This window comes from Dipodomys merriami, unplaced genomic scaffold, assembly GCF_024711535.1.
Source record: "Dipodomys merriami isolate MVZ:Mamm:240054 unplaced genomic scaffold, mDipMer1.0.p SCAF_20, whole genome shotgun sequence".
NCBI classification, from domain to species: Eukaryota; Metazoa; Chordata; class Mammalia; order Rodentia; family Heteromyidae; genus Dipodomys; species Dipodomys merriami.
The window spans coordinates 28,907,319-28,979,407 of NW_027203382.1; the positions used below are offsets into that span (position 1 = coordinate 28,907,319).

Below are 72,089 nucleotides of genomic sequence, written 5' to 3' on the forward strand. Positions count from 1 at the left end.
TGTCTCTGATAGCTGTCTCCTTCTGCACTGTACTGAAAATGTGTTGTATCCCATCAATATTGAACTCAGTGTCACTCACCAGCAGAATGAATCTCACCTGGGACTCTCTTAGAAATTAATGTTCTCCAGCTTCAAGCTAAACCTCTTCAGGCTGAGGGGTAGGGTCTAGAACCTGGCTTTCCCCAAACTCTCAGGTAATCCCTACTCAGTTTGAGAATTGCTGTCTCAACTCATAGCCGCTTCCTGGAGGGCCAGCTGCATGGAACAGACACCCCACCACCACCCATGCCGCCACAGGTCTCAGGATGTCCTGGCCAGCAGAAGCTACTGTGCCCTAGAGGCCTAGCAGGACATGCTATGAAATCAGCAGTTAAGGGCTAGGGCTGAATTTTACCAGCTGAGAGGATTCCCTTGGAGGTCTCCAAGCACCTGTTCTTTTCTCACACTGCCTCCTGCTTCCCCCCTAAAACACTACCCCAAATAGTCTGATCTGCTCATTGCCTGCTGACACCTGCCCTGTTCTGCAATGGCTTCCTAGCTCTCTAGTAACCTAGAACAGATTCACATCCCTCCCAAGGCTTGGCTCTGCCAAGGAACTGGTACTTAGGGAGCTCTTGATATGTGCAAAGAATCTTTAACTGTCCTTTCTCCATATAACCTCACTGATAAGTCAGGCTGGTGGCTCACACCTGTGATCCTAGCTACTCAGGAAGCTGAGATCTGAGGGTCATGGTTCAAAGCCAACCTGGGCAGGAGACTCTTCAATAAACTACTCAGAAAAAGCCAGAAGTGGCTCTGTGGCTCAAGTGGTAGAGCATTAGCCTTGAACCCAAAGAAGCACAGGGACAGCACCTAGACCCTGATTTCAAGGTTGAGGACTGGCCAAACAAAACAAAACAAAACAAAAAACCTAATGACCACTGTCACCTGATTCTCTGACCAGGGACAGGTTCCCAGACACTAAACTGAGGTTCCTTTACATCGCTGTCCCCATGCCTTTCAAACATTTTAGTAATATAACCATATTAGGATATGTACAGAAAATCAGACAAAACAACATTTTATTAGAATTAACACCTTTGGACGTTTCAATGAGGTTAAATTGTAAGCTAACCAATCAGGCTGTTTTGATAACCTCCCCTTCTGCCCCCAAGAAATCAATGTTAGATGGAAAAGAGCAGATAGATATGCCTGTGAACCCAGTGTATTTCTGGAAGGGTGGGTTATACAATACTAAGGAAATCCTTATTCAGGTAACTAGCAGCACATGGTAACAGAGTTTGTAGTTGTTGCTTTGAGGTAGATTACAACTGGTATGATGGCACACACCTGAAATCCCAGCATTTGAGAGGCTGCGGTTCGATCTCAAATTCAAGATTGGGACTCGGTAGAGAGTTCAGTCAAGATTAAAGCATATGGTGAAAACCTGTTTCAAACAAACAAAGCAAATGTGACAAAACAGCTTGATTTTTGTTGTTGTTGTTGTTGTTTGTTTTGTTTGCCATCTTGGTATACTCCTGAGAGACAGGACAGCCTGACTGCAGGGTTTCCATACAAATAGATGTTTACACGGCACATAATGAATACAATGGTAGTACTCAATGGGTTAAAACTTGACTCATAATATATTTGATTTTATCTCTGGTTTATTTTTATACATTGTTAAAAAATTGAATCAAGTTTTGTTTGTGGCACCTCTATAAAATTTTTGTAGCTGGGTATAGAGCCTCACACCTATAATCCTAGAACCTGGGAAGCTGAGGCCAGAGGATCTCAAGTTCAAAGCCAACCCTGCCAATATACATAGTGAGTTCCAAGCCAGCTTGAGACACATAGTGAACTCCTGTCTCAGAAATCCCCCAAATAAGAAATGAAATTAAATCAATCCACGTAAAAATCCTTTGCAGCTCCAATGTTCTCCTAAGCCCAAATGTCACTTTCTGGATGAGAGATGTGAAGTCACTCACTCGGGTACCATGGCTTGTAGCGTCGGATATTTGTGCTTTGCAGGGACAGGGAGCCCCCCAAGTCGATTCCAAGTGCCTTTTGCTCAGGGCAGAATCTTCCAGAGCAGGAGCTCTGTTTATCCTGCTTAAATGAATTACGGACTGGAATGTCCCCAGAGCCATCTCTCAAGCTCAGCCAGAGGGGTGGTGGGCAGGGGAAGCTGGCAGCAGTGCTGAGCCTTCAAGGCGACTGGGCCTGTGCCTGGGGTGTGACCAGCGCTGGCACGCACGGTCCTCTGGAAAGAATACAGTTTGCTAGGGCTTGGCACACGCCCATGGTTCTGCTCAGCCTTTCTAGCAGGCCCTCCAGGAAGTGCTTGCTCATTTAGATGAACTGCTTCTGGCACGTGCTCACAGTTAGCTAATGAAGGTATTATCCTAGCCATGTGTGTGTGTAGGGGGGTGGCAGGGTAGGGTGATGGCAACAGAGAGAGGGCGGGGGCAGGGTGTGGAGGAGAAGCCATCTATCCTGTCATCCGAAAATGGCCTTACATAGCATCGCCTGGGCTAGGTGTGGTGGCACGTGCCTGCAATCCCAGCTGGCATTCTCAGCTATTCTGGAGGAGGGAGGGAACTTTTAAATCCAGGCCAGCTTGGGCTACATAGTGAGACCCTATCTCAAAATAACAACAACAACAACACACCCCAACCCAACAGTATAGTCTGCATCTTGCAAACCTTTCCCAGAGAAGCATGCTGTCCTGTTTCAAGCACAGCACCCTGGGGGGGGGGGGTGGGAGTGGGGAACAAGTTGTATGAAAGAGGGCTGGGGGAGGGGAACTGGAGAAAATGAAACAGCTATGGCCTGGCTACTCCTGATGAAGGGCAGGGAACCTTTAAACAATGATGATGATGAGGATGGTCTTTAAATAGTTGCACAAAGGAGTTTCAATTCAACAAGTCAGATTATAAGTGCAATACATCTTGGTCTATGTCACCCCTTCCATCATTTGGTTGAGGAATCTTGTATGGACTTGGGTGCAGCCTTGGCTTTTTTTTTTTTTAAATCTCAGTACTGGCAGCAGCTCTTCTGTCTCCATGGCTTCTTCCTTATAAGTCTGTCACCAGGAGGCCTCCTCTTTCTCCCTCTCCCTCTCCCTCTTCCCCTCCCTCTTCTCTTGTGAGCCAAAGCTGCCCAGTTCCCCACACTGTGAGATTAACCAGGTTTTTGGCATGTCTATCATCAGGAAAAGTTCAGTCATTCAGGCCCCAAATGGCTCACTCAATAAGGCCTCTCAGATCCTTTAGCAACTTGCTGAGCTTGGTTTTTTTTTCCAATTATTTTTGCAAGGTGGAATTAGGTTTTCATACATTCATATATGCATACACGAGCAGACTGTCAAGAAAAGTGAAAGGGCTGGAACCCAGAGTTTTAGCTAACACTCAACCCTGAAATTGGCCTATTTTATAAGGAAAAGGGGTCCAGGACTGCCTGTGATTTATTCTTCACTTCCTATTAGCATTAGGATTGAATGGATTGTTTTTAATATCTTTTTGTCTCTCAAAGCTATGTAATAAATCTAAGAAGTCAACATGCTGTTAATGTTCTGGCCTAACCCCTCTCACATAGTCACCCTGTAGAACTTATTGCTGGTTGCTTCCTCATTATCTAGTTTCCTTCTTCCTTGCCAGAAGAAAGGGTGCGCTCCTCCAGGTAGGAACAATCAACGTGACCAATGCCATACAGCTGAGTGTACCGGCGGCGGGGCTTCAGATGAAAGCAGACTCTGATAAGATGGAAATTGTGCACATCCTTTCTTTGTCTTCTTGGTTGGAATGTGGGCTGGGTGGCTGGAGGCAATGCAGCCCTTGTAAAGATGAGGAGTATTTCCTCACACTAAGTATGGGACAGGAGGCAGCTTAAAAGGCATGAATCCTTGCTCTAGGTTGGTCAGCGTAACCACTCTGCCTCCCTCAAAGTTTCTTCTCAGTTGAGCAAAATAAGATCCTTTTGGTTATGACTTTCTCTTTGTTTTTTTTTTCTTGTATGTAACTAAATGTAATCCTAAGCAATAACACTTTCAAAACACAAACTTCACACCATCACTTGGAGTCAAGGAATGATCCTGTCCAGCTGGTAGACGGACAAGAGCCGCTTCTCATGTCATTGTATGAGGAAAGTGGGAAAGTATGTCATGAGTAACTTCCCTCTTCCTGAGTAAAATTCTATTAACCCTTGAGCCAATAACTCAGCAGCATTTGCCTTTCTCCAATTGAAACTACCCCCTTCCCTCCCTCCCTCCCTCCCTCCCTCCCTCCCTCCCTCCCTCCCTCTGTCCCTTCCTTTTTTCCTTCCTTCCTTCCTTCCTTCCTTCCTTCCTTCCTTCCTTCCTTCCTTCCTTCCTTCCTTCCTTCCTTCCTTCCTTCTGTGACACTCCTTTTCTATGCTTTTCCCTCATCATTCTGGGCTACTTCTAGTTCTCATGGCCCCTCTCCTGCCCACCTGCCCCTTAAATGCAGATGATCTCAGGGGACTTCCATGATCCTTTGGCTGTTGCTTTTGTATCTACCCCGGAGTATTCGCTATCCCCTAGAATTAAACACAAAATGGTGTCTTACTGACACTGGAAATAATGTGTGAGATGTTCTGCTAAGAGAAAACATCAGCTCACAAGGCAGGATGTGTGCTTTGAGCTCATTCATATAAAATGGGAATAAAGGGAGACTAGATGTAACAACATCCCAAGGATGTTTCTATAGCTTCTCTGACTAACTCTAAGCAACTTTAGAGAGAAAGTTTAGAACAAGGGCAGAAACTCCATATACAAGACCCGCTCCACCTAGAATCCTGACCTCTTGTCCTTCATTGCTCACTTTCCTAGCCCAGCTTCTACCCCACATTACCTCCAGGTGCCATGGATAGCTCTCACCAGATCACAAAATGGAACCAGTGAAGGTTCGGTCCTGAGTCTTTTGATCAACACCAAGTTTCTAGCCTAAGGGCTGCGCCTTTGCTCTCCACCTTCCCTCCTATGACCAGGAGAGGCTTCCTCCCCCAGGTCCGAGCAAGCCCTAAGCTCCAGATTGCAGCTTCCTCTGTCTTCATAATTCTCTCTACTTTGTCTCTTGGATTGTCCACCTCTCTTTATAGATGCTCCTATTCATTCTCTTCAGCGTTTAACCACACTAAAAGCCCCTTCCAATTGGGGATTCAGACTGAGCGGATTGATAGTGTTATACATTTTGCATGAGGAGGGAGCTGTGTGTTGTTCACTTGCATTCTGCACACCTAACAGTGTGCCAGGCCTTCTGGGGGTTGTAGGCCCATTAGTAGACTGCACGTTCCCTGAGACCTTTCCATCATCCTGCCAGGGTTTTTCCATTCTCTTTTGTCACGACATCAGCTCCATGCCTTGGTAGAGAAATACTATTTCTAGACAAAGACTTCTGATTCCTCCTGCATGGAATGCTGCTGGTGTCCTGAGACCAAATGACTGCTATGTGGGCAATCCTACCTGCCAGCAGAAACTGTGTAACTCACTTTACTCAGTCCCTTCCTCTGCCAAGACGTGGCCTTGGATGTGAATCCTTAAGATACATTGCCTCAATACCACCCATCATTGGAGAGGCTCTGGGTATCCTGGTCCCTTTAAATGAGAGTTATTCCACTGTGGGCTCTAGGTCTTAAGTATTAGAATACATCTTTGATGACTAGTGGAAAGGATTTGGGGAAAATGACATTATTTCCATCTTCTGAAAAGAAACATTTGCTAGCACTTTTTCACCTGTGCTTCCTCCAAAATGCAGTGGATTCCTTCCTTGGAATCTGCTCAGTTCTGGAAACTGCTTTGCTCACAGAATTCAGGAAGGGGTAATGGGCTGGAAGCCATGTGCTACTGAACCAACATCTCAGCACACTGCTTCCGGTGTGTACCACTCTGGTGACCTGGGAGCTTCCAGGCTGGCAGGCTGGCAGGGGAGCTAGAGTTTGCCCAGCTATAGAATTTTGGAAGAATCTAGCATGGTCTCATTTTTCCAGAAGCTTCTGGGAGAGCTTAAAACCCTGTGACTGCAGCTACCTTTACTATCATTCTGGGACACTTTTCAACAGCTAAGTCCAGAAGCTGAGGCCACAAAGCATCAAGCTGCTTTCTCCATGGAGGCTACTGGTGCGTTTGACACAAAAGGGCTGGTTGTTAGCTCTTGGAGGTGCATATAAGATGCTGAAGTATCAGTGCTCAGGCCCATCTCCCCTATCCTCATGGCCGCACCTGTGTCTCCTCACCCACCGTGTGCAAGATCCCCCCGAACTATCTCCCTTCCTCCTGGTGGTGCAGCCAGCCTTGACCTCCCTGAGAAACGTAGCCGAGTCCACCTGCTAACATGTTTCATTATGTTGAAAGTAAAAGCAGAGGTCTGAGAAATCAATTAGCTTTGAAAGACACCAGGACAGAGCAAGGACATGGCCTGTTACAGACAAGAATGACAAATGTGGACCGTGTGCTTCTTATCTGTGTCTCCGGTGTGTGAATGTGTGTGTGTGTGTGTGTGTGTGTGTGTGTGTGTGTGTGTGTGTGTGTGTGTGCTGTGTGTTTGTAAATATGTGATCATTCTCTGTATCTGTTTCCCTTTGTCCAGATGTGAGCACAGGCTTGTTGATAACAAGTGATTTTTGCTAGGAGCCATGTCTGTGTGCATGACTTCTAGTATATGTGCATCCACGTTATAAAGACACACAGGTGCCTACTCACATGTCTGAATCCTTCCCTGCACAACTCTGTAAGGAAGGGACCAAAGTTTGTTGCATGCTTCTTTTATGCTCTTTCCTTCATGTGCTTGCCCTTCCTCATTCCTCTCCTCACCTTGGCATTTGGCCTATCCCACTCCCTTTGTGAACTCTACCATTAGACCAAACTGTGTATGCCCATTTCTGTTTGTAGGCCAGTGATGGGCTCTGTCCAGGTGCTGGTGGCTCATGCCTGTAATCCTAGCTACTTGGGAGGCTGAGATCTGAGGATCAGTTTGAAGCCAACTTGGGTAGGAAAGTGCTTGAGACTCTTGTTTCCAATTAACTTCTAAAAAACCCAGAAGCTCCAGTGGAAGAGCACTAGCCTTGAGCAAAAAAGCTCATGGATAATGCTGGGGCCCTGAGTTCAAGCCCCAAGACTGGCAAATGAAGAAGATGAAGAAGATGAAGAAGATGAAGGAGAAGGAGGAGGAGGAGGAGGAGGAGGAGGAGGAGGAGGAGGAGGAGGAGGAGGAGGAGGCAGCAACAGCAGCTCTGTTGCTTCTAGCACTTTCTAGTGTCTGGTTCCCAGATGAAACTTTCTTGGGGCAGAAAAAAAAAGAGAGAGAGATCAGACTCCTTTTGCTACATAAATAGATGTGATAGTTAAACACAAAGTTAAGTGGAATTTCTTGAATATTAGTAGGCTTGTGCAATGACCTATGAAGTCACAGTCACTAAAGTTTTCTGATTAATTAGTTGCATGTAGAATCTTTAGTGTTCTAAGGAAAAATGAAAGAAGTGAAATGATCACATTTCAGTACTGGCTCCCTATTGAGATGTTCAAAAGTTCTGAGGAGTTTACCTTCCTTAGAAGATCTAGGGACATTTTCTTTGTATAGGAAATCTGCTGGCAACCAAAGAATTTTGCAAACAGATTTTCAAAGGGAGGGCAATATTTTGTGATGGTGTGCCTGAACCAGACATAGCCAAACAGCTTTTCCCAAAAGCCTGCCTGAGCAGGACATTGTCAGGACAGAGGGCTCAATGGGTTCCCCAAAGCAATGAGATATCCACCAGCATCAATAATTGAATGTGACAGGTACTCCATAAATCTTAGGTAGTAGGTGGAATACTCTAGAACTGAAGTGGTTAGACTGAGGGAGCACAGGGCAGCAAAGAGCACAGAACATTCCAGAAGAGGGCCAGGAGAGAAGGCCTTAGGCAGAGCCACAAAGTCCTAACCCAGTCCTGCTGGTTTGGATAAGCAGTGGATTTTTCTCTCTCAGCCAAGCTGGGAGAGAATGGAGAGCCTTGGCTAAACCTTGTTTCTGGCCTACATGTGGTTAAAGCCAGGAGGAGCTGCTGGGCTGGAGTGATGGGGGAGGGGAAGCTCCCTGAAATGAGACACTGCCCAGTGGTCACAGCCTGGGCAGAAGAACCAAAGAGGCCATGAAACAGTTCCTCTTCCTGCCTGCTACACCGAGGGGATTCTCTCCTTACGTAATGTAATAAATTCCCCTGGAATCTCAAGATACAGGTACGAGCTTGGCCCTGGTGAGAAATGGCTGGCTTCGTGTTCCCCTCAGTGTGATTTCCTATACATACTGATAGGGGCCCTGCCCCCTGCCCTGCATGCCCAGAAAGGAAAAATAAGGCGGGTTCATGTTTGTGATTCACTTCTTACCTCATGCTAGAACTAGCCTGACCAGGAAGGGGGCCTTAGCTCTCAGAATGAGAAGGGCAGATGGGAAGCTGAAGATTGTGTGCCAGCTTGGGCTCTAGACACTCTACCAGCATCACCCTCGGTGGGCTGTCTCTCATAGGTCACTCCTTTCTTGTCTCTGCCAGTGTATTGGAATATGATACTCTTTCCCCACCACCCCTGCCAGCATTTACTTTACCTTTTCTTTCCTTACTAAAGTTATCAGTGAGGGTGGCATCTATATAGTCTCCTATTTTAAGCTTCCCTTAAGCCATGTCCCGCACAGGATTCTACCAATTACAGTGGAATGAGTTGAATGGCAGACAATGACCCCCCTGGCAAGACAGCACAGGAGAGACAAGAAGCCCAGAGCGAATTCCAGCCAGCCCTGGCCGGCAGCTCGCAGGAGACCTCCCTCTGCTTTTCTCAACAATAATCTCAGCCCTGTGTTATGATAAACTGCTTGCTCCGCGCTCGGCAGTACATTCAGGAACTGGACTGTGGCCAAGGAAAACACAGGGGCAATGCTAGGACTATTGAAATAAATTAATGGCCTATGATAAATACAAGAAAAACAGTGCTAGTTAATAAGCTTATCCACCAGCAAAATCATAGTTATTGTGGAGTCATTTTTACATAAATGTCTATGGTTTTAAGTACTAAGACTAATTTTTTTTAAAAAAGCAATTCATAACTTTTTAAAAAAAAATCCAAGTAAAAAGTTGGTATCAGTACATTGGGAAGCACCAATTACCTAAAACACCTCTATTAGTCTTTTTGTAGAGATCGTCATAGCTGGTAGAAGAGGAAAATTAGAACCATTACTTGGCCATTTTGCTTTCTGGTTTGTTTCAAGTGCTAAATGTTGTCAGCCAACTTGATTATTGGTCCTGTTTTGTCAGACTGGACTCTGAATTATTTGTGACAGTTTCCAAAAAGTAAGTCTACCTTCAGAAACATAGATCTGTGCCAAAGAGGATCCTATAAGTTCTGGACTTTCCAAAGGGAGATTCCAAAACTCTGGGCAAGAAAAGTGTCCACATGGACCTTGTAGGTGACCACTGCAAATAGGCAAGTTCTCTTCCAACGTCTTCATTCAAAGATCTGTTGTGTCATTTGCAACTCCATGTTCCCACTTGCTTCTTCCACGGAGAATGTCTTTAAGTTTGGTTTGCACAAAATAGTTGACCCGAACCAAGGAATTTAAACTTTGAATACCAGACCAGCTCTGACACTGGGATCCCTAGGAGCCTTCTCAAAATCAATATGAAAACCCGAGCAGCCCACATCGGTGTCCCCAGCTGGCTCTCCACAGGAGGCACATGCAGAGAAATAACTGGAAGCAGCCGGTTTTCCTTCTAACCTGGCATCAATCATTCAGATTCAATTTCTAGGAGACGGGCTTAGAGGCTCATGCCTGTGCCAAGCCCAGCAGCCCGTGGTTGAGCGAGAACCTTGGTGTTCTTCATGTGCTGCTGAGGGCTGGCTTGTCTTCATGACAGAAAAACTCCATGAACCCACTTCCAGATGAGAGCAAACGCACTCACAGCACGAAGTCTTTGCTTAATGCAAATCCAATCCATTGTCCCCTGTTCTGCTGTACCTTAGGGAAATGGAACTGCTCAGAAATTCCTGCTACCCCAGACTTAATTCATGGCACCCCAGGAGGTCTAGCTCTTTCTGCTTCTCCCTCAGAGGAGCTGTAAGTGAATGAAAGGCAGTATTTTTTTTTTGGTGTACATCCATGCTTGTTTGTCAAGCTAAAGCCCTTCTTGTTGGCCTTAGTTAAGAGATGGGAATAGTAACTCCCAGCTTTTCAATACGTGGAGCCCCTTCTAACTTGCAAGACCCTCTACCATCCTCCTCTTCTAGTGTCCACTTTCTATACAGAGGAAGAAACTGGAGAGGCTTGATTCATGAGCTTTCAGGTTAATAAAACACTATGTGGCCTCTTCTGTACAATTGTGTCTTTATTGAAGAGTTCTTGCACGTGTGCATGTGTCATTCCCCCATGGAAACCAAGGGGGTTGACAATACGAGCTAGTGTAGTTTTTTTGTGGTTGTTGCTGTTGCTGTTGTAGGTAATATTGGGGTTTGAACTCAGGACCCCATGGGATTGACAATATGAGCTAATGTATTTTTGTTGTTGTTTTGCTGTTGTAGGTAGTTCTGGAGTTTGAACTCAGGACCTCTTTCTTACAAGACAGGGATTCAATCACTTGAGCCATACTCCCAGCCCCTTTTTCTTTTGTCTTTTTCTTTTTTTTCTTTTTGGTATTGTCCTAGGATCTGAACTCAGTTCTGTCCCCAAGCTTCTTTGGCTCAAGGCTATAGCATTCTGCCATTTGAACCACACTGACCTTCTGGACTTTTCTGAGTAGTTTATAGGCAATAAGAGTCTTATGGACTTTCCTGCCTAGACTGGCTTTGAACCATGATCCTCAGATCTCAGCCTGCTGAGCAGCTGGGATTACAGGCATGAGCTACCAGCACCAGCTGAATTGATTATTTTGAGGTAAGGTCAGTTTGGGCTGTAATCCTTCTGTTTGTGTTTCCCAGAGTCGCTGGGATGATAGGCATGCATCAGAGCATCTGGCCATGGTGCCTCCCTTGTAGCTGGGAAGATAGGTATATGATACTTTTTCACTCAGCCACTGAGGGAAATGGAATCTCTCAAATCTTTTTTATGCCTAAACTGGCCTCAGACCTTGATCTTTTGACCTCTGTCTCCCAAATAGCTAGCATTACAAGCATGAGCCACTATGCTTGGTGAGGTAAAGTCCAGATGGCTCCTAACCTAAATGATAACATTCCTAGGTATGTGGCAGGTGTGTGAGTCAGTGCTTGTTCTTTTTTTGGGGGGGAGAGAAGGGGTCATGGGGCTTGACCTCGAGCCTAGGTGCTGTCCCTCAGCTCTTCAGCTCAAGGCTAGCGCTTTACCACTTGAGCCACAGCACCACTTCTGGTTTTCTGAGTGGTTTATTGGAGTTAAGAGTCTCATGCACTTTTCTGCCGGGGCTGGCTTTGAACCACGATCCACAGATTTCAGCCTCCTGAGTGACTAAGATTACAGGTCTGAGCCTGTACAAGCTTCAGCACTTGATGAGGGTTCTATCACTTACCAAACTGTGTGACTTGGGACAAGCTTTCTATATCCCCATTTTTCCTCTTCTACAGCAAGATTATAGGATCACTATAATCTGTACAAGGTCACTGTGAGAATTCAAGCTGGAATGGATATCCAGCCATACAACAGTTTGGGCTGCATAGACTGTGCTATATGAAAGTTAGCTGCTATGATTGGAGAAATTTGATGCATCAAAGGTCACATCCCATAAATGAGAATGGGGAGGGAAACTGAATTAGAAATGAAGAAAACAAGAGTCAGCAGAAGTCAGCCAGCAGAGTGAGCTTCTAGGGAGAGAGGGCTGCATTAGGACCACAAGTCTTTGTATGGTTTACTCTGACAAGTCTTCTCTGACTTGAGGAAGGGGGTACCATACCTAGGAAGGGCCTCAGGCTGCATTCTTTGCAAGCCTGCAATAAATCTCCCCCCCCCCTCCCCCCCAGAGAGTGAGGCTTCCTCTTGAATTCCTGTCTCTTGTCTACTTGCTGTTGGATCAGATGAACTTCTCTTCAGGTCAACAAACTTTTAGGACAGGCCTTTTTTGGAGTGAGGAATTGGGCTACAAAGGTGAGTGTCAAACAATGGCAAATATCACCCTCAAGAATAATCTCCATAATCCCAGTGACAGATAAGGAAATCATTGTGTAATTCAGTGTTGAGCGTGGTAGCTATGGGAACACAGGAGCTGGACTTGGCCCAGGGCAGAAGGTAGTTAGGAAATGTTCAGGAGTGCCAGGAGGAGACGAAGACCGAGGAAGGATGGGAGGCAAGGTGAGGAATGATAGCCCAGACTAGAAGAAGTACTTGAAGTTTATTTGGGGCACCAACTCTCTCTCTCTCTCTCTCTCTCTCTCTCTCTCTCTCTCTCTCTCTCTCTCTCTCTCTCTCTCTCTCTCTCTCTCTCTCTCTCTCTCTGTCTCTCTGGAGATCCTAAGTCATACTTTTTCTTTTGTCTCTTTCTCTCTTCCTCAAGCCACTCTGAAAGCACTCAAGCTAGAAACAGGGTCAGTGGAGTTGGTCTGAGTTGTTCAACTTCTTTCTGGGTGGATCATAGGCCTCCAAATGGGCCTGCTACAGACAGGGTAGGTAGGGATGGGGGAGAAGCACAGTGCAAACTTGAAGGGCAGATCCTTCCTATCAGATGGCTTTGTCATCTGGAACAATCTGTTGTGTCTCTTGGATCTTGATCATAAAATTGTAGAACAGTACTTGATAGGGTGCTTTGGAGGAATGAATGAAATAGATAAGGAATACCTGAAACACATCTATTATGCCAACAGCTGGGAGGGATTGCCAAGATCCCAGCCTCCCTGGCTCAGTCTGCTGTCTCACTTGTGGAAAATGACAAATGTACAATGTTAATAGCAGAATTATGTGCGAAACTTATAGACAATGTGTGTCCATCAATAGAGAACTTGGTAAATGTGTTATGAAGCCAAACATTATAGGTATGTATAGGTGTGCAAATGTATGTGATGATTAATTTTATGTCAACTTGACTGGTCTAAGGGGTGGCCTGGCTGGCAAAACATTATTTCTGGCTGTGTTTATGTGGGTGTTCCTGGAAAAGATGATCATTTGAGCCAGCAGGCTGAATGAAGAAAATCTACCCTCTGTGCCCAGGGGTAGTGGTACACATCTGTAATCCCAGGGAGGAAAAGGTAGAAGGAGGGCAAGTAGTGTAAAGCCAGCTCTACAAAGCCCTATCTGACAGCTAAAGAAAAATGCTAGAGGCATAGTTCAAGTGGAAGAGTGCTTGCCTAGCAAGTGCGAGGCCTTGAATTCAAACCCTGGTTGTTGTTTAGAAAACATTCATCCTCCTCAGTGTGAACAGGTGTCATCCAATCTGAAATGAGCCTCAACAGATCAGAAAGGTATGGGAAGGGCAAATGTGCTCTACCCACCAGGGATCCTGGTCTCCAGGCCTTCAGAATTAAACTGGGATTTTCCTGAACCTCTAGCTTGCAGATAGAAGGTGGTGGGATTTCCCAGTTTCCATAATCACATGACCTTTCTGCATGCTGTATCTCCATACAAGCTATTTGTTCTATTTTAGAATCTCAACTAATATAATGCACACATATGTATACTTTCTATGTCAGAAAATATCTCCCAGAAATATTGGTATATCCCAAACAAGTTGTAGAACAGCATTATAGCCTGCTACCATATGTTTATGTGTAAGTAATTCCAGAAGGATCTTTTTTATTATTTTTTTTTTTTTGCCGGTTGTGAGGCCTGGGTGCTGTCCCTCAGCTCAAGGCTCAAGTCTAGTGCTCTACCACTTGAGCCACAGCGCCACTTCCAGCTTTTTCTGCTTATGTGGTACTGAGGAATCAAACCCAGGGCCTCATGCATGCAAGGCAAGCACTCTACCACTGAGCCACCTTCCCAGCCCCTCTAGAAGGATCTTGAAGAAACAAATTTCAGAGGTTTCTTGTGGGGAAAGGAACAGATTGATTGAGGACAAAAGCCCAAGAGAGTCTCATTATTTTTTAAACTACTTTTTTCAGCTAGGTGCAGGTATTTCATATCTGTAATCCTGCTATTTGGGAGCCTAATAACAGGAGGATTGTTGGTTTAAGGCCAGCCAGCCTGGGAAAGAAATGTTTTCAAGGTCCCTTGTCAACCCATAACTAGATACAGTGGCATAGGCTTGTCATCTCAAGCTACATGGGAGGCTGGGATTGGGAGGATAGAAGTACTGGGTCAGCCTGGACACAATAGTTTGAGAGATTTTCCTCCATGGGCTGGAAGCTTAAAAGTAGGTAGATCGGTGGCTCAGGTGCCAGCCCCTGAGGGACGTGAAACCCTGTCCTTAAAATAGCTAGTGCACAACAGGGCTGGAGGCCCGGCCCAGTGGTGTTGGGCCAGCCTGGCAAGCACGAGGCTCTGAGTTCAAACAATTGCCTTAAAAGTAAGTGAACGGGCTGGGAAGGTGGCTCAGTGGTAGAGCACTTGCATTGCATGCCTGAGGCCCTGGATTTGATTCCTCAGCACCACATAAGCAAAAAGAAAAAAGCCAGAAGTGGCGCTGTGGCTCAGGTGATAGAGCATTAGCCTTGAGCTGAAGAGCTGAGGGACAGCGCCCAGGCCCAGAGTTCAGGCCCCATGACCAGACCTCCCCCCCAAAAAAAATAAGTGAACATCTTGTCAGCAGGGATGAGGTCAAGGGAAGAGGAATTGATGAATAGAGAGAGAAATATTGAGTAAATATAGTAATAATATTCAATGTATATATGTGAAAATGGAATTAGGTAAATTCAGGGGCTGGGTAGGGTTGGGAGAGATGGGGGGTGAATAAGAGAAGGGGTGATATTGATCAGGATGCATTGTACTGATAAACTGACATGTTGAATTGAAGCCCCTTTATACACACCCATACATACCCATACATATAAAACTATTTCAGATTAAAAACAAACACTGAAATAAACAAAGTACAGTTTATACATACAAAGGAGTATTATTCAGCCTTGAAAAACTTAGAACATTCTGATTGATAGAGTCTAAGTAGAATTGTGACTACCAAGAGCTTAGCAAAGGAGAGAACACAAAGTTACTGTTTAGGAGCTAGAGTTTACAGGATCAAAAGAATTTTGGAGAAAAAAAAAGAATTTTGGAGATTGCATGTACAGTAGGGGAAATATGCTTGCCTGTTGACCTCTACACTAAAAATGGTTAACTTTTAGATGGCAGGTTTTATGTTGCCATGATTCAAAAATCTAAAATATTACTGGTCACTGGTGGCTCACACCTGTAATCCTAGCTACTCAGGAGGCTGAGATCTGAGGATCATAGTTCAAAGCCAGCCTGGGCAAGAAAGTCTGAGAGACTCTTATCTCCAATTAATCCCCCCCAAAGCCTAAAAACAGAGGCTTGTGGCTCAAGTGGTAGAGTAGTAGCCTTGAACACAAAAGCTCAGGGATGGCTCCCAGGCCTCGAATTCAAGCCCCAGGACCACATCCATGCACACCCATCCCCCAAATCCCCCTCCACACAAAGCTAAAATGTCTCATTAAGGAATCCCCTGGCTGCCACCCATTGCCTAACATGCTCAAGGACTTAGGAAAGAGTTCCTCTTCCAGGCCTTTCTCTCAGTTCAAGCAAGGCCACGTTATCTGATGGTTCTCTGCTTTCCTTCTTTAATCTGAAAATAAGAAACAATTTCCCATCCCTGATACTTTAATTGGATTATTGCATATTGCTATTTTGTCAAAATGGTAGGTTCCCGGCCATTTTGATAACCTCCTTCTATGCTCTTCCCTAATCCAAGCTTTGCAAGTGAATGATGCCTTAGTGCCTGTGACATGCTCTGAGCACCTTAGACTTAAATGAAGCTAAAAGTGAAGAATCCTTTTGACCATTAAGTATTGCCTTGCAGCAGGCCTCCTAATGATATGTGTGATGACCACTTAGATCCATGCGGGGGTGCAGGATCTCAGCCGGCCAAATTGTGATATCAGTCCTGCCCCCTGGCCCTCTGTAGAAGCCCCAATGACTGAGCTTCTCCTCCACCCCCGTGTGAGGTGAGAAAGATGGGACAGAGATGGAGAAGACGCACATACACAAAGGGATGCTGTTTGTCTCTCCATGTTTGTGCTAAGTATCTTACAGCATTCTTCCCTAAACTGGTGAGCTCACTAGTACATTCCTTCCTGCAGGGCTAATCCTGCAGGTAATACACCAAAAAAAAAAAAAAAAAAAAAACAGGCAAAAACAACCTGCTTCGTTTCAACATAGTGTGTTTCCTAGTCCAGCTCATTTCCTCTTTGACTAGAGTGGTAAGGAGCTGTTAGCGGGCCTCCCTTCTTCCCCCAGACAGCCCTAATTGAGAAATCCAGATTACACATCCACCAGCCTTCCTTCCAGGCTGGGAAGGAGAATCATGAAGAAGAGTAGTCTCCTCTCTTCCCTGGGCCCAGATTGGCCATCGCAGGATTTTAAGCCTGATTCCTATTCTCTCTTTGCCTACCAAGTCTCAAGTCCACTGCCAGGCTTCCCATGCCCATTGTGATCTGGATCTACTTGTTCATCTAGTGTGCTTCTTACCACCCCTACAATAGGCTGTGCCCACCCCTGCCTCAGTCCTTCACCCGGGGACCCTCTGAGCAAACCTTATGCCTCTTCTGCAAGGGTTGACAGAAGTCCAGCTCTCCACCAGCCCAAATCCCTCTTTTCCTCTTCTAAATTCCTATGGCATTTATAGTTAGCTACCTTGTAATTTACCAAACCACTTAATCACATGCTATCAGGCGCTTCTCAGTGATTAGTTCTTGCAATTGAATCTGGCCTTCTGAGTCAAACCCATAGGGCAAAACCCTGATACTACATTGTTATTATACTATGGAACATACAGTAATATTATTATTACTATGTTTTTGCTGGTCCTAGGACTTGAACTCAGGGCCTGGGCACTCTTTGTATGCAAGGCTAGCACTCTATCATTGAGCCACAGCAATACTTCCAGCTTTGTCTGAGTAGTTTATTGGAAATACAAGTCTCACCGACTTTTCTGCCCAGTCTGGCTTTGAACCTCAATGCTCAGGTCTCAGACTCCTGAGTAGCTAGGATTATACATGTAAGCCACTGGCACCTGGTTAGTAATATTATTTATTATCACTTATTAAGCACTTAGTGCATACAAGACATGGTACTTTTTAATGTCCCCAGTACATTTAATGAGAGAGTACCATTTTATATCTAAGTTTCAGATGAGGAAACCAAAGCCCAGAGAGAGTAATACAGACATAACATTAATAAGGGTTGAGATGATTCAATACATTAATCAAACTTTTTTTTTTTTTACATATATAAGAAAAAGGAAGCCAGCGCCAGTGGCTCATATCTGTAATCCTTGCTCTCAAGAGGCTGAGGATCATGGTTCAAAGCCAGCCTGTGCAGGAATGTCCATGAAACTCATTTCTACTTAACCAGTAAAAATCTAGAAGCAGAGGTATGGATCAAGTAGTAGAGTGCCAGCTTGAGCAAAAAGTCCAAGGAACAGTGCCCAGGCCTGAATTCAAGCCCCATTATCAGCTCACACTCACATGTACACACACACACACACACACACACACACACACACACACACACACACTCACACACACACAAAATAGGAAGAAAAATAATTTCCTGGTAACATTCCTTTGTAAAGCATCAGAACTACTCTTAATGTTTTTAAAAAAGTGTAATGAAGAGAGCCTGGCACACAGTAGGTTCTCAGCAAACTATTTTCTGAATGAACAGATGAAGTGTAATCAGCAAATGTCCTCAGTGTAGACACCACCTGTAAGGAATGATTCATACAACCAGAAAGAATAATGTAAATGACACTTTAGTTTGCTTGATGAAACCCCACATGCTGCAGCTGCAGTCTGCTTTCTGTATCTGCAGATTTCACCAGCCATGGATCATAAATACCCCCCCACCCATGCTGTGTTGTTGCAATATGAACTATACAGTTAGGCTATCATAACTGCGCCTCTACTGAATACCTACAGACTTAACAGATTCACAGGATTGGGAACTGATGGGAAGTTCTACTTCAGAAGGTAGATTCCTGGCTGAGAACTCACTGAGAATCATACAAGTTAATTATTCTTCCTTACATTAGTAAATCTAGTGCATGAATGTAATAGAATCTTCTATGGCCATTAAAAAAGGATGCTACATCTGGCAGTATCCCCACACCCACCCAATGATCTAGCAATTCCATGCCTCTCTCTCACCATCTGGAATGTGTGTATGAACTCTCAAAAAATGTACAACAATGTTCACAGCAGCTCCATTCATGCCCCAAACTGAGAAATGCACATAATGTCCATGAATAGTAGACCAGGTAAGCAAAATGCAATTCCAATCATCCAGCAGACACAGCCACAGGCAATGGAGTATTATTCAGTCATAAAGAAGAATGAAATTACATCATTTGCAGAAAAATGGATAGAACTAGAGATATCATGTTAAGCAAAATAAGCCAGAAAGACAAATACCCTATGTTTTCTCTCAAAAGCAGAATCTAGATGTACAAACAGACATGAGTGGAAAAGGACTATGGGAGGAGGTACCAGTGGCAGTGGTGAGGGAGAACAGACAGGGTGATGTGGGTAGTTGAGTATTCTAAGTACATTGAATATGTCTATAAAAATGTTACAATGGACAAGTTGAAAAAAGAATTAAAAATGTTACAAGGAGACCCATCACTTTGTAAAATAAAAAAAGGGAAAAAAGTAAAAAAGAGAGAAGGAAAGTAACATTTTAGGAAGTGGAGCTGGCTCAAGCAGTAGAGCACTCACCTTGAGTTGAAGAGCGCAGGGACAGAACCCAAGCCCATAGTTCAAGCCTCACGACCGACAATAAATAAATAAATAAATAAATAAATAAATAAATAAATAAACTAACATTCTAGTAAATGTAAACAATGTGAGTAGCTAAAAAGAAAAAAGAAATAGGTACAAGCTTGGACAAAATTCATACACAATTTTATGGGTGACTCTCACACACTGAGAATGTTCAATGAAAGAAGAAATGAGGTTGGGTGCCAGAGGCTCAGGCCTGTATTCCGAGACACTCAGGGGCCTGAGTTCTGAGGATAGTGATTTGAAGCCAGCACAGGCAGGAAAGTCTGTGAGATTTTTATTTGCAATTAACCACCCAAAAGCCTGAACTAGAGCTGTGACTCAAGTGAGAGCAAAAAAAGCTCAGGGACAGCACCCAGGCCTCGAGTTCCAGCTCAGGAGAGGTACCAAAAATAAATTAAATAAATAAACAAAGTCATTTACTTTTTCTTTTCCTTTCTTGCACGGAGCCTTGGAAAGTGAACCCCACCAGCTCCTTCAGTACCCTCCCTAACACTTTCTGTCAGCCTTTTCTACCTACTAATTCTTTTAATACGGATACATTACTTTCATCTAAATCAAAGCTCAAGCTTAAAATGTAAATAACCTGGATGCGTTAATGCATACCATTAACATTCACAATAAAGTGTGGAATACAGTTTTTAAAGAGGAGGACATGGGTGGGGAAAGGGATACAGGTCTTGGGCACAACTGGGTAACTCATCCATGGTCCTCCTTCTTCTCCATTGCTCCTAGCCCCCAGGCCTGCTCTCATGATCCAAACCACCCAGAAAGCAGAACGTAACCATGTCTCCCTTGACCAGCTTTATATCTATTCCAGACTCAGGATTACAATAATTTGGGAGAGGGTCAAACAAGTCAGAACCCCAGATGGCAGAAGAGCTGCTTTAGCTTAAGACTCTTAACTCTTTCCTCAGGGCAGGAAAGGTTGGAGACAGTGAAGGATGAGGCTATCCAGGCTCAGGACTCAACCTCAATCCAAAGCCTAGTTATGGCTTTAATTTCTGTAAATCAAAGCCTTTAGTTTTTCTCCATTTGCTTAGCTGGACATGTTTCCCAGGGTGCATAAAATTTTTTTTTTAAAAAGCAACCAAAGTAGATTGTGGGATATTGTGGCTATCACCAAAACCATTGGCAGGCAGGCAGGCAGGCAGGCAATGCTGCTTTACTAAACTTTATTTCCTAAGCCTTTTACCCACTACTGATTTGACACTATCATCCCATCCTCAGCAAACATTTGACTAATTATCATCACACACAATGGGCCTAGTGCCAGCTGCTTTTTATTTTAACTTCAGATTCTTCAGGGTGTTTGTTTTTTCTTTTTCTTGGGGGGTGGGGAGCAGGATAGAGGAATGTGTCTGCTTTTGCTGTTACACAGAACTGATCAGATTTCCTTTTATAATCACAACGAAACATCCAGACCAGATCACACGAGACTTTCTCATTCAGAGTATCTGGATGCGTGTTGACTTGGTCTATCTCAACAGACCCTCTAACTCTGAAGGAGAAATGCTGATTGGTGAGGCTGAGCAAGTCACCCTTGGATCACAATGAGCAGAGGGACTCAAGGTGTCCAATACTCCATGTTCTTCATCTGGGTACTGTGAAGTTAAGCCCCAGAATACTTAATGTAGCCCCTCTGATAGGATAATAAGCCCCTATCTCAACATCTGCATTGTATCTGGCATTACAGTCAGTGGTCAGTGAATCTCTGTAGATAATGGATATCACCTTTTGCTACCAACCTCTAGAGTGGCTGGGGTAGTGGTGGTGGAGGGGCAAACTTCTTAATTCTCTATCCAAAGCAGGACCATCAAGCATTAAAACTCAGACCCACTGTAGATCTAGAAGGCCAGAGCACTGAAGCAGTCCTTGGAGGCCTTGAGACTTAGGGGTGGCAGGGCACAGCCAACCCTCTGTTCCTGTTGCATGTCATCTCAGGGTTCCTGATGAAGTCTATGGAGGGACTGTACCCACAAGGACCCAAGGAGCTCAGACCCACAGGCTCAAGGCATAAAGCTATATTATTGGGAATCTGAGACATGAAAATGACCAAAAATATACAGGGGGCTTGGAAGAAGCTTCAAAAGCATAATGAAACATAATGAAGACAGATGTCTATGAAACTAAATCTTGGTAGTCACCTCTTCTAGAATTCCAAGGGCATATTCATCAGATATCCAAAAACTGTTAGAAATGGAGCTCTACCTTACCACTCAGTGTTCTGCCAATGAAAGGAGCAGCCAATGCCACCCCATTCCTGACTATGTGGATTTCCTTGGAATAACTAGTTTTCTTTAAATGCATAAGTACTCTAAGGGGACTAATGCCATGAATTAGTCTGATCTTAGATTTACTTTAATAAGAATCTGACAACTATACTTGTAAATTGGACTCTTCCCCCCCCCCCCACACTACTTGATAGGCAGGTACTCTACCACTTAAACCATGCCTTCAGCACTTTTTATTCTGGCTATTTATTTATTTTCCAATCCTGGGGTTTGAACTCAGGGTCTGGGTGTTGTCTGAGCTTTTTGTGCTCAAATCTAGCACTCTACCACTTGAGCCACAGCTCCACTTCTGGCCTTTTCTGAATAGTTTGAACTGCAGTCTTCAGATCTCAGCCTCCTGATTAGCTAGATTACAGGGCAGAGATTTAGAATAAATAAATAAAAATTTGAAAAAAGTACAAAAAGAAATGGTTAAGCAAATAAAAAGAATACAATAGCCAATATTAGTATTTAAGTAACAAAGTTACTTTAAGGCTTAGTTGGTTTTATTGGGGGGGAGGGGTTCTCTTTTTAACTCTTCTTGGTGGGAGAGTTAAAAGACCAGTAAAGGATATGTTAACTCAAAAAACCAGAGCTTGCTTTGTATGTGCTAGGATCTAACAGTTAATAAATAGTCGAGAATGTTTTTTTTTTTTTAAAGGAAAGGCAAACATCCAAAGATTCTTAAACACATTTACATAACAAGCTACTGTGAGAGTCAAGGCCTGCCTGGCCTCTGTAGGCTGGGCAGTGAGCAGGTAGGTGGCCAGCCAGGGAAAAAAGAACCTGGCCAGCAGCGATCTCCAGGATGGAGAAGGCAAACAGGAAGAGTCAGAGGGCAGAAGCAGAGCTGGGAAAGAAGGGGCAGGCCTTGGGGACAGAGTTCCATTTTCCCTAGAATTCAGAACTCCTAACAGTGAGTTCTCTAGCAAAGGAATTGGAAGGCTAAGGGGCAAGATGAGAAAATGAGAGCCTCTGTTCTACTGTGTTGTATCTTTTGAGTGTTGACCTTTATAGGAATATATATATATATATATATATATATATGTATGTATAAAATATGGAGTGTGTATGTGTGTGTGTGTGAAGGCCTTGGCTCCTGGTTGAGATAAAGACACCTTGTCTTCACTCATGTGAAACATGCCCAGCCTGGGAAAAGTTAGAAATCTCCAAGCTGAGCCCCTTTCTCCCTTCATTACTATCACCAAGTTTAGTTTTGTCTGAGATTCCTAGGACTCAAGACCCTTGGGTTCCGTCTACAGGTGGCTGGTAATCTGGCCAACCAGGCAAGGGAAGGAAGGGAAGGTAGATAGGCAGGAGTGGAAACTAGGCAATAAAGTTCCTGTCACTTTCCACTTCAGCCCACCACAGAAGTGACAGTACCAGGTCCACATCATTCCTGCTGGCTCAGGCCAAACCAACACAGGGATAGGGGTGGTATTGGAAAGCTGCACCTCTGTGAATCCAACCTCAGCCGACCTAGGTCTGCTTGGAGCTTTCAGGAAGGCCACATAGCCTCCAGATGGGGCTGGGGGCCAACCCAGGCTTGGGATAAATTGGCCAGCATGCCTCTCCCCCACCTTTTCTCCCATCTTTCTGGCAGATTCCTCGACATCCTCTTCCTTTTTTTTTTTTTTTTAATCCTGGACCATCCTCAGTCTCTGGCACCAAACAAATAGACAGGGGGCGGGATAAAGGAGGAGAGAGAGACAGGAGAGACCTTTGGTTTGTTGGGACCAGCTCGGGCGCGGCCCGGGAAGCCTGGTGGAGAAGGACCGAGGCTGCTCCGCCCCGCGGGCCCCAGGCGCGCGCTCTGCGGCCTCGGGGAAGCACGCGTGGAAGCCGGTCTGAGCGTTCGCTGGTTGCTTCCGCCAGTGGGTACGAACCCGGACTGTCTTAAATGCATTTTTTCCCTCCCTTATAGTCTGTTAAATTGACTAATAAACTCAACACAGCGTTCTCTGTGCGGCTTCAAAAAACTCAGTAATTTCGTTAGAAAACGTTGAAATCCAACCCCAAAGTATTCAGCCCCAATGTTTAGTTAAAGTAACCCCGTGGGTTAATAAACTAAACAAAGGCAACCCATGCAAAACTGGAGCAATGAAAACCAGGCTAAATAAACGAAGGGAAGTTTATAAGAACCCTTCGACGGGGGCGGGGGGATAAAAAAAAAAAAAGAGCAAAGGCACCGGGCACGGAGGTTTAATGTGGACCATGTGAGCGGGGCTCAGCTTACAGGTACGCGGGCTGCCGGCGCGGAGGAGCGCTGTCAAGCGGCCTCGCCCAGTGCGGGTGGCTTTGCGTCGCCGGGGAAACCTTACCCCGGGCGCGGCGAGCAGCCTGGCGGCGCGGGCTCCGATGGTTACGATCTCCCTGCCGGCCCCTGGCACTCCGCGGGCCCAGCCAGACGGGACAGCCGTGCGCTCCCGGCACAGCCGTGCGCCCCGGGCGCAGCGCGCGCACGAGCCCCGGCACTGCAAGCCGCCTCGCGGTGGCGCTCTTCCCATCGCAGGATCGCTCGCTTATAAATTGCCCTACCAGAGGGACTCTGCGAGGTCACCGAGGCTGCAGCAGGACGTCCCGCGGGCACCAGAGACGTTGCCACTCCTAAGGACCTTGAAGAAGGTCTGATGAAAAGGAGGGCAGGCGGCGGGACGCACAGTTGCTACAATTAGTTTCTTGTGCCTTTAGGGTCCCGAGTGGGTGGGGGGTGGGAGGGAGGGGAAAGCCGGGGAGGTAGAAAAGAGAGACAGCTGGAAACGGCTAGGTCCCGAAATCAGGGAGTCATTGTGACTCTCGTTTTGGGATTGAAGTTGTAAAACAACCCACCTTCTGGTCCATCTTGCCCTCACCGCAAATCCAGCATGAAAGGAAAAAGAAGGGAGAGAAAGGAAAAGAAGCTTTATTTTTCGGATCAGGCTAACTTTCTTCTCCCGGGCTTCCTTGCCTCCTTGGCCCCTAGAATTCCGAAGAGGGGCGGCTCCAGCCATCACAGCCGATTCTGGGCGCTGCTCTTGGAGATCCGAGGCCGTGCACGTTCTCAGTTTAAACCTTCAGGCGGCGGAGGGACAATGGTGGCACCGCGCACGGGGGGGAGGGGGTGGGAAGAGGGGAGGGGGAGGGGGGAGGCGCGTTGGGTTCCCGCCGCTGCTTTTCACCACGTGGTGAATCCTCCAGTCTCCAACCTCCTTCCACTAAAGGGGCGACCTGCGAAGAGCGGGACACGCGGGCGATGGTTCGAAAGAAGGTGTGAGTTTTAATTTTAAAAGAGCATAATTGGAGGAAGGTAATTCCCCCCCCCCCACACACACACACTCACCCGCAGCCCTTGGCCCAGGGGGTGGGGAGAGGAAGAGAAGAAAAAGAAAAATCAGGCGAAACACCACACATTTATCTATCGACCGCTTAGACAAGACAAAGAGGTTTTAACAACAGTTTGAAAAGAGCGGCCTGTGAATGGTTACTATTCAATTTGTATTTTATTCCCCGCTGGTCATGGAATTGAGATCAGAAGAAAAAGTGAAAACACATGGCTGGGGTCAGGAGATCAGAGAACCACCACATACAGCAAAGGGAAGGCAAAGCAATGGGAACTCGTGTGAAGAAATGGATTATATAAACAGAGCTTACCATCGCCTGCACCCCATTATCCTATAATTTACCCTGCATGGGAGCATAGAAATATATTAAACTAGTGATAGGTTTTACCATTTCTTTACAACCCAGCCTCGTGCCAATCAAGCCTACTATATACTTTGAGACATGTTTAGAATTCTCGAACTAATGTGTTTATTTTAAATATCACAGGGAAATTATTACATCACCAGAAAATAATGCCAGAGCGGGGGTCTGCCGCCCTTTTGAAGTCTTCCTGCAAGGAAACATGATTTTAATTACATAATCACTTTGAAACTATAATTATACAATAAACGACGAGGATTAAGCGGGAAGTATAGAGTACATTAAAAATTGCTTAGGTCTTGAGAAAACAAACTGAACATGCAGGAGGAAAAGAAAGAGATGAAATCCGAGGAACTTGGGGGTAGGGGGGGCGACGATAAATCCTAAGATTGCCTTCCCCGGAGCGGCGGCGAGATGGAGCCTGAGGCTCTGCTGGGCCACGGAAGGGCGGGAGGTGGCCCGAGTGGACCAGTGGAAGCCGGTCCATCTGAGACCGAATCAAAGAGCAGCTCCGAGGAGGGCTCCGGGTGCATTTGTTAACCTTTCTCACACCCAAACAAAGTCGTTTTGGAGTTTACAGAATTCATTCATATTGAAAATCGACGCGCATGGAAATGCCGTCGGGAGATTGGGCGCTCCCTAAGGCTTTTGTTTGTTTTTCCCTTCCAGAAGGAAAGCCCCCAACACGCAGGGCGAACGGGTGGCGGGTACCCCGATGCCCGCGATGAGTTTATAAACAACCGCCCCTGCGCGGCTCCTAGGGCGCGCCAACTGTAGACACGCAGGCTTGGCCTCTTCGCTCCAGCTTTTGTGTCCTGGGCTTCTTTTCTGAAAGCTGTCCCACCAACTTACACTGGTTTCTGGGTTCACATTTCGAGCCAGGCCCAGGGAAGGCCTAAGGGATTTTCCTGTGAAAGGTAGCAACTCGATTGTGGGTAGACACTTGACTGTGTCCCTTTCTGTTTAGCTTCATGAGTGAATCAGAACGTACACAGAACCAGAAGCCGACCTCCGGCTGGCCCTTCTTGCCTTTGGGTTCTGGTAGGAGATCATGCACTGAAGCCCCTTCCCCAAAACCTGGCAAAGCACTCAAGGGACAAATATTCCACCAGTCGGAGGCCGGAGGCCGGGGACTATGGTTTGTCCAGAAGCACCAGTTGTACCTGATGGCTTTGCCAGGACATAGAACAATAGAGAAAGGAGGAGGATACAGTTCCCAGGCTCAGGCATTCATCTTTAAATGGAGAGTTTTTATGAGATCGCTGTCACTGCCTCCTCGACCCCCCCTCCCCAACCCATACCCTTGGAAGGTCTTTAATATTTCAAGGCAGGTGCCCTAGGTAAGAGTGGTTTGAAATGGGAGTGGCTGGTCTAGCCACACTTTATGCATGCATGAAGGGTTAAACACCACCACCCTGACCACAGCAAAGAAGCACACTCTGTGCAAGAGGACATGATTTTTGTTCAAGCAGAAAATTGTGATTGCAGAGACAGTGATGTTTAAATTCAAACGCATTCTGGTAGATGTTTCCCCAGGGACTCCAATGTGAGGTATTGGGAGACAGGAGAGAAAGTGACAATAGGCATCTTTTCTGGCCTTCACTTGGGCCCGGGTCCCTCCTAACTTTGCCCAGTCTCCCACAGTATGAGGCAAAAGGTGGCCTTTAGCTCTGAACCATTAATATTAAGACACATGAGCATCACATTAGTCTGCAATGGACCATCAACGACCAAAAGTGAAATAAAACAGTTCATCCAAAGAGTCCTTCTGGGAATGTGTTTATTTTGTGCTTTTCTAAGCCCAGGATGCAATTTACTCACTGCCCTCCTGCAAACAAAAGAGCTGTGATCGTCTCCAACCTCAAGACCCTTTCAAAACCCCAAGAAAATTACCACTGGGCACCAACTGAGGAGTCATTTTGAGTAGGAAGCACTAGTGTCTAGTACGTTTAGCTCTTCCCTCGAATAGCTCCAAGGCTCTGATTCCTCTAGAGCAACAGCAACATCAATAAACATTAGTTGTCCTCCTGTTGCATAATAACGGCAATCTTACCTGTCTCGCTTAGTTCCCCCCAACAACTGCAGGGAAAATTTGGAAACACTTTATTAATAGCATCAAGCATGTCCACCCTGTTTATTACATGCTCTGGAACTGAGGTGTTTTACATTCAACTATTTCCCTTTGCTTTGCCTGTGGGTAGGAATATTTTGATCACCATTTCCACGAGCAATTGAAGCACCCAGAGATGACCTAATCTGTACCAGGTAACAGGGCAATAAAGGTCCATAATGGATTTGAGATCTTTATACTATCCACAGGGAGTGCAAAATCGGAGAAACTGAGGTTTATCCGAAGCTCCAGTGTGCCAAGGTGTCAGGATGGGAACCTAGGATCGGTGTCATCATGACTTCACCTGTTGAGCCACCCGCAAGGCACAGAGACTATCCCGCGGTGCTACAGGGACAAAGAACTCCAAGCTTGGACTTCATGCTCTGCCTGAGAGCCAGGGCACATGGTGAGTGGCCTGGTCCAGCCCCGAGCTATTTCCTCTGCGTGGCAGCATCAAAGGAAACGTCAAGGAGGTGTCAGTCTTCTTGGGATCGCCCCATGACTCTCTGTAACAGCGAGGAGACGCAGGAGCTTCGGGGATCTAAACTGCCAGATTGAGAGAGGACTGGAAAGGAGGCCTGGCCTGGCGGTGGGAGGCTGGGGGCGCAGCTGCCTCCACGCGCCGGTGATCACTCTTTTCCTCCCAGACTAAGAGCTGGCGCCCCGGCTTTGCAGACTACGCAGTGCGCCTCCGGTGGCAGAGCCGCGCATTGCAGGGAGGCGAGTGGCAACATGCCACTGTAGTCCACGCCTGGGTACCACTCTTCAGTGTGCGATTTCTCTGTACCACAAGCTCTCAGTCACAGCAGAGCTATGTGATGGACAAGATGGAGAAGGGTCCCAGAAATTGGCCCGGAGGAGCCATTTTTGGAGGTTGGGTCTTCGGTAGGTGGGTAAGATCAGGAGAGACTGTGGTTGCCACTATCTGGATCTCCTGCATCTCCAGAAGGCCGCATCAGTAGAGGTCTGCTCCCATTTATGGGCACCGCTTATGGACTGGGCCAGCTCTGTCTCGTTTTCTCTTTCTAGCTATTAATGGGCAGCGCAGTGGTGCTCATCCTTATTAGAGAAGACACCATCCAGCTATCTTAGCACAGTGCCCAGCAACTCTTCAGGAGTAGTAATGCCAGTTCCCTATCACGGGAGGAAGGTAGCAACAGGGCACCACATTTGGTAGACCCAGCCAACATGTGCTCCAGTCTACTGGAATGTATCTGGTGTCAGTCACCAGACAGTAAATCCCTTCCAGTCTCCCTCCTGATCTCTCAGAACCCACGGTTGTGAGAAAACTCAGGGTAGGATCTCTGGGCAGCAGCAGAGAGCAAAAAAGGTGATGGAGAGAAAATCCTTCCAGCAAAATATAAAAGACAGAAGTCCTCTTTGGAGGGCTATCCAGTTCTGGTGCGAGGGGACATTACCATTACTGCACTCCAGACAAGTCCATGGTGGATGGCTTTAGGGAAATTGTCCCAATCCTCACAATTTACCTAGTGACACTTTGGTGATGATCGTTTCCTAGGTTGGGGCTTAATGAAGATCTGTATTTGGTCCAAGGTTAGCCCAGAGGTAAGTCCAAGTTAGTGAGAGAGCAGGTATTTATTTAGCCTCTTTAGGCTGAGACCTTATAGCTGTCACCCCCTAGATTTCATCCTACTGGGAAACACCCTGAGGACATAGCAGGGGGAGGTAGGGAGGCCACCCAAAGTCTCAGCCTTGGGCAAAGAACCACCTACATTTAGGGTCATGAATACAGAGGAGTCAGAGTGGCTTTGGTTTCCTTGGGGAAGGTAAGTTGCTAGATGATCCTGTGCCCCCAGATAGTTCCCTAGGTCTATTGTTTGAAAATAGATATGTGGCCAGTCACATAGGTTCAGTGTCATCCCTTAGGATAGCTTGGAGTTGTGAAATGAGCACTAGACCAGGAATTGGGAAATTGAAAATCTGCTCAGCCAGGCCACTGGCTGGTGGTATGATCTTGTGTAGGTCCCTTAGCCTTTTCCATCTCATGTAAAATAGTGATTGGATAGGATGATCTTTAAGGATGCTTCTGGCTGTATAGCTTATGATTATTTTGGTTCATGCTGTGAATATGTTAGATCCAAATTAGAAACACAAATGACAATGTTTCAGCATCTTTGTGGTCTCTGTTGGCATTTCATACTTCCTCTAAAGCAAGGATTGTTCTGACCCCCCAGTAGTTTATGAGACTATCCTGATTGATGATTTAGCTCCTCTGTCCATGTCTCACAGGTCATTCTGTAATTAGAGAACTTTAGAATATTTGGAGAAGATAGAAGTATTTGATGGAATATGGGAAGCAGTCCATGGTCTTGGAAATTCCCTAGCCCTATTCTCTTCTTAAAGATATGTCTGTGTTTGAAATGTGTGTGTGATGGTAATTGTGGTAGGAATCCAGTCTTCTGAATCAGGCTTTCCTTCCAGCCTCAGTATTTTTCCTCATCCTGATTCCCAGTGAGCCACAGATCCATTGCTAATGCCTCTGAAGCTTTGAAGCCAGGCACTGGCAACTGATACCTGTGATCCTAACTTCTTGGGAGGCTGAGATTTGAGGATCATGGTCCACAGACAGCCTGGGCAGACAAATCTGAGAGCTTCTTATCTCAGCAATTAACCAGCAAAATGCTAGAAGTGGAGGTCTATCTCCAATGATAAAGCACCAGCTTTGAGCAAAAAGAAAACGCTGAGCAAGACTGTGAGGCCCTGAGTTCAAGCCCTAGTACCAGCATGAAGAAAAGTTGCCTTGAACATGTAAGGGCCAGCATCATAATTTATGGTCCTGAATGGGGGCCCAGCATAGGCATGTAAAATGGACAGGGGTTCCCATCTAGAGCAGTTCACCTCTCTGTATATGTGTGCCTATGCCTAGTTGTCCTATTCTCTGACAATTCATGAGAATAACTTGGGCTATTAAAAATATGGATGCCCCTGACTATACCTAACCTACTCAGTATCCAAGCTCAGCAACACCATGCACTACAGCATATCAGTTGTTTTCCCTTGTGAGCTGACTGAGAGCTGCAGCTGGCTGCCAAAGCCCAGCATCCCAAGAGAGTAACAATACTGTGTAATGTTAACCTGGGGAAAATGATCAAAATACCAAATACAGTTTCTGCTGAATGTACGTAACTTTCAAACCATCAAGAGCTCAGGTAGAATGGCCACACACAGATGTTTTCCAAAAACTTCTGTGATTCTATGCAGCTAGGGTTGTGAGAAATTCCTATAAGTGCACATAAAGAGGTCACGGAGAGGCTACTGGTCAGCCTGGAGCTCTCAGGACACAAATAGATCTGGAGACTCAGATCTGAGGCAGACACCATGTGGACTCATGTGACTGCCTAGGGAAAGAAAGAGGCAATGGTAGGTGAGACAGAACCCAGGAGTCTAATGTCCATGAGATAAACAGGAGGGACTGCAAAAGACTCAATCAGAGGAACTTGGGATGCAAAAGGAAGGCCTGGGGGAATGGTCTCCTGGCCATCAGGAGAGAAAAGAATGTCTTGATGGCCAGAGGGGTCAACAGCACCAGCTCCATCGAGATACTGATTTAAGATTAGGACTAAGGGCCAGGCATGGTGTAACATGCCTATAATCCCAGCTACTTGGAATCCAGAGATAGGAGGATCACAGTTCTAGGCCAGCTGGGGCAGTTATTGAGATCCAAACTCAACAAAGAAGATGGGCATACTGATGCATACCTGTGATCCTAACTACTTTGGAGATAGATGTAGGATGATTGTTGTTGGGAGCTGGCCGGGCAAAAGTACAAAAGCCTATCTAAAACTAAACTAAAAAAAGAGTTGGAGGTATGGCCCACGTGGTATAAAAAAACAAACTTGTCTAACAAGCTAGAGGCCCAAGTTGAAACCTCCTCCTCCTCCCCCCCACATAGATTAGGACTGAAAGGTCTGCATTGGACTTGACATCTAAGACATGTTGTGTGGCCTCAGCAAGAGGAACGTGTTGGGATCAGGGGACCACAGTGGGGTGAGAAGTGAATGGGGGTGAGCCAAGGATGCAGTTATGATTGGGAAACATCTCTGCTAAAGCTGCAAGCATCTCCTCACTGCCCCACAGGAAACAAAAGGATTCTGGCTGCGATTCATTTTATTTTTAAAAATGAGCAGTGCTTCATGAATTTTCCTGTCATCCTTTGCACACAAGCCACGATAGCCTTCTCTGTGCCCTTCCAATTTCAGTCTATGTGCTGCCAAAGCGAACACTGGTGTTATTTTTGATGCCCGGATTGAAATGGGGCTCCCACCCACATCCACACACAGCCACACAACATTATATGCTGGCGGAAAGCCCAATCCAAACTCAGAGCTAGAATAGGAAATCTATTTATATTTAAAACCTGCTTAAGTATTCTCTGAAACAGTGTCGAACTCAGGGTAAGACAGTCTCTGCAGCCAGGTGGCAAACTAAGCAAAACCAGTCATGGCTCCTGGCCACCAAATTCAGTGTTGAAGCTGCCAGGCCTTCAAGGCCTGACTTTGTCGCCTAACAGGAAGGAAACCCATGGAGCAAAACCATCTATACTCCTCCCCCAGGATGGTTGACCACTATAAGGAAAAACTCAGAGAGCCTACAATGAGAGAAAACCCACAAAACACCAAAAAAGAAACAGAAGAAACCCTTTGGGAACAGCCCAACACTTAAAACTTGACCAAGAACCTTGACACTCTAGGAGACTTTGTGTCTTATCTCCCCCCCCCCCCCCCCCCGCCCTTCCCATATCCCATATGCCCCCTCCCACCCCAACTTCTCTGCCATGGGTAGTCTGTCTCTTCGTCTCCTCTCCCTCCTCCAGGAGCTGCCAACTTCTCTTCTTCCAACTTGGGCCTGCTGAGGGTCTTGTACACCAGAGGGGCTGCTGGGTAAGCCTTCAGGCTGCTAGACTCAGCTTTCAGCAACTGAGTGGATGGAAGAATCTGGACGAACTCCCCCTGGGTTGCCACTTGGCCTTTAAGAACAGAGTGGACTGTATAGCAGTTCCCTCTGGCTGGGTGGGGTGACTGGAAGTGGACACAAGAGGGCGCTCTCTGTAATGACCTAGGTGAGAGTTATAGGGCATGTTAGTAACATTGAGTCTAAGATGGGGGCACTTCTCTAAAGTGTGCTGGGGGGATGGGGATGGGGGGGGCGTGGGGGGACAAGGTTGCCACTGTTGTGTTTTTAAGGCAATGCCAAGTATGCTTGGTGGCTCTCTGTTGCCAGGTTCTAAAATACCACCCTGCTATTTCTCTCTCTTTAGGCGATGGCCTGCAATTTTCCTCTTGCCCTGCGGCCACCACCATGCAATTTGCATTTCACTAATTTCCTGGCTGAATCTTAATCCTGTCTGGTTACTGTTCTGAGGGTCTAGAGAGCAATAGTGAACTGTTGCCATCTTGCCCAGCAGTGTGCAGTATGGAATTTAGGAGCAGCATCTGATTAGGTGCCTGTCACATTGAAATTAAGCTTTAAAGAACTATGTAGAGCTGAGTGTGGTAGCTCATGCCTGCAATCCTAGCTACTCAGGAGGTGGACACAGGGAGGAGTATGATTGAAAGCCAGCCTAGGCAAAAAGTTCTCACGAGACACCATCCCAACTAATAAAAAGCTGGGCATGGTGGTATGCACTCATCATCCCAGCTAAACAGGAAAGATAAATAAGAGTGTATCAGCCAGTCTGAGAGCGAAAGCAATAAACCTATTTCAAAAATAATTGTAACAATTTAAATGGCTGGAGATGTGGTTCAAGTAGTAAGAGCATCTACCTAGCAAGCACAAGGCCCTGAGTTCAAACCACAGTACTACCACACACACACACACACACACACACACACATACACACACACACACACACACACACACACACACACACACACACACACACACACACACACACCATCTAATAAAACAAATGACAAACAAACATAGAGGGTCCAGAGGCTCAGGTAATACCAGATCAGCATAGTTCAGGTTCCTCCAAACCTACATCACCACCAGTTGAGCTGAGGTAGCTTTGTAATATGTAACATATGACATTTGCTTACGCTGGAGGGGGTGCTGCTTGGCAGAATTGCATGATTGACGCTCTTGCTCTCCAATTTTCTGCTCACTGAAGCATTAAAGCGGCAATCCCAAAGTCACTCTAAAGCTCAACAGCCTGAGCACAGAGCACTTAATAAGCATCTACAAATAAAAAGCTTTTATTAGGCCATCCTGCCTTCTCAATTTGCCTCAGATCTCAGGCGGTCTTCCATAGGGCCTCGTCAAAAATGTAACCGTAAGGGATCACCGAGTGCTTTTGCAGGTGGCAATTAAAACAGCTGAGCTCTTCCCCCTCCATAATGAAGGGTTACCAAGAGTATATATAAGGACCGAGTAAACACCTCAGATTCTTTATTTATGCTTCCTTGTTCTTAAGACAGAGCAGCTAAGGGGAAAAAAATCACTTGGGTTCCATGTCAGAAGAGCTAGGTTCTGGTACATATTAGCTGTGTGACCTCAGATGACTTATTTAGTCTCTCTGAGCCTTGGTTTTAATTGAGCAAATGAGAGGTTTGAACTAGATAATTGTCTGTTGTTGTCTGATGCTCTAGGAATACACAGCATTGTTGCATACCTAAATGTATGCTATAAAGCTGGCTGTCATTGGCTCAAAGGAGAGCAAGCAGACCTCCTTGTTTGGACCTATGCTCAGAGCCACTTAGGACAACAGATCTAGAAGGGATGGCAGAGTCAGAACCTGATCAAACAGGTGTTAGAGTGCAAGCAAGTTCGGCTCCTGACTCATCTCAGCCTCTGCTGGCTATGGCCTATGTACTCTTGTTCTTTAGAACCTTTGACTGAATCATGACTTTAATCCTAGCTATTCAAGAGGCTGAGATCTGAGGATCATAGTTAGAAGCCACAGCCTGAGCAGGAAAGTCTGGGAGACTCATATCTAATTAGCCACCCAAAAGCCAGAAGAGGAATTATGGCTTAAGTAGTAGAGGGCCAGCCTTGAACAAAAAAGCTAAGGGGCAGCATCTAGGCTCTGAGTTTAAGCCTAGTACTAGCATAAAAAAGAAAAACAAAAACAAATTTAAAAAAAACCCTTTACCTTTGTGATTTTCATCCTCTTAAGGCATTTTTATTAAGGAAACAGGTAATTAAGTAGCCCGTGTCCCCAGTGTGGAAGTTTACCTGCAGGCACTAAAATCTCTAGAACCTGGGCTCTGTCCTGAATGTGGATTGTGTGTCTTTGGTTCCAGTTAAGCTGCAATGCCTCCCTTGACCTCCTGGTCCTGCCTACCCTGTTGTTATTTTATTTTCTTATAATACGATGGTTTTAACCCAAAGCTAGGAATGTGCTCACCACTTGAGCCATGCCCCTTCCTCCGCCTCAATTATTTTTAAAAGAGGCTCTTGTGTCTTCTGTCCTGTACTGCACTCTCGTATCTGTGCCTCCTCGGTAGCTTAGAAGACAGGCATGTACCACCATGCCCAGCTGACTGACTGAGATGTGAAATCCTGATCTTACCTTGTCTCCCTTATCTTTTTTTTTTCATTTCCTTTTTTGCTGGTCCTGGGACTCGAACTCAGGGCCTGGGGGCTGTCCCTGAGCTCTTGTGTACAAGGCTAGCACTCCACCATTTGAGCCACAGCTCCACTTCTGTTTTTGTTTGTTTGTTTGTTTGGTAATTAATCGGGGATAAGAGTCTCTGAGCTTTTCTTTTTTTGGGGTGGGAGGGTCCTTTTTGGGGTGGGAGGGTCCGGTGGTGGGGCCTGAACTCTGGGCCTGGGCGCTGTCCCTCAGCTCTTCAGCTCAAGGCTAGCCTTCTACTACTTGAGCCACAGCGCCACTTCCGGCTTTTTTCTTTTTGCTTATGTGGTGCTGAGGAATCGAACCCAGGGCCTCAGGCATGCAAGGCAAGAGCTCTACCACTGAGCCATCTTCCCAGCCCCTCTCTCAGGCTTTTCTTCTGGGCTAGCTGTGAACCATGATCCTCAGATCTCAGCCTCCTGAGAAGCTAGGATTACAGATGTGAGCCACCGGTACCTGTCCTCTCCCTTGCCATAGAAGCCCACCCTTGGCTTCTTCCATGGACATACCACTCCCAAACGCAACTTTTTGTTGTGGTTGCTCTGGAAGGCTTGCTGTGGACCCCATTGGTGCTTGCTGATTTTCCATGTCACGCCCTCCCTGTTCCTGCCAGGGCCTTGCCTCCAGTGTGAGTCTGCAGCGTCGGTGGGCTGCAGTTTTGATGGAGCTTGTCTGCTTTGGAATGCACTCTCTAGGGCAGGAGAAGCAAGCCTGTGTGCGCCTGCGCAACCCCAGCCGCAGGCGGGTGGGAGCTGGAGGCTGCCATCACCCTGCAGGACAATGGGACTTTTATTTCTGGCCGGCCTCAGCTGGCAGCCTCTCTCCCACCCTCTTTCTCAGTGGGGCTTTGGTTTAAAGTTACCCTTTCAGGATTAGGTTGGTGTTTTCTTTCTCATGCCACCGGGGAAGTTTCTGTTTCCGAAGTGGACGGTACACAGACAGGTCAGTCAGTCACAGGCCGAGCTGGACCACAAGTGTGGGAGTTCAAAGGCTCGGCGAAACCAGCCTGACAGACAGCGGCCAGCCGGGCGTGCTGCTTGCTGCGTGCAAGGGCACGGTGCATGGCAAGCTGTGTGCGTGTGTGTGCGTGTGTGTGTGTGTGTGTGTGTGTGTGCACGCACGAAGGAACTGGGGCTTGAACCCAGGGCCTGGGCACTCTCCCTGAGCTGTTTGCTCAAGGCTAGCACTCCTATTGCTTCAGCCACAGATCCACTTCCCCCTGGGATGGCTTTGAACCACTATCCTCAGATCTCAGCCTCCTGAATAGCTAGGCACTTTCATTCTTTTAAAATAGGGTCTGGCTTTTTACTCAGGCCAACATGGACGGCAATCCTCCTAGTTATGCTTATCTTGTGGCTGGGATAACAGGACTACTCTACTGAACCCAGGTTTTTATTAGCCGAGACAAAATCTCACAAACTTTTCCCAGGCAGGCTTTGAACTGCGATCCTCCCCATCTCAGCCTTCGGTTATAGCTAGGATTACAGGTGTAAACCACCGTGCCCAGTGATGCATTTCAATAAATACCAGCCACCCTCATGGTTACCACTGCAATCATGACCTAAACACCAGGGTCTGGTGCCTCTTTCCTTGGCAGTTCCCCATTCCAGCTCCAGACAACCACTGATCTGCCTCTGCTCTGATGGAGTCATTTTGCTTTCTCAAGAATCTCACCTAAATGTCATAATGAAATGTATACTCTTTTGTGTCTACGTTCTTCTCAGCATGTTTTTGAGGTCTATGCATGTTGATGTGTGCATTTGTAGGAATTTTTGTCTAGTACTGACTAGCTTTCCACCATATGGATATGCTATAATTTGTGCCTCCACTCTTCTGTGGTGGGACATTTGAGTTGTTTCCAAGTTGCGGCCATTATAAACTGGTCGACAAGATGGTATATTGTTGTTCATATTCATGGAAAAAAACAGAGCATATATAAATTTACCTCAGAGCCTGCAAGTCAGAGTCATTAGCGCCATATTTCTAAAGTAAACATCTTTATATAAGCAAGCAGTAGGTTGGTCATCTAAATCTTGATTATAATGATGATAATTATTAACATTATATGCTTACATGACACTTTCAGTTTTCCAACTCTATTTTCAGACCCCATTGCTGGTACTTCAATCTGTAAGTTCCAACTCTTAACCCCATCTCCTCCTCTACACTCCATAAGAAGGGACAAGACTGATTCCACTGGTGTTTGGAAGATATGATTGATTTTGTTAACAGTTTTACCTATGAAACACCAACCCCTAAGCCTGTTTATGCAGATCATTTAAGTCCTGATATAGATCTAGTTCTAAGAGCTCTGCTATATACATGTCCATAATTAAAAGATCCACTAAAAAAAGAGTCTCAAAAAATAAGTAGATAGCACTAAAACACAACTTACTTTTCTGACTTTCTGTGGTATTTCTGAGATGGAAAGCACACTACGTAAAACAAAGTCACTGAGCAAAGTGGTAGAATAAACCTTTGCCTTGAAGCCATGATATCCATACTTGTAACCAGGAATGCAATTTCCTTCTGGCTTGAAGTATTTGTTTCCTTTTTAATAGGTCATGCCTCATTTACCTTGATTTAGCACTGGGCTCAATAGTTATGGATGTGGTGTAGGGAAGAGAAGGAAGGAGAACAAGAGAGAATTTTATGGGAAAAATGGTAGCCAAGGTCTTATAGTCCAAGTCCATGCATGTTAGAAACTATCACATCTTGATTCTTTCTTTCCTGTGGAAAGAGTAAAGGATTTTTTGTGCTTATATGCCTGGAAAAATGGGAAGAAGCAGGCAGGAAAATGCCATTTGATAAATAGTGATTCTGCGCATGTCCATTTAAGGCAGCATCATAATGCACAGGGTGGATGTTTGAAAAGCAAATTCTACTGTAATGCAAATAATAGATCAAGCCTTCTTATCATCTGTAGGAACAACCAATCTCTAACCAAATATTTTGATGGTCTTAAAATCCAGTCAAAAAGAGCAATTCTCGAAGGTGGTTAGAACCCTCATTAGAAGGTTTATTTTCTTTGAGTGTCTAGATTGATATCTACCCACAATTACAGTTATGATGAATTTACAGGAAAAAGTCACATGAGCATATTTTGTTAAGTGACATAGAAGAAATATAGTACTATGATGAAGAATAAGCTATAAGGACCAAACCAAACTGGGATGAGGGCCTGCTGTGGTCTGAGATGCCAATTCTGATAACAGTTGATCTGAAACTCCACCAAAAACCCTGATTATACTTTATGCTATCATTCCTTTTACTTTTACAAATCCCTAAGTAACTATAGAGCCATTTGTAGTTTCATAACATTCTACAAATACTTCCTTTTCTTCTTCCTTGCTTCCTTGTGTGTGTGTGTGTGTGTGTGTGTGTGTGTGTGTGTGTGTGTGTGTGTGTGTGTGTGTGTGTACTGGAGGCTTGAACTCTAGCTTTTTTGCTCAAGGCTGCCACACTTCTATTTCTGGTCTTTGGTTGATTGGAAATAAAAATCTCTGGATTTGTCTTCCTGGCTGGCTTTGAGCCTTGATTCTCAGATCTCAGCCTCCTGAGTAGCTAGGATTGTGGGCATGAACCACTAACACCTGGTTTACACTTTTAGAGCAATAAAGAATAATAATTGCTGGTGCTGATGGCTCACGCCTGTAATCCTAGCTACTCGGGAGGTTGAGATCTAAGGATCACAGTTCAAAGCTAGCCCAGGGAGGAAAAGTCTGTGAGACTCTTATCTCCAATTAACCCCTAGAAAATCAGAAGTGGTGCTATGGCTCAAGTGGTTGAGCATTTGCCTTAAGCTGGAGAGCTGAGGGACAGTGCTCAGGCGCAGAGTTCAAGCCCTATATCTACCACCACCAACAACAAAAGAATAATAATTTAAAACAAGCCTAGTGGATAAAGATTCATATAAGAAGTTAGATATTATGACTTCCAGAAATGAAAAACTGCTCAACCTTGTTTCTGTCTTGATGAAAAGTTAATATTCTTTTCCATAGAGTCACATATTAAAGATAATATTTTTGTGAAATAAAAAAAAGTCTGAGCCAGGCACCAGTGGCTCACGCCTATAGTCCTACCTATTCAGGAGGCTGAGATCTGAGGATCGCAGTTTGAAGCCGCCCAGGCAGGAAAGTCTATGAGACTCTTATCTCCAAAAACTACTCAGAAAAGGCCAGAAGAACTTCTGTGGCTCAAGTGGTAGAGAGCTAGCCTTGAGCACAAAGAGGCTCAGGGACTGCACCCAAGCTCTGAGTTCAACCCCCAGGACTAGCAAAAAAACCCAAAAAGTCTCTATCTTTTAAACAACTTTAAAAAAGTAATACAAACTTTCTTTACCATGTCAAGTGCTACAGCAATGCATGAATTATCAAAAGTGTGGAATTCTCTTATCTAATCAGGGCTGAGATTATTATTATTATTATTGTTAATAGTGTAAAGTGTAACATGGTAGTTTTTTCTATATCCTTCTCAAACAGAAAATTAAAAAAAATTAAACAAAAAGTTATAACATACATATTATTCTTCAATTCAGCTTTTTTAAGGTCATGTAATAGAGCAAAGTCTGGGCCAACCTTCAGAGGAAAGGGCCTCTTTCATTCAGGCATACCCCTACTCCACTAACATTGGTTGCGCCTTTACTTCATACCCAGCCCATTCTGGATGCCCACACACAGGCTATACATGCAGGGAGGTATCCCTGCAGCATAACTCATTTACCTGCATCAGATGGTCATCTACCTTGTGATTTTTGTAGACCACAACTTTGTGCTACTAGTAGAAGCATCTGGTTGCAAATCTTTCTTGGGGCACTATAAAGTCTAAAATTTAGCTAAACCAGTAGGGTGTCTAATAGGACTTTATCATGTATCTTTTTTTTTTTTTTTTTTTGGGTCCGGTCGTGGGGCCTGAACTCTGGGCCTGGGCGCTGTCCCTCAGCTCTTCAGCTCAAGGCTAGCGCTCTACCACTTGAGCCACAGCGCCACTTCCGGCTTTTTCTTTTTGCTTACGTGGTGCTGAGGAATCGAACCCAGGGTCTTGAGCATGCAAGGCAAGCGCTCTACCACTGAGCCACCTTCCCAGCCCCTATCATGTATCTTTTGCATAATCTCTGAGTTGAAACTAGAGTATGTTTTGTTTCCTTTGGGGGGGAGGGGTACTCCTGGGGCTTGAACTCTGGACCTGGTTGCTGTCCTTAGGCATCTTTTGCTCAAGGTTAGCATTCTACCACTTGAGCTATAACTCCACTTCCAGCTTTTTCTGTGATTAATTGGAAGTAAGAGGATCAAGTATTTTCCTGCCTGGGCTGGCTTTGAAACATGATCCTCAGATCTCAGCCTCCTAAAGTAGCTAGGATTATAGGTATGAGCCACTGGAACTCAGCTTATTATTATTTTTTTAAATCACTGATACACAATTGGTGTATCATACAATTGTTCTATATACAGCAATACGATATTGCTGTAGTGGAAAAGATCCCTAAGTTATACTTCCAACCAGAGGCAACAGATATTCCCCAGCTGCTTCTACACTTGGCAGATATAGAAAGACAAGATCATCTTCAAGCATATTGTCTTTTAAAGTTTTTTTGTTATTATAAAGATGATATACAGAGGAAGCACAATGTCTTACAGAAGAAGAATAGATGCCTCTGATTTTGTTTCACATTTTTCCATGCCAAAGGCACACACACACACACACACACACACACACACACACACACACACACACACACACACACACACACACACAGAGTCCTGTGGTGCTCAGTCTCTCAGCTTCCACAGTCCAAGAGTTGGCATGACCACTTCTCAGGCTTTAGTAGCTTTCTCTTAGAAGGAAATGCAAACCCTGGAAAATATCTGGGATGCTATTTGTTAATGTTCTGTCCCTTCTATATATCTGATTGGTATGAGAAGAGGCTCAGCTCAGCCCCTCTCCAAAAGCTCCTGGCTCTGGATCATCTGGTCTCCAGGCTTCCTATGGGCACCTAGAATCTACTACTTGCTCAGAGATCCCATTGAGGCTCAGCCTTGTTGGCTATGTCATAGTGGCATTTATTACTTTGCTTGGCTCCCAGGAGACTGTCTGGCCATCTGTCCCAAGTGGGAAGACTTCTGTCCAAGCTCCAACCTTGCTCAAGAATTTGAAAGCATTGATTGGGAACTGAACATGAGCCTTTTAGAGGTGAATTAGGTAATTTCTCGCTGGGATGAGGTGGGGAAAGGCAGTCTGGACTGGTTCTGAGCATCTTCCAAATGTCTTTACTGAATGTGCCAAGCTGCAAAGCTAACAATTTTCTGACCCTGCCATTCCTGTAGGCAGTTGTGTGGATGATTAAGTTGTTTTGGCCACAAAACTACTGCAGAGAGCACTCACCACCTGTAAGGGGCCACTGTATTGCTTATCACATTCTATACAAGGGACTGAGGTCTTGGCCCTGGTTTCTTAGCTGTAGCCCAGTCTATGGAGTACACAGTTGCCATAAGCAGGGAATTTGCTCTACTGCCACATTTGTGTTTGCTGTGTTGTGAGTAATCAATTGACTTGAGCTTCACTCAACTATGACTTGCCCATTTGCTGTATTGGATTCCTAGTGGTGCCATAACCAATTACAGGAGGCCTATTCTTAAGACTCCCTTGGAGAATCGATTTCCCCGAGTTTTCTGGCTTCGAGAAGCTATCTGATCTTTTTGGCCCACAGTTCCTTTTTCCATCTTCCAAAGGCATCACCATAGCCTCTACTTCCATCGTGATTTTCTCTGCCTTGAACTTTGCCTCTCTCTTCCAAGGATCCTTGTGATTGCATTAGACCCACCTTATCATGTCAAGGTCTTCCATCACCTCTGCTCAGTTCCTTCTGCTGTGCAAACATATATTCAAAGATTCTGGGGATTAGCACACAGACACCCTTTAGAGGCCTTTATGGCAACTGCCAGCTTGCTATTCCTATGCGAGGCTGAGAAGCCTGGTGTCTCCAGAAGAAAATTCCAGAGGCCATACATATTGTCTATTTACCAATGAACCCCAACAACTAGAACTGTGCCTTTCAGAATAAGAAGAAATCGAAATGAATGTAAATATGAATTTCCACTTCCTTAAAAACTTATCCAAATCAGTTGTAAAACACATTGATACTTAATGGCAAAAAGGTGGGGCAATCTTTCTGGAATGTATTTAAAACAATACAACTTGTTCATACTCTTTTTTCCTTAATTAAGTGTTTTATTGTAAAAATACTGTACAGAGGGGTTACAGTTACATGAGCAAGGTAGTGAGTACATTTCTTATCCAGCATAGTTGTTCATACTCTTTGATGTGGCGTTGATTGCACTTCCTGGAAGAGAGCCTGTGAAAACAAACAGAAATGCAAATAGAAATTTCTAGTTAAAGATGTTCACTGTAGCATTTACAAGAGCAACACACAGTAACCTTCTGTCTCATAATCCGGGAGTTGATTTTGTTAAGAATTAGGATACAGCCATTTTATGAGAAATAGCATTGCTATTGAAAACTAAGGTTATAAATTTGGTATGATGCAGGCAAATGTTTAAGTCAAATTGCAGGCTACAAAAACACAAAAGTGATATAATATGTCTCAGAATATTTACAATGAATGGACATTATCTTTTATAATCACAAAACAAAATGCTTAAGCCTTGTAGATGTGTGGGAAGCATCTTAAAATGTCTGAGATCTGCCACTGCCAGGAACCACAGCCTAGTGGGTGATTCATGAATGAGTCACATCTAAACCTTCCCATTTCTTCCTGTTCCTCCAGCTAGGAGATTGATGGGTGTTCTCTGAGAAGACTGTGGATTGGAAAGCAAAGAGAAGTCTAGAAGGCTGCTGACAGGAGCTATGTCACTGGAACATTCTGACTGTGACAAGTGCCCAGATCAGAGATGCTAAAGAAGGTCTGTTACTTGAGGGTGGAAGTAGGAAGACAGAACACAAAGACAAGAAAATTGGTCACTGTGCTGGAAAGGCCTTTGATTATTGACAGCTTCAAGTAATCAACACTGTGAAAGCCATAATCATTTCACTACTATAAAGGTTTGGGATTTAAAAACAACAACAACAAACCCAGATCTTCTGATGCCTATCTGCCTGGGTCTCCCCGTCACATAAGAAGAAGACCCACTCAGGAATGAGTCACAGATGACTCTACTCCGTGTCTGCTTTGAAGTCAGGGCAGCTGAATTGATCTGGTCTTTGGTTTGAAGATTGGATGAAAGGATCAGATGACACAACCATACCCAGACCCCAAATAGGGGACAGAGCCTCTGCTTCCTGTACACTGATGAATGAAGAAAGGATTTGCCCAGCTAGGGTGTAGGGTCTGATCTCTGCTGCTTGGGAAGCTGGGTGGAGGGTGTTGCTTGCTCCCTAGGCTAATTGGCCTGGAGTACACAGGGCTAGGCTGAGGCTGCGTGTCATGTGGCTGCGTTTGAAGGCGGTGCTGTCAACATGAGCCAGCTTGACTCCACTTGTTTCTCTGGCAGGAGGCGACCAGACCATCCTCTCTGTAGAAGGTCAAGTGGAGCTCTGGTTTTTAGCCCTCTTCTATGGTGTTTATAGATGTTTCTCTATTCATTTTCTCTCAGGTAGTTAATGATATCATTTCTCTTTCCAGTTTTCTGAAAGGAATAACAATTGACTCAAGAGACAAAAGTGTTGAATATTAGTGAGGGTAGTGAAAGAGAGAGGGAAGTGGAGGATGGAAGGCCAGCACCAGGAAGGTGCAAGGTTCCCTGTCTCTGGAGCTGGAGACCTAGGTGGCTAAAGGGACAGAGGTGTTCTGGCAAGGCAGGGCCTAGGCAGGTATGATGCAGCACCAGAACACAAGGGCTGTGGGCTGAAGAATGCACGTCCTTCCCCAAATCAAGCATGTGACAGTCTATTTTTCCAAACATCAACTATCTGTACAAGGGGGTTTCAAACAAATACAGTTATCTTGACCGTGTTCATCTTCCTTCACCCACTTGGTTCCCATGCACACATATTGGTCCCTACTCACATCGATAGGACCTAATTTACATTCCTGTCGTTCCATTTTTATGTTATATTAATTGTTCTAAGGGGTTTCACCATGGTATTTCATAGACATCGGACACACCTTAGTCATGCTTTCTTTCACTCTCTCCATCTTTCCTATTCTTCATTATTCACCAACTTTCAGTGAGGTTCCTTATGACATCTTTATTCAACAGATGCGATGAGCTTTGATCCTGTTCACCCTTTAACATTCTCTTTCACTCTTCTGCTAATTCCCTCACACAGTTCCCCAGTAAGTAACTTGTTCTCTCTCTTTATATGTATATATGACTCTATATGTGTTCATATGTTTATCCTTAAGTCTAGTATTCTCCCTATAAAAGAAAACATGCAACTTTTGTCTTTCTGAACCTGGCTTATTTCATTAAAAATGATCATTTCCAGCTCCATCTATTTCCTTGACAATAACATAATTTCATTTTTCCTTATGGCTAAATAACACTGCAATAGATACATATATCTATATATCTATTCTATATTAAATATATAGCTATTTATCCAATATATAGATATAGGTAATCTATCTATCTATCTATCTATCTATCTATCTATCTATCTATCTATCTATCTATCTATCTGTCTGTCTGTCTGTCTGTCTGTCTGTCTGTCTGTCTGTCTGTCTGTCTGTCTGTCTGTCTGTCTGTCTCTATATCCATTGCATTTTCTTACTCATTCATCTGTTGTAAGACAGCTAGACTCTCTCTGTAGCTAGGCTATTGTGAATTGTTCTGCAATGAACACAGATGTATAAGTGCCTGACTTACATTCCTTCAGATCTATGCCCATAAGTGGCATTACTAGATTGCATGATAGTTCTATTTTTAGTTTCCTGAGCACTCTCCATACTGATTTCCTTAGTGGTTGCACTAGTTTACATTCCTACAAACATCCTTGCATACTCAACAGCCTTGTTTTTGATGCTGTGCATCACAGATCACATCTTGAGACACTGGGGACCCTCCTCCCCAGGGTGGGTCAAGGATGAGCAATACTGACAGTACTTTATCTCCAGATGCCATATTAGTTTGCCATGGGTACCACAAGGAAACACCATAGGCTGAGTGGCTTAAACAACAAAAATATATTTTCCCATCAATCTAGAAACTACATATCTAAGATCAAGATGCTGGCAGGTCTGTTTCTTGTGAGGGCCAATAGGGAAAGCTCTGATCAGGCCTTTAATTGCAGCTGGCCACCATTTTACTCCCTCTTCTTATGACCCTACTCTGTGCATTTGCACCCCTGGGGTCTCTCTGTGATCTCTAATCACCTCTTAAAATAAGCACACAAGATATATCAGAGTAGGTTTCACTCAAATGGTATTACAATCATTTCAATGAATATCCGATCTCCAAATTTAGGCACATTCAAAAATAGTGGGGGTTAGGCCTTCAGCAGTTGAGTTGGAGGGTGTGTGAGGCCATGCAGTGCATAACAGGTGGGCTGCTTTAAGACACCTCAACAGTGCTTAGAAGCAAACCCTCTTTCTTGTTGAGGCTTTAGGAGCAGACTTTGCCATGCTGGGAGCAAAGCTGGAATGAGGACCAGAGGGCTTCTGAAACTTCTGCTCAGTGAGTATGAGTTAAACACGGTGCTACATGTTTTTGTATCCTTGAGTCAACATCCCATGACTTAGTCTTCACTCTGAACTTACACATCAGAAAACAGAGAAGTGAAGCAATTTGCCCAGGGTTAGTCTGCTAATAAGTAGAGCAGGGACATGAATCTAACAGTTCATGCTCTCAGCCATTGAAACATACTGGTTTGTAAAAGCCTTTTATTCACGGATGACAGGCAGCCATTCATTTCCAAAGGACTTGGTTTGCTTATCCTGTGTGTGTGTGTGTGTGTGTGTGTGTGTGTGTGTGCGTGTGTGTGTGTGTGTGTGTGTATGTGTGTGTGTGTGTGTGTTGGCAGCTGGTAAACAACCTCTATGTTTTGTTTTATACAGAGAATGACCAAGAGTTGATCTATGGTTAGGCTTTTGGTTTCAAAAATGAGGTGTAAGCCCAGTGCTGGTGGCTCACGCTTGGAATCCTAACTACTCAGCAGGCTGAGATCTGAGGATTGTTGTTCAAAGCCAGCCTGGGTATAAAAGTCTATGGAACTCTTATGTCCAGTTAATTACCCAAAAGCCAGAAGTGTAGCTGTGGCTCAAGTGGTAGAGCACTAGCCTTGGGCATAAAAAGCTCAGAGACAGCACCTAGGCCCTGAGTTCAAGCCCTAGGATCAGCAAACACACACACACACACACACACACACACACACACACACACACACACACACACACACACACACACACACACACACAGATGCGGTGCAGGCTGGGAAATAGTCTCAAGGCCTCACAGGCAAGTCCTGTGAACTTGAGGTCTTGGAAAGCTAGCCTCCTAAGATTTAGAAATGGTTTGTATAAACAGTACTCCAGGAGGAGCAAAGACCTGTTCCACCCATAGAGGATGCTGAGATGGCAGAACTGGGCACCTTGGTTTCCTGGAGACAGACACTGGTCCCTGTGATTCAGAGGCCCTCAATAACAATTCCTGACACCAAGCTGGGCACAGAAGGGAAGAGATAGTAGAGTGCCACCCTCCTTCAGATAGACAGAGCCTGGACTCAGAAAGCTCAAAGATTCTCCCACAAAGGGATAGGGGGAGAGAATCCCAACATGTGATTCCAGAAGTCCTGATGCTTAGGTGAGTAGGTGCATGACCCAGAGTTATTATTATTTAGGAAGATAAATATGTCACTTCTTATACTTTGAATGTCATAAAGCAAATCATATCATGTTTATTCTGTCTCCCTTCTGGCTCTTCCCATTTTTTTTCAAGCTGTGTGATTCTAAATTGGGTATGATGGCTTAATCAAAAGTGTGCAGAAGGGGTTGAGAATTCCCACCAGACAACCCAACTGCTCTCTGGTCCTCTCACACAAGGAGCTTATATACAAATGTCATGCGTGTACTTAGCTGCTTTAGCTGTGTGTGGTCCATTTTTTCCAAACCATGAATTAGCCTCCTCCTAAATAAAAACCAGATCTTTTCTCTGTTTTGACTCTTATCTTGTAACGGTCAGCACCAAACCCAACACCTAGATTACTCATATATGGGGAAAGAAATGTGTTTAAGTTTTAAATGATCATTGGGCACAGACTGGATTTGCTCTCATAGTGACAGAGCTGTGCTGTCATGGGTATAATTCCCAACCAATGGTCTGAGCACAAAGCTGGGTTATTATGCTGGGGTGATTGTAATGAGACATTCATTGCCTTTTATATTGCTAGACTGTGTGCTCTAGAGGTTGTTGCCACCTTGTTCATCTTCTTGTGCCAGATCTTCACCTGACTGAGAGGAGAGAGGGCTGCTGCAGAGCCTAAGGGCATGGGATTAGTCCTTACCCTTGAGTGAATTATTTGAATTATTTAGCCATTTGGTTTTTATTTTGTTTTGCTTATTTTTTTATGTTCCTTATTTCCTTTCTTCCATTTTCCTTCCTTCCTCCTTCCTTCCTTCTTCCTTCCTTCCATCCTTCTTATCTTTCTTTTTCTATTTTTGTTTGATTGATTGAGATAGTCTTGGTATATAGCCCAAATGGGCTTGAACTCCCCATCCTCTTCCTTTGATGTCCCAAGTGCTAGGATTCCAGGGGCATCCCAGCAACAGCTAGTTTTTCTTCACTTTGTTTCCTGGGAAATGAAGAACATTTATATAATGGGGCTTCTAGAAGGTTTTATGAAGCAAAATTCCTGGCGTGGAAACAATGCTCAGGCATCTCTGGCCACTCTCTCTTGTCCACTGCTTGCTTCTTCAGAGGTAAGACCAGCACCCAGAAATGTACCAAGAAAAGGAAAGGAAGGCTTAGCAGAGCTAGAGGAAAGAAAACAGCCCAGGAACTCACACTCACCTTGAAAGAGGATCTTCCATCACCAGCCAAACCATCAAGATGAGTATAGCCCTGGCTTCTATCGTAACTAAAACCTCACAAGGAATTTTAAACTAGAACCACCCAGCCAAGGTTCTGAATTTTTCTAAACCACAGATGTAAGAGACAGTATTAAAATTGTTTTGAGTTACTTAGGTTTTAGATAATATAACATCTAACACAGATAATGAATCCAGGCAATAGATTAGATCTTGCTATGGTAAAAGTTACAGAAAACAAAACAATACAACAGTAGTAACTAGCTCAATATATGGAAGAAACTTCCAGCAATTGGAGCTATGAGGCAATGTATATAAATACCTCGAGTTAGTGAGAGTTTTACAAGGGTTTGAGAAGAGGTCAGATGCCCACTTGTTGCTGTGGAAGTTGAAGAATCTACTATGAAAATCATTGCACTAAATATACCTCAGGTCAAGCCAAGATTCTTTTTTTGTTTCATCAAGACTTTTTCTTACTAATTCAGTAAACCCTGGGTAAGAACCCACTATATGTTGGGCACAGTATGTGGCACTTTGGATAGCATAATGAAAAATATGAATATCTCTTGATTTCCCTTTCTTGCTTAATTGCTTTTATTAGAACTATCACTGCTATGTTGATAGCAGAGTTACCTTGTTCCTGATATTCTAGGGGAAATATTAAAGCTTTCACCATTTATTATAGATGACATTTATTAAACTTCCTTTTAAATTTTCTGTAAAACTTCCTTCTAAATTTTCTATTAGATAATCATATGCTTTCTGCCTTTTATTAGTATCATAGCTTGCATTAATTTGTTTTCAAATAGAGAACAAGTCTTTTATCCTTGAAATAAATGTCACATGGCCACAGTCTATAATTCTATTGATATGTTACTGTATCCTACTTGCTAAGATTACTAGGATTTTAGGAATTTTTGAATCCATATTCATGAATGAGGTTGGTCAATGTTTTTATGATATGTGGCTTCTCTTCTTTGTTGTATTTTCCAACCTGCTTAAATCATTGCATTTGAGCGAATTTCTCTTTTTACATTTTTATGAATGTAAGTTATATGTACAAAAGGGCTCGTCATGTTATTTTTTTTGGGGGGGGTCCAGTCGTGGGGCCTGAACTCTGGGCCTGGGCGCTGTCCCTCAGCTCTTCAGCTCAAGGCTAGCGCTCTACCACTTGAGCTACAGCATCACTTCCGGCTTTTTTCTTTTTGCTTATGTGGTACTGGGGAATCTAACACAGGGCCTCAGGCATGCAAGGCAAGCGCTCTACCACTGAGCCACCTTCCCAGCCCCTCATGTTATTTTTATATAGGTATAAGATACATTTTGATCAGAATGTATTTTGGTGCATTTTAATGCTTTTCCTTCTTTCCCCCACATTTTAAATAGCTTTTAATGCGTTTCATTATGACATTTTGATACATACGTGTAATATCCTTTCATCATATTTTCCTGTCACCCTCTCCATTCCTGTCCCCCAGCCCCAAATGTCTCCCCAACAGTCCCCTTTTGTATTTATTTCATGTCAGGCAGTGTTGTAATTTTCCCAGCTATCAAACTAATAAGTAAACTAGTAAAAACTAATAAGAAAAGCAAAATATATATATTCTGTTTATGCGTATGTTCATTTATCATCGTTTTTCTCTCTCTAATGTTCCCATGTTTCCCCTTTGTTTGAAGAACTCTACCCATTCTTTTAAAGTAGGTCTGCTGGTGACAAAGTCTCAGTTTTTCTTTGCTTGAGAATGTCTTGAAATCCCTTTCATCATGGAAGAACATTTTCCCCTGAGTGTAAGACTCTTTTTTTTTTAGGTTTAAGATTGGAACTTGAACTCAGTACCTGATGCTTTTGCTCATTGCCTAGTGCTCTACCAACTGAGCCATACCTCCAATCTAAGATTCCTGATTGACATTTCTTCCTTTTCAGCACTGGAAAATATTTTGTCATTTTTCTATGACCTTCATGGTTTCTGAGGTAGAATCCACTGGATTCTTTGCCCTATAGGCTAAAATGTCTCATTTACTCTGGATACTTTCAAGATTAGTTTTTAAATTTTTATTATTTATTGTTATTATAAAGGTGATGTACAGAAGGGTTACAGTTACATTAAGTCTGTTTGAACAATGTCACCCCTTCCCTCATTCTTTTCCAGTTTTTCCCTCCCATCCCTACCCACAAATTGTATAGTTCATTTTCAACATAGTGTCTAGTAAGTACCACTGCTTCATTTGTTCACCCTCAAGATTTTAATTTGTCTTTAGTTTTCAGAAGTTTAACTCATGATGTAGCTTGGCATGGATTTTATTGTGTTTTCCTGCTTTAGGTTTATTGGTTCTTGAATTAGCAAATTTGTGTCTCTTGCTAAATTCAGGTAATTCTCAGTTTTTATTTCTTCACGTAATTTTTTGGCTCCATTCTTTCTTCTCTCCTTGTTCTCTGAGATGTAAATCTTACATCCTTTATTACGACGTCCCATGGGTCCAACTTCTTAAAATTAAGCAGAAAATTTATTTCCAAGCTCTGTGAAGACTATTACAAACACAAATAAAGTATGCTTCTAAAAGTGCCCCAAATTAAATCAAAAGTAAATCATCCATGTAAAGCATTTTTGACATGAAAGTTCTTTTAGGTTGTAATACTTTCCACATTACTTTTTAAATAACCATTTGCAATGTTTTATGTGTATGTCACATTTTAAACATTTTTAGGAACATGAATAATGTAGTATTTTTAAAAAGTAGAACCATACCTCTATAAAGGAACTTAAAAAAGATAAAAGTGTTCCTCATACATAAGTAGATAGGGCAACCTAATATATAATGTAACACTAATCTTTTCACACAAATTTCTAAGAACTATCTCCCATGCTTAGTTTTAGAAGTAAAAAAAAATCTCATTTCATATAATCAAGATATCATTCGATTAGGAAAAAAAAAAGCCTATTCTGCCCCATCTCCTTTTATACTTTGTCTTCATTTAATTGTAAATTCATGAATAAAGAAGAACTTTGTTTTGGGGTAAGAATTGTAGAAACAAAAAAATTACAAAAGTATTTTTTTAGAAAACAAAAATAATTTTCTTCTAAAAATATTAAGTATCTAGTAAAGAAAACATATATAAGATTTCAAGCAATATCGGTAACTTATTAATAAAAGAGGTTTATTTTGAGCTGGGTGCCAGTGGCTCCCAGATTACAAAGTAATCTAACAGACTCAGAAGACTGAGACCTAGAAGATTATGGTTCAAAGCTAGCCCAGGAAGAAAAAAATAGTTGTGACTCCATCTCCAAAATAACCAGCAAAGAATCAGGATGGAAGTGTGGCTCAACTGGTAGAGTACCAGCCACACAAGAGTAAATGCCTGAGTTCAGACTCAAGTACCAACTGCCTGCAACAACAGAGGTAGGTAGGGAATTATTATTATTTTTGTTGTTGTCCTTTGGCTAAAGAAAGTGAGATGTTATTGAGGACATTTTATTGCTGCATCTGTTGGCATTTCTTGCTCTCTGGCTTTTTCCGCTCCATATCTAGAATAGGAGAGACCAAAGGAAGTCCACGGAAGTCACCATTGGGTCCTAATATTCTGAGCTGCTCTGCCTTTCTTCATCATCCAGGGTCTTGTTATGCTATTTTCATATATAACAACTGTAATGTTCTGTGTCAGGAGAAATATACCTACTTCATCTTTCCTGAGCTGAAGTCACTCTCTATGCACTGTAGAGAACTAGTGTAAGGAATAAATTCATTGCAAAACTAGGAAAATCCAACTATTAAGAACGAGTCATGATTTTTATAGGACCCCATAAAAGCTAGTATTTGGGAGCCAAAACTAACTCTTCTAATAGAGAAAGACTTTATATAAGTCTTCACTCAATGTTATTGTTTGGTTTTTTTGGAGGGTGCCTCTTTTGACCCGTGACAGATATGACATGTTATAAAAAGAATAGTGAAAGCCATCATTGAGCTTTAAGTATTTGATGATTATTAGTGAAGGAGATTTTATTATATGTAATAGAGCTTTGAGATTTTTAGAGTTCTGCTGCCTGTTGGCGCTGAGCTTGAGGATAAATTATTCTAGGCCAGGTGCTCCATTGGACGGATCTGCTCAGTATCCCCAAACAACCACATCATTTATATGTGTGCATGTCAGGCATACACATTGCAAGTCTCTGGAAGTGGGATTAAATAAAATTCTTTCTTTAGGTCATCTCCACTTGGTACTAGGCTAGAAAAGGACAGACTGGCTAGTTAATGAGACCCTAATGTCGAGCTTAAGTTCCATAACATGAAAATGATGGTCACCAGTGTCAGGTGACATTCTGGGATCCAAAACAAACATTTCAGAAAGGATCTTATTATTTTTTTGTAAGTTACAAAACTAAAACTACCTTTTGGGGGAGAGAGGAAAAAGAGGTATAGGAAAAGGAGGGAGAGAGAGGAAAAAAAGGGAAAGGCAAGGAGAAAAAGAGAGAGAGAGAAGGCAGCACCCCGGGTCTGCTGGGGTGAAACTCACACTTGTGTGATTAAGACAAGGAAATCACACTGACACCAGTACAAGAAATATTTTGTTGGTGTTGGTTTGATGGGGGAGGGGGTCAAGAGGATGAAAAATAACCCAATGTTCTCCAGAGCTGAAAGCAACTCTTCCTGACAAGCATGGATTTTTCTTTCTCAGTACTGCTGTGACCTTTTTTCGGTATCAACTAGATATTCCCACAGAGTGCCTGTGGCTCTGAGAGATCACTGCCTTCTTATGTCAATATGTACATTATCTGTCAAGATCTCACTACTCAGAAAGAGCAAAAGTTAAATCATGTTTGGTTGTAGCCGACTCTGGTTTTGTTTCATAAGCCTCTGTTTTCCAAATCTTCTGTAATGTTACATCATGGAAACTCAGGACTGGTACGGTCTTAGGTTTTACCTCCTCATGCTGGCATCTACACAATGGATTACAGAGTTGATTTAAGAACTGTGCAGTAGGCAGGTAGACTTGCTAGCATGAACTTTACCTTCCAGACCTCCCCAGTTAGAGTTAGCTCCTGGCAAGAATGAGCAGGACCAAGTGAGAACAGAGATATCCGGAGCTGGGGAGGCAGCTCTATTTAGCAGTTCTCTATCCAAGCTGATGGGTCTCCAGTAATGGTTTCCTTTAGCTCCAGAAGAAGACCTGTGTGTTGGGTTTACATTTTATGAAGAGGATATTAAAATATACCTCTTGTACTACTTAAAATAACACATCCCCGCGTCTCAAGGAATCAGAGTCCGGTACAAGTGATGGTATAGGAAGAAGCACCTAGTGGCTGAGAGGAAGCCTGCTCATTCAGCAGACATAAGCAAGCGTGCTGTGTTCATAGGAAAATGCTGTGAAGTGTAAAAAGAGGCCAAACAAAGAAAATGGCAGTCTGTGCACTGAAAATTGTGTTTTTGAATCCTCCACATCAATGATGACTGGTCTAGACTGTGTACACAGCTCATACAGGGTATGAACCTACTGGGAAATATACAACTGTAGCGCAGGTAGATTGGGTTTGAATCTTGACCCTCTTTCTTACTAGATAGATGATCTCATACTGGTAGTCTAATCTCTCAGGACTTCCATTTGCTTATGTATAAAAATGGGCATTTTATAGATAAATGTACTTGATTTTTTACATAAAGAAATGTACACTATTTAGTGCTTATTCAATGCTTACTATACGGCAAGCGTTGTACTAGGTCCAAAGTAATGAGCAGGTAGTAGGCATAGCTCAGTTTGAGAGCTTGACTAGCATGCATAGGGTCCTGGGTTCAATTCCCAGAAGCATAAAAAAACACAACAAAAACAGCCTAAATCACACTTACACTTTTCACAATTGTGATTTAAATGAAAGGATGTATGTTAGACATCTAGCATAGATATTGATCATTATTACTTCCTTTCTCTTTTTTTTTTTTTTGTTGTTGGTCATGAGGCTTGAACTCTGGGCCTGGACACTGTCCCTCAGCTCTTCAGCTCCAGGCAAACACTTGAGACACAGTGACACTTCTGGTTTTCTGGTGGTTTATTGAATATAAGAGTCTCATGGACTTTCCTGCCCGGGCTGGATTTGAACCACAATCCTCAGATCTCAGCCTCCTGAGTAGCTAGGATTACAGGCGTGAGCCACCAGCGTCTGGCTTCCTTTCTCCTTTTTAAAAATCTTTTGAAAGATATAGAAATTGCTTGATCTCAAAGAAACATTTGTTCATTAAAAGATCAATATCAACAAAGAAAGTTTTAGTCCAGGGACAGCTTTCTCATGGGAGAACTTGTTATCTCTTATGTTAGGAACTGTTGCAGAGTACCAGTGGATCACACCTCTAATCCTAGCTACTTGAAAGCTGAGAAGGATGGATCAAGGTATGAGGCCAGCTCAGCAAACAAAAATTCACAAGAACCCCTTCTCAACAGAGAGCTGGATAGGATGGCACACATCTGTTTTCCTACCTACACCAAGAAGACTAAAATAGGTAGATCACAGTCCAGGTATTTGGGAGGGCAGGAAGCAAGACTCTATCTCAAAAACAACTAACAGATATAGGACTGGTAGCATGGCTCATTGGTAAGGGTACCTGCCTAGCAAGTGAGAGCCCAAGTTTAAACCTTAGTATAAAATAAATTTTTGCTAGAGGCTGAGATAAAGAGGTAATGAGGTTGATCAACATCATCCACCTGCTCTGACCTTTCCATTCCAAGGATAGCCCTACTGCTGACTGACAGTCATAAGGGACAGAGTCCAGAAAGCACTGCCTATCCATGTGGTAGAAGGAAGTGGTTTAAGCTAAACATAAGAATAACTGGGGCTGGGAAGGTGGCTCAGTGTTAGAGCACTTGCCTTGCATGCATGAGGCCCTGGGTTCGATTCCTCAGCACCACACAAGTAAAAAGAAAAAAGCTGGAAGTGGCACTGTGACTCAAGTGGTAGAGCTCTAGCCTTGAGCTGAAGAGCTGAGGGACAGCGCCCAGGCCCAGAGTTCAGGCCCCACGACTGGACCTAAAAAAAAAGAAGATAAGAATAACTATCCTGAATAGAAAGCCCATGGATTGGGAGAAGATCTTCACTAGCCATACAACAGATAAATGTACTTGGAACTCAAAAAATTAAATCCCCCAACAACAAATTCTCAAAGAAACAACTGCCCAATAAATAAGTGGGCTAAAGATTTACAGAGAAACTTTTCTGAAGCGGAAAGAAGGATGGACAATAGACATATGAAGAAATGCTCAACCTCCCTAGCCATAAAAGAAATGCAAATAAAACAACACTGAGATACCAGAATGGCTATAATCAAGAACTCTAATAACAACAGATGCTGGAGGGGATGTGGACAGAAAGAAACCCTACTGCATTGTTGGTGGGAGTGTAAACTTGTTCAACCACTTTGGAAAGCAGTATGGAGGTTCCTCAAAAGACTCCACATAGAGCTCCCCTATGATCCAGCAATCCCACTTTTGGGCATTTACCCAAATGATCATAAACAAGACCACACTAAAGCTACCAGCACAACTGTGTTTATTGCAGCATTATTTACCATAGCTAAGATATGGAACCAACCCAAATGCCCCTCAGTAGATGAATGGACACACACACACACACACACACACACACACACACACACACACACACACACACACACACACACACACACTAGAATTCTATGCCCCCATCAGAAAGAACGACATTGCCCCATTTGTTAGGAAATGGAAAGACTTGGAAAAATTATATCAAGTGAAGTCAGCCAGACCCAAAGAAACGTAGGTCCCATGGTTTCCCTTATTTCTAATAACTAGTATATGTCTAGGACAAGCAGAAAAGGTCAAAAGCTATGTACATATGACCAGATAAGATGATGTTGAGCAAAATCAACCTCAAGATAGGGACACAGTGGTTTTTTCTTTCTTGCTATTGTTTCTAATGTATTTATAATGTACCATGTGATTTTTTTGTTGCTTTGTATGTTTCTCCCCCACAGTACAACCCCTGTTTTCACTGTACTTGATGTTGGTGCCCTGCATCTTGTATTTGGGGAGGGAAAGGGAAAAAACAAAATGTTTAAATAGAGATACAGGTTGACCCATTGTAACAATGAGATGTAAAAGACACTATGTTGAAAAATGAACTTTACAATTCAGGTGGGGGTGGGGTAGGGGGTGGGAGTATAGTTGTGGAGGTGGGAGAGAAGGAATGGTAGGAGAAAAACAAAGGAGGAGGCAGCAATGCTTGATAGGAAATGTACTCATTACCTTGCCCATGTAACTGTAACCCCTCTGTACAGTATTTTTACAATAAAAACATATAAAAAAAGAAATCCAGGATATGTCCAATAGACATAGAAGACGTTGAGATAAGAACTACTAAAGGACCAACAGAAAGGTGGTACTCAAATACATTTATTGGATATATAATTGAGATCATTCTGCATTGCCCATGTTGTAGGGTCTTGATGACAATCAAAAGCTCTTTGAGACTTCAAAATCCCATGCAAACGTAAGGAATCAACATTGCTTGTTTCAGGTGTTGAAAGAAAGGGGAAAGGCAGAGTGGGAAAGATGAAAGAGGGATTGGGGTTGCAGCTGGATTTAAAAGCAATCTGAAGCGGTGCTGAGGTGAAGGAAAGATAGTTAAATTACTGCAGGAATTTGACAGCCACTTCTCAAACAGCCTAACAGTCTTTCCAAAGCTATTCTTTAAAATCTACTTAGAGACACTCTATCCTGTGACCAACTTTAGGGTACTAGAGATGATTTTGTACCATAACAGACATATTATACCATGGAATACCAAGACATCTTTCAAATTAATGTCATGCTTTGGAGAGACCTAATGTATGGGAGATGGTAAAAAAAAAAAGTAATTTAAAAAATAAAGCAGGTATGATCTTAATTTTATAAAGAAAATGATAATAACAGAGAAGAAAAACAAAAGACAAAGAGGAGATTCAGTAAATATTTAACAGCAATATATTACTATAAGTAATCATAATTGTTCTTATTTATGTTTGTACATATTTTACATTTAATAAATAAGCATTGCTTTATAATTGGAAATATATCTTTGCACACAAAGATTTGTTTCTTCCCTCTTTTGTCCAGGAACTGATTCACATTATAACCCAATCATTCTAGGCCCCAAATAACCAGGAATCAAATGAGATCCAATCCTCAGGACTGAATCTAATTGTCCTATACAAGTCCTGGTTGTCAAAAAATAAGACCTGTAATTCAGCTCTTTGTAAGGCTAGACTGGCTTTTCCCTTCTACTATGGAAGTAGAAAGCCAAATTCTAGCCATGGCCCTGTCTGTGATAGCTGTGTGCCCTCAGAAACATGCCTGTCCATCTCTGAGCTTTATGAAATCATCAGGACACTCATTCTATTCACTGCCTTCTCCTGGTTCATCTGAGCTTTATTTATTCCATTTTACTCCTCAGACAACACCTCCCAGGGAAAAGGCACACAATGCAGAATCCTTTGAAGTTCTTGTTGACATTGCTGATTGGGCATTAGAAGACTCAAGGCGGCTTTGGTTCTGTTTGGCTGGGTATAAAGTACTGCTCATTGGTGAAGTCAGTAGGTCTGAGCTGGCTCTCTTCCCTCTCTGGCCTCTTAATCAGAGCCCTGACTGGAAGTCCTGATTGGCATCAGAACAGCAGCCAACGTTTGGTCGACAGAGGACATCATTTTTAATCAGGAGAAGGCAGAAATGGACACAAAAGGCCTCTTTGCTCCAGATAGCTTTGAATATCAGCTTGTGGGTTCTGCTGTCTGTACTGGCAGGCCTGGTCTTGGGAAAGGTCTGGCGTACATGAGCAAAGGATCAGTCTCCTTCCTTCTCCGGGATGGACACGGCACAAATTATTCTGCTCCTGGAGCAATAACATGCTACAATCCCCAACAGGCTGAGGGGACACCTAGTCTCATCAATCTGTAGCCCGCCTGGCCCCCGAGAGCCACAATGCTCTCATTTCCCCAGCTCCAACCTCCTTTCAAAAGCCTTTTATTAAACCACCAACTATTTGCTGTCGAGACATTTAGGATGAAATCATTGTGTTAAACAAATAAACGCAGCTTCGTCCAGATTTCTGCTCTGGGAGCAGAGTAAGAAAATAATTTCTGTCTGCTCGCCACAAAAGCGGCTGGAAAGGCCCAAAGAAAAATATTATTTTTACTCCATTGTGTGAAATATTGTCCTTGAGGATCCGTCAGGCTGAACGTTTGAAGAGTTTGTGCTGGCAGATTTCAAGGGTCCCCCAGGTCGCCCCCCTGGGATTGTTTTCTGCATTAATAAACTTAGCATGATGTGTGTTAAAAGGAACATTCTGTTTGCTTTGTAAATAAGGGATGTCAAACAAGAAGCAGAAGCTTTACAGACACTGGGTGATGTGTTCTCAGAATGGGAGAGGGAGGTGGGGGGGAGAGAGAGCAAGAGACACCCTGGAAGAGCGGGCATCGCTGAACCGAGCTGAGGCCTTGTTGGGAAAACAAATCAGTCTGTTTGAGTCCAAACCAGGCCATTTCCTCACTGATCCTGGTGGGAAAACTGCACACTTTGCCCCGAACCAGCAGGATACGGCTTGGGAAGGAAAGTTCTCAAGTGTCTGTCAGCTGTGTTGTGGACAGAGCTCCCCCACCCCCACTCCCTCTGCTTGTCCCCTCCCTCTGAGAGAAGGTTCTGGCTTGTCAGGGTCTCCCAGGCCAGGCCAGCAGGAGGGGGCAGAGGTTAAAGCCATAGCTTTGGGAAGGATGATCTGACCACCACTTCTCCTACCTCTCTTCTGTGCCTTTCTCAGATGTCAGAGCAGCCCCCCTGAGCTAGTTCCTCTGTCAAATTCCAGACAGGCCCTGGGGACGCTGACATCGTGGGAGACACATCACCCTGGGCCTGTGAGCCCTTGCCTCTGCGGGGAACCTGCCGGCCAGCGCAGGATGTGGACGTCTCCGGCGCAAGTATTTGCTATTTTCACAGGTGCCTCCTGATGGCCCCACAGCCCCTGCGCCGGCCAGCCCCTGGTCCACAGCAATTTATTGAAGGCTCCCCGGACCTCCCAGGAGCTCTCCTTCCACCCTCTGCCTGGCCTCTTCCTTTTCCCTAAACTCTCCTTCCCCTCTGCCGTCCTGTGCTACTCTGGGAAGTTCTGATTTTTCTCCCTATTCAAAACTTCATACTATTCCTTGAGGCTCTGGAGGAAGGCCACGACAAAAAGCTCTGTCTGTTCTGAGATCATCACATAGGTCTGGATGCAGAACGCATCAGAGGAACTGTCTTGGGGGCGGGGAGGGGGGGGTGATGAAGGAAAGTGTTATACTTCAATTCGTTTTGTGCCACTTCGAACCTTTTCAGAATTTTTTTTACTGTCATTATAAAGATGATGTACAGAGGGGTTGCAGTGACATAAGGCAGGTAGAGAGTACAATGTCACCCCTTCCTTTGATCTTTTTGCTCCAGTCTTCTCCTTCCATCCCTGCCCCACAAGTTGTATAGTTCATTTTCAACATAGTGTCTAGTTTGTACCACTGCTGCATTTGTTCAGCCCTTGTCCCTCCATTTCTGTGCCCTTCTTTCCCTCCCAAAGACAGATAAATAAACAAAACAAAAAGAAAAAAACACATCAATTTCAATTTTCAGCCAAGAAAAATCCTCGTGTATCTATTTCCTGGAGTTCATTTCGCTAAATATTACCTTATAGGCTTGGTGCACATAGGCATTGTACCTTTGTGTTCCTCTCCTTTAGAGTATCCTCTTTTGGTCTCAATGAATGTGCGTACCTAGAGTCCTACATAATTGATCATTTATCATGTGCCAGTGCATTTCAAACTTCAATTCTTTTAAAGTAAATCAGGCTCTGGTGGTTGACATCTGTCATCTTAGCTACTTGGGAGGCAGAGAATAGGAGGATCACAGTTTAAAGACAGCCCATTCAGAAAAGCATGAGAGAGGTCCTCTCCAGAAATAACCAGCAAGAAGTTCCACTGTAGGCATGCCTCAAGCAGAAGAGTGCCAGCCTACCCTTTAAAAGTTAGTGACTCCAGAGGTGTGTGATCGCAGGCTACTGCCTCCGTTCATCTCAAAGAGCAATGACAAAAAAATCTGTATGAGTTTCTGGGCAACTGTAACAAAGGACCACAATCCTTGAGGACCTCAATCATAGAGTTCCTCACAGTTCTGGAGGCTCACATTTCTTGGCTTATATTTCCATCTGTCCCTGATCGGCTTCACATTGATGCCTTTTCTGTGTGGCTATATTTTCTCTTCTACATATACTGTCTCTCTGTCTCTTTCTTATGGCACTTACAAAACTATTTAGGTCTTACCTAGCTAAACCAGAATAAGCTCCTCCTTCCAAAAGCTTTCTTTTACTTTTTCCCATACAAGATGACATTTTCTCTCTCATCCTTTATAGTAATATTTCACAGGTTCCAGTAATTAGAAGATGGGCATACCTTTCTGGGGGCCACCAATCCCTAGGTTAATTTGCAGATGTGGGCAAGAGCTTGGGTCTTTTGAGTTCCCATGGAGAATAGCCATGTGTATGACAGGTCACTCTCAAAGGGCAAGTTTTATAGTTTGCAGACCTGAGTGTAAGTCCCAGCATTTATTTATATTACCAGTGATTGAGGATAACCACATAGACTTGGGTAGGTGATTAGATGAGATGATACATAGAACAGAACTTAGTAGGACCAGGCACATGGTAAAGGATTTGTCTGCTAACGCTTCCATAACAGAATTGACCGATAAGTGGTTTAAACAGCAGAAGTTTGCTATTACCTGGAGGCGGGAAAGCAGAAGGCTTGGTTTGTCCTAGGCCCTCTGGCTTCTTACTGTGTCCTCATCTGGCTCTTTCTCTGTACCTAAGTCCTGGTGTCCCTTCCTCTCCTTATATGAACACCAGTTTGGTTGGATTAGAATCCCACTATTTTTGTCTCATTGTGGTTAACTTCTGCTCTAACCATCCTCTCTCTCCAAATATAGTCACAGTAAGGGTTAGGATTTTAATACATCAATTTCAAGGGAACACACGTTAGTTGATAGCAAAGCTCAATGTTACTTATACAGAGTGCATGGGTCAGATATTTTACCATTAAAAGCTGTAGAAGCAGGAAGCCGTGACTCAAGCCTGTAATCCTAGTTGCTTGAAGGTGGAGATGGGGGTTTGAAGCCAGTTCAGCCTAAAAGGTTCCAGAGATTCTGGCTCAATCAAAGGCTGGGCATGGTGGTGGCATACTTTGTCATTCCCAGCAATAAAGGGGAAGCACCAGTAGAAAGATCATTGCCTAAGTCAGCCCAGGCATCCATTGAGAGCTTACCTTGAAAATAACCAGTGCAAAATGGGACTGGAGGCATGGCTCAAGTTGTAGAGCAACTGCCAAACAAGCATGAGGCCCTAAATTCAATTCCTAGCACCATAACAAAAAAACTACAGAGATCCAGACTCATGCTTTCTATTAGTCAAGAAATAATATATACAACAGACATATTGCTAATGCAACACTAGCAACTTTGGTGTTGAACTAAAATTGAATAAACAACCCAAAAGCCCCTGAGGGAGAGAGGGAGCAAGTGGACCACACTTTGAAAGGGGCCAAGATTGAGCAGAAGGCAGAATGAAGAGGAGACACTTCAGGAAGCCATACAAATAATCTTCTTTGTTGTTAGTCTGTCTTAATGGTGTCAGCTACCTAGCTAAGTGGGTAAGCCAAAGAAAGACACATCACATTAAATAGACCTGGACAACTCTCAGATATGAGAGGCTGTGTCATCTAGGGCCTCTGAAAGTCTTCATGATGTTTTTGCAAATTGACTCACTTTAGCCAATATTAAAAGGAAAATTCCTGGCTGGGGATACAACTCAATGGTGGAGCACTTGTTTAGCAAGCTTAGGTCTGGGTTTGATCGTCAGTCCTACAAAAACAATAAAGTAAAATAATAAAATAAATAAAGGAAGGAAAATTCCTGACTAAAGGCTGAGAACACATCCCAGCATCATGGAGTTGCTGACTTTCTCCATGGTGTTGCCTTTTTAAAGCAGGTAATGCAATCCTCCTAAAGGATGTTTTTCAAATGACTTTCTCAGGGCCTAGTCCCCTCTAATGTGCAGTCCTTGCTTCCAAATGCACTCATACTGCCTTGGAGTCTCCATCAAAGCCCCAACTCATCTGAAAATACTTGAAGCTGTTTACTCCTGTTGAACATTTTCCTGCAGATTGTTTTCTCTGACTCACCCAATGATAGCCCAGAGGGGGCTTTAGGAAATGCAAAATGTTGCCTTGGTCAGGAACACAGGTCATCTCAGCCAGAGGCATTTGAGTAGGCTCCCTAAATACCACACACCAACAGGACCCTCTCCCTGCCTGGTGGCCTTTCTTCCCAACAGAACAAACTGAACAAGGAGGAGAAAACAGCTTCGGACAACTCAGGAATCCACCCACAGCCTCTCTATCCTCAGCAGTGTCGCCCAGGGATTTCTTTTCCTTATCTTGCTCCGTGAGTGTAGGTGATAAGAAGTTCTAATCTTGTGCCTGAAGAGAAGTTCAAGGCAGTAAGGATGAGGTCTAACAGCTAAAGGTCATTATGTGTTCTTACAAGCTGGTTCTAGCATCTTCCCAGTGCCTACCCTCAAGGGTAGTCCAAACTAAAACCCATGTCCAAAGGAAGCATTCCCTCCACAGAGAATGGTATAATCAGAGTAGACTGAAATCATTTCCCTCTGATACATTTAATAGATGTGCATTTTACTTTGCTAGGTTAGTGGAACTTATCTTGTTCTTGACCTTACTTTAGTTCACTGTCTTTCATGTAACCAAATAAGTTGTAACCAAATAAGCCTTTACATTGTAACAGAAAGAGCTCTTTAAGGTACTGTAGAAAAGAAAAGGGAAGACTTTGATGCTGTATTTTAACACATATTTGTGCAGCTACCTTTATTAGTGCTGTGGCATTACCTCTGTGCATTGTGGTCAGCCTACAGAATAACCAAAGCTCAGCCCTCAGGGAGTAGTAAGCTATGGACATCATCCATATCCTTAGCTATAGCAATACATGGCTTTAGAACATGAAGTGTGCTGACTGTTTCCATGGAGAATTAAAGCACGCTATTGGACGTCTTATAAAAGCTACAGCCTTCCTTAGGTTCCTGCTTCCAACACACTTGGGAGACTGGGATTCTTATGTTCTTTTCAAAACACAAAATGTTCTGAAAGAGATGAAGCCTTGAGCTAAACAGAACCAGTTCTATGATCTCTTTGAAATGAGCTGTTTGGAAGTCTACAGGTCTTCCATTAAATGGAGGAAAGACTAGAGATCATGCAGCCTCCTGTAGAAGGGAATCTGCTTAAGAAGTGACTAGGTCTTCCAAGATTCTTGTTTGCAGAGAGTGATAGAACTCTCCTTCCCCAATAGCTTTTAGAACTTGATCTATTTACTACTACTACTACTACTACTACTACTACTACTACAACTACTACTACTACTACTACTACTACTACTACTATGCTCATCCTGGGACTTGAACTCTGGGCCTAAACACTTTCCCTGAGCTTCTTTTGCTCAGGCAAGTGCTCTACCACTTGATCCACAGAGCTACTTTTGGCTTTTTCTGAGTAGTTCATTGGCAATAGGAGTCTCATGGAGTTTTCCTGCCTGGAGTCGCAATCCTCAGATCTCAGCCTCCCGAGTAGCTAGGATTAAAGGTGTGAACCACCAGCGCCTGGCTGATCTGTTTATTTTTAAACTAGGGCATAAATACTAATAAAATTCACCGTTTTATTGTACAATTTCACACACACACACACACACATACATAAAATCATGGAGCCACCTCTGACACCAAGATATGAAATAGATTAATCATTACTTCCACAAAATATTTCCTATTTCTAGGTCATCAATCTCTTTTTTTCCTTTGGCACCCTCTACCTTTTCTAGAACATAGTATAAATAAAGTCATGTCCTACACAGTCTTTTGAATTTGGCTTCTGTCATTTAGCATAAATCATTAAGATTCTTCCATGCTATAGAAATATCAATAATTTGTTCCTTTTTATTTTTGAATATAATACTATTGTCTAGTTTGTTTAAGCTTTTGCCAGTTGAAATATTGTTGATATGAATAAAGCTGCTACACACATTCACATGTAACTCCTAGCTTGGATATAAATTTTAATTTCCCTTGGGGACATATCGGGGACTAAGATTTCTCCATCCAATAGTAAGTGGATATTGGTCTTACTCAAAACTGACAAACCATTTTCCAAAATGGTTGTGCTATTTTGCATTCCCACTAGCAATGGATGAGAGTTTCAGTTTCTCCACATCCTTGCCAGCACTTGGCATTGTCAGTTTCAGTTTCTTTTGAAATACAAACAGCCTTGATATTTAGAAAGGAAGCTGAGCCAGAAAGGATGTGTGACTTACTCTCTCAGCCTTTGACTATACAGTTGGATTAAAACTTAACCTCAGAACCCTGGACATTCTTAGATCAGGTTTAGTACAGTGTTTTAACTTAATCTAAGCCCATCCCTTTACAGTTCCATGGTTGTTTTGAAGGCCAACATTTTTGGAACTATGGTAACTGTGATAAACAGCAGTTCTTAGCATCACTGGAAAAAGCAGAAAGGTTTAGGACTCCCACAAAACCCATCCCCAGAGAACAGTCATTATTTGACTTGTTTGGCAATTTTCTGGAAAGCTCCATTCTCAGGGTATGTCTTTATTTGGCCTAAACCAGAGGTCTTTCTTTTTTTTTTTTCTATGTGTAAACATCCTGCCCACAAGGCTTTCATTGAGAACAATCAGCTTCAATTATTTAATATCACAGCAGCTTGATGCAGCATAGCTAGTCACACTGACAAGAGACTGACTTCAAAAACTTAGGGAACAACTGGAAAATAAGACATTGGCAGGGAAGTTTGGAAATCGCCAGTCTTTTCTGGAGATCTAATAGGCCATGTATGTACATGGGGCTTTGTGCACATTCAGAGATATGTCCCTGGCAAGAGAAGGTCTGAGGAGACCCCAATATTCTTACCCTTCCTGAGAACTCTGCACTAGCAGGAAAGGAAGGCTAAGGTAGAGTTACAGCCTACTTGCTGAAACATTACAATCATGCCCCCAAACACAGAAAGCTTCCTGGAAAAAGCTGAAGGAAGGACTTACTGGTTAATCATTCCATAAAATCTCTAATAATTGGGGCTGGGAAGGTGGCTCAGTGGTAGAGCGCTTGCCTTGCATGCCTGAGGCCCTGGGTTCGATTCCTCAGCACTACATAAGCAAAAAGAAAAAAGTCGGAAGTGGTGCTGTGGCTCAAGTGGTAGAGTGCTAGCCTTGAGCTGAAGAGCTGAGGGACAGTGCCCAGGACCAGAGTTCAGGCCCCACAACCAGACCCAAAAAATAAATAAATAAATCAATAAATAAATCAATAAATAAATAAAATAAAAATTTAAAAAATCTCTAATAATTGTATGATTTAATGTAATCATTAAACTACTAAGCCACCAGAGACTTCAATTGCCACATTTAACAAAAAGTACATACTTTGTAAAATTAGTCTGGCAGAGTTGTTAAAGATAAAATTAGATAAACTTATATATAAGACTTTAGGCACAGAGATAAAAAACTATCAACAAGGAATAAACCAAAGGGAGGGGGGAGAAAAAAGCAATAACTGCAAATAGTAACCAATGCAACAGAGATACTCACTAGACACTATGTTAGAACTTGGGGGTAGGGGAAGGAAGTGGGGGAATGAGAGAAAATGAGGGAAGGGAAAACACTGTTCAAAAAGAAATGTACTCATTACCTTACTTATGTAACTGTAACCCCTCTGTACATCACCTTTACAATCAAAATTTAAAAAAATAGTAGCATAAATAAAGTAAATGAAAACAAAACAAAAAGAAGCAATTAGCAAAAACAATGACCAATACCACAAACTCACCTGGAGAGAGGAAGAACTGATTTCAGGAGTTGACAATTTTATCATTTAAAATATTTTCAAAAAAACATGTAAAATACACACAAGGAAACTCCAAAAATATGGACTGTGCACTGGGAATGACAATAACAAGTCCAACAGTGGACTTGCTTTTAAAATAATACACACACAGGGCTGGGAAAGTGGCTCAGTTGTAGAGTGCTTGCCTTGCATGCCTGAGGCCCTGGGTTCAATTCCTCAGTACCACATAAGCAGAAAAAGCCAGAAGTGGTGCTGTGGCCCAAGTGATAGACTGCTAGCCCTGAGCTAAAGAGCTGAGGGACAGTGCTCAGGCCCAGATTTCAGGCCCCACAACACACACACACACACACACACACACACACACACACACACACACACAGAAAGCAAAAACACAAAGTCAGCTTTTATAAATGTGTTCAAATTCCTAAAGAAATCACAGCTAATGAATTAATGAATGAAAGATAGTCTGAGAATAATTCACTAAACAGAGAATATCAATAAGCAGACAGAAATTATTAAAAGATCCAAATAAGGAATTGGGATTAGCAAGAAATAATAACTGAAATAAAAATTTACTAGAGACTTACATTAATCAAGATTCTTTAATTCAAACAAAAGCCATTAGCCACTAGAGAAATAAAAATCAAGCCACAGTGTGATATTACTTCTTATTCACCAGGTTGGCACTTATCAAAAAATAGAAGATAGTAAGTGTTGGTGAGGATGTAAGGAAATTGAAACCTTCATACACTGTTTTTGGTGGGAATGTGAAATAGTATAGTCACAATGGAAAACATTTTGTTAGTACCTCACAATGTCAAATATATAGTTACTGTATGACCTAACAATACCTGCTCCTATGCAAAAGAGTTGAAAACATTTTTATATGAAAGCTGTTAACAAATGTTTAATTCTTAACAGCTATAATGTGGATACAGCCTATCCATCAACTGATGAAAGGATGAACAATATGTGGTATATCTATCCATACAATGAAAAATTTCTGCAATTAAAAGGAAAGAAAAATAAAATAATAAATAAATAAATGAAAAGATAAATAAAGATGATAAGATAAAGATAAATAAATAAATAAATAAATGTTGTATATGCTTCAACGTGGCAAACCTTGAAAATATGATTTGCTGTAATCAAACTACTAAGCCCAAACAGAGACTTCAATTGCCACAGCATGGCCTTGCCTGGGAAAAATACAGAAAATATAAATGGCTATATATCACATGATTCCACTTAGAAACATTCTGAATAAGCAACTCCCCAAAGTCAGGTAGACCAATGGTTGCAAGAAACCAACAGAAGAGAGAAATGGTAATGAGTATGGGATTTATTTTGTGGATATTTAAAACAATTTTGCAATTATATAGAAATGGTGATTGCACAACTTTGCAAATACATCACAAACCACTACCAGGTATGGTGGCTCATACCTGTAATTCCAGCTACTCAGGAAGCAGAGATAGGAAGGATCATAGTTTCAGAACAGCCAAGGCAAAAATTTAGCAGACTCCAATTTTAACTAACAAAATGGGTGTGTTTGTGCACATCTGTAATCTCAGCTATGTAGAAAGCACAAGTAGAAAGCTCATAGCCTGACACTGGCCTGGGAAAAAATATAAGACCTTATCTGAAAAAACAAGCAAGCAAACAAAAACAAAAACCTAAAGCAAAAAGGGCTGGAGTAGAACACTTACCTAACAGCCCTAGGACCACTACAAATAAGTAAAACCTATAAAACTACTGAAGTATACATTTGAAAGTGTGGAATCTATGAATTGCATTTCAATAAAACCACTACTTAAAACATAGGTCGGTATATGGCAATATCTTGATTTTGGTAATGTTTGGGAAAAGAAAGGTATGTGTACAAGAACTAAACCAAACTTGAGGATGAAAAACCCAACTGCATTTCTTATTTACTTGATGACCTGGCCAGGGTGGAAGGGTTGAGTACTTCACCTTTTTGACTCTCAGTACCTGTATTTGAAAAATTGGGGAAAATACCTATTTTCTTCAAAGTTTATGTGTATGTCCAAAGATGGTATATGTGAAGACATCCCTACAAGCTAGTACTCAGATATCAGCTGTCTATCAGTACAATACTGAACTGCTCTCTGTAGTGGTTACTTGTTCCATCCCATGTGAACTTCCTAGGAATGACTTAGTTGCTCTCAGTGCTTGTGTTAGTCAGCTTTCTGTTGCTATAACAAATATTTTAGGTAATCAGCTTACAAAGAAATAAAGTTTATTTTGACTCACAGTTTTGGAAGTTTCAACTCTGATTAGTTGGCTTCGTTGCCTTTGGAGGTGGGGCACCAAGGTAGTTCATCATGGCAGTGGCATGTGACAAACTATTCACCTCCTGGGCTAAAATGAGAGACAGAGACAGAAACAGAGGGTAACAGAGAGATAAAGAAGGGGGCTAGATTCCCACTATGCTGTTCGAGGCCACTATGACCTATGACCTCCCAGTAGGCTCCACTTCTTATTGACCACCTCTTAAAGAACTAAGCTTGGAACCAAGCCTTTGATACATGGGACAGTCCAGAGCCAAATTAGAGCAATGCTTAACACAGTATTCAGCATAGTAGATCTCATGTATTCTACAGTTGATCACCAGCAGGCCTAGGGCTAGAAATGAGATTTGATTATACTTTCAAGAAGGTCAATTGAGAGGAGTGAGTTAGGAGACAAAGCCTAAATTAATACATATTTACAAATGCAGTTCATGTAATTGTATGCACAGGATGATTGAGATTGGCAGGTAATCATCTGTGAATATGTCTGGCCTTTGGGTCTTTCTCCATGCTTCCAATAGAAAGGGAAGGCTGAACACAGTTTGAAAGGTTTCTAAAGATGTATGACTGTTGGCTATTTCAGAAGATAAAAGCATCATTTACACAAAGCCTAATAAAGTGGGAGCTTGAAAAACATTGCATTTCTGCAGTGAGGAGCCATTCTTAGCTGACTCCCTTTCCTGGTAACCTCTTATTTTGCCTTAATAAAAACACACCATGTAATTCCCTCCACCACTGTTCAAAGTGAGGTTCCAGAAGGTACATTAGCCCGTGTATTTTCTGTTATTTATAGGGCTAATGCCCCACAAGGGAGACATTAGAGGACCCACTACTATTAGGTCATATGTTGTTCATAATAGTTCCTGGAAACTCAGTTGTCTTTTCCCAAGGACCCCAAGATGTCATGACCAAAAATATACATCTTCAAACCTTCCTATTTCCCTGTTCAAAAGGAGTTTTGCTGCAGTCTTTCGTTCTTAATATTGAAATATTTCCATTGATGATTCCTGGGCTTAGCAAATTTCAAAACCTTGGTGTTTGGAATCGCTAGCTAATGTTTTCTTAAATTACATCCTCTTGTGGGTCCATAAAATCCTGAAGTTATTACAAATAAATAAATGGGGTTTCTCTTCATGATGTAAACCAGCTCTCAATGAAGTCATTGAGGGGAAGTTTGGTTTGGATAGAAGCAGAGCCTGCTGGGCAGGGCTGCTCTCCACCCAAGGGGGCTGGAGGCTCTGGACAGCTGCTCCCAGTCAACCAAATGAAGCCAACCCCTGCTGCTGTGTGCCTTGTTTAAACTTCCAGTGGGAAACGCAATATTTTTAAATGTCCCCTTTTCCTAAAGGCCTGTGTGTATGGCACAAGGACTCTACCTCTTTGGAGCTAGGTGATAGATGAGAGGGGATGTGTGGACCCCCCCCAAAGCCACTAAAGTGGACCCAACTGGACCCTCAGAGTAAGTTTTCAGCCTGTAACATCTCAATGCACCCAATCCTGGGCGAATCCATCACTCTGGAACAAAGAACTTTGGGGTGCAAAGGCTCACTTCCAAGAAAGGCTTGCTGGTTGTGCGTGCCTTGTCAGGGTATCTCCTAGTGGCTACCTCTGAGGCACATCCTAGGTGGAAGCAGTTCTTGGGGGGTCTGTTTCTTAGGGAATGTTAAATACACAGCCACCTGGGCTCTGACAGACTATCCCACCTTCATAGTTATCTGAGATCAGAGTTGAAGACATCATCTAACCTAGTGTCTATGTGGAAGTAATTCCACTCAGCTACTACCACTTAGCTACACAGCGTGGGTCCAGAGAGCTGATGGCTCAAAACCCACTCTCCCTGGAAAGATGATTTCCTTTTCTGATTTTTTGGATACAAGGCAGATTCTCCTCTTTGTGGGGGGAGGTCCTCTCTTTCCCAAGCCTCCTCATTAACACTCCTGCAGTCATGTTAGTAAAATATATATATATATATATATATATATATATATATATATATATATATATATATAACATTACAAATTTCCTGGGAAGTCTGCAGAAAAACCAAAGGTGCCAGGGTATGGAGGCTGTAATCCTAGCTACTCAGGAGGCTGAGATCTCAGGAGTGAGGTTCAGAGTCAGCCCAAGCATAAAAGTCCATGAAACTCTAATCTCCAATTAACCAGCAAAAAGCCAGATGTGGTACTGTGACTTAAGTGGTAGTAAAGTGGCAGCCTGGAGTGAAAAAGTCAAATCATCAACAAAGTCTCTAATATCCTCTGACATTCCTCTAAATGTCCCTTTACCTTCTAGCTTTCCATCAGAATGGGATCTTTGAGGACGCTGCTTCCTTGTAGTCCCCACCCCAAGTAGTTCTGAAGTTGGGCAAGTGTCTCTTTGCTCACAACTTCCTGCCAAACCATTGTCTCTCCTGCCTCCACAAACATCAGACAATACCTGGTCACCTTTGAACTTCTAGATCATTCCTTGAATATTTTGTACCAGGTTCACAATCACTCTCTCCAACACTAAACCTGTTGTAAATACAGGGTCCTAGTTTTTAGTTCCCTTATTTCCTCTCTTCCAATGATACCATCTTATATCTATCCTCATTTCCAATTTCCCACTCTCTATTCCCCACTTCAACTTTCCATGTTTTATACCACCTTCAGCAACTCCTGGAGTCCACTAGGGTCTCCAGTTCATGTCCTTTCTACTGTCCCTCATTCACTCCATGGCTTCACTTCCTTCCTTCCCTCACATTCCATCACTATCATTGCTTCCTCACACACACCCCCGACTTGCTTAGAATTCACTGATCAACTGCCCAACACTTGTAAACTTTATTTCTCTAACCATTGGATGGCCATCCTCAAGCAACTGACATATATCAGGTTACGTTGGATTTCATTTTCCAAGAAGAAACCCTGAGATAGGATTACAGTAGGAGTATAATTGAGTGTGTGTGTGTGTGTGTGTGTGTGTGTGTGTGTGTGTGTGTGTGTGTGTGTGTGTGTGCGTGTGCGTGCGCTTATGTATAGGAGAGACAATCCTAGAAAACATCCGAAGAGGAGTCAGGAAGTGATACAGGAAAGAAAGCCAAGGAAGAGTGTACTAATAGGCAAGTTAACTCTGAGTGACTGTAGAATCCTACTGGAAAGTGCTATTAAATGTATTTAACATGCCTTGAAATTGGCCATACTGAATGCTGAAGAGTGTTGGGTTTATCTATTGTATGAATTTGCTCATTCTGCTATAACAGAGTAAACACTTGTAGATAGGGTGTCTTAATCAAAAAAACAATTGTTTCTTCTAATTCTGGGATCAAAAACTTTAAAGTCAGGGTGCTAGCATGATTGGCGCAGATAAGGGCTCCACATCTGACTTCAGATGACCACCTTTCCGGTGTGTTGTCACATGGCAGAGGAAAAAAATCTCTGTGATATCTTTTCTTAAAAGGACATTAATCCTATCATGAGACTTCCTCAACCCCACCTTCAATCCAAGTAGGCACAAACATTCTCTTCATAACATCCTCTAAAGCCCTGTCCATCAATTGAGAGCTGCTTCCGGGGATCACATGTCAACATCTCCAATTGCTCTATGTTCAGGTGGAAGGAACATGTTCCCACATCCGAAGGGAAGTCCTCAAGCAGAGATCTGAAAATGTTCACAGTCATGGTGGCAGGCAAGTGCTGAGAGGATGTGGGAGCAGCTATCATGAGACATCACCACCTGCAGCTTTTCTACTTTTCTACTGAGGCTGGTCTCAGTGCTGCCTGAATGCTGCTGCATTTTTCTAATCAACTCCAGTTCTCTCTTCTTTACCTCTTTCTCTCTCTTTAAGCTTCCACAAGTCTACCTTATTAGTCTTCAACTTTTAACTTTGCAACCTACTAAACAATGGAAGCCTTAGAAGATAACCCCACCCCTACCACCAACGTGACTTCCAGGATGCCACTCTCCTCTGGTTCTGCCCTCCTTCTCCAGCCACTCCTTTACACTCTTGCCTGGCTCCAGGCGCCTGTCTGAATGCTCCCATGCTCCACAGTTTTGTCCTCATTCTTCTGCTCCCTTTTCCTCATTCTCAAGTCTTCAAGTAGCACACATGCACTCATGATTTGCAGGGTCCTAACTCTAGTCCAGACCTCTCATCTGGATGCCAGAATCATTTGAATCAACTTCTTAGCGTCTTTACTTAGAAGTCTTAAAGGCATCTCAAACTTAGTAACTCAAGGCCATTCTTGATTCCATCCTGCAAGTCAGCTCTTCTGACATTAACCAATCGTGCTGAGTCTTCTTTCAAAAATTCTTTACAATTCAA

At 43.4% G+C, this 72,089-nt stretch overlaps 1 non-coding gene across 1 annotated transcript; it reads right to left on the minus strand.

The window, feature by feature from the left end:
* Window positions 1-31,065: 31,065 nt before the first annotated feature.
* Window positions 31,066-31,173, minus strand: LOC138833048 (U6 spliceosomal RNA). Its single transcript, XR_011373766.1, has one exon. It is a non-coding gene; the product is annotated as a U6 spliceosomal RNA (small nuclear RNA).
* Window positions 31,174-72,089: the final 40,916 nt, after the last annotated feature.